Below are 72089 nucleotides of genomic sequence, written 5' to 3'. Positions count from 1 at the left end.
ATCTGAGTCTTGAGCCATTAACATAAGCGGAAGGGATTTGCGGCAAAGAATCATCACCCCATTCCGCTTACCATCACCAGGAGAGAAGAAAACTTCCCCTACCCAACCCCTTTTCAACTCTAACGATTCAGCATCGGAGAGGTGAGTCTCCTGCAAGAAGACAATGTCCGCATTTAGTTTAGCGAGGTGGGTCAGGACTCTCTGCCGCTTAATAGGAGAGTTTAAACCCCTAACGTTCCATGTAACCAGTTTTAAGGACATGAGCAATCAAAAATAGTACAAAATGCAATCATAAAGCAAGATGTCAGTGCAATACAAGAACAGTATAAAATATAAAGGAAGTATGGCAAAAAAGAAACACTTTGTCTAAAGACGTAGGCAGAATAGAAAGATGAATCAGATATGCACAGAAAAATAAGATTAGATAAAAGAGAAAAAGTCGGAGTAGTAAAGATACCAGACAAGCAATATAACACGAATCGGGGAATGAATTGCCGAAGCACAAACAATACAACAGAAAGAACGTACAGCAAAACATAAAACATACCTACAAAAGGAGAGAATGGGTGGGAGGATAGGTGGAACCACATGGAGCAGACACACGTCCAGGGAGGGTCCAGCAGGGGTCGGGGAAGACCTTGTAACAAGAAGTCAGAACTGTGAAGCAAGAACACAAGATGAAAGTTAGTCTCAATAGGAAGCTATAAAAATATACATCAGGAAATTGTGAACAAAAAAGCATTAAAGAACATCATTGCAAAAATTCTGAACCGTTAGTACAATGGTGAAGGGCACATATAACTGACGCTGCTGTAGAGAATAAAATAGTAATAACCACTCAACTGGCTTCAAAAAATCCATAAGAACAAGAAGAATGACAGAAAGTTAAACATGTTGGTTATTGACTAAGTGATATGTGAGGAGGCGTTTCCTGAGGAGGTCGTGGCATCCATCTTTTGGGAGTTGATAAAGCTCTGCAGGCGTACTGGTTCCTCGTAAGTCGTAGTTCTGTTGTTGTACGTGACCTTGAAAAGACACGGATGAAAAAGGCCATATCTGGCCCCCATAGAACGAAGATCAGGTCGTAAATTTAGAAAAGCTTTGCGCCTATCAGCTTTAGCCTTAGAGTAGTCCTGCGCAAGAAACAGTGTGGAGCCTGACCATGTAACACATTGAATCGCTCTGGCTGCTGCCAACACCTTTAGCAGATCCGTATACTCTAGGAAGTAAATGATGACACCTCTCGGTCGTTGCGAAGAAGAACCAGCAGAAGGAGCGCGCCCTAATCTGTGAGCTCGTTGGATGTTTAACAAAGTTTCTTCCGGCATGTGAAGGATCTTAGGGAGGAAGGATTTGAAGAACGCAATAGGGTCATTACCTTCGATCCCCTCTCCCAGGACAAAAATGCGTAAATTATTCCTCCTATTGCGATTTTCAAGGTCCTCGACCTGCTTCTGAAGGCTTGTAATTTGTGAATGCAGAAAAGGGACACTCTTAGTGGTATCCCTGAGGGAAACAACATTGTGTTCGACCGCTGTAAGCCTTGTATCAAGTTGCACCCAATTTTCTGAGAGAGTCTGTAATTTGTAATTAGTTTCCTCCATTAAGGGTCTGTTGGCCCTTATCTCATGCAGCAATAATTCCATGGAAACATCCGAAGATGGCTTGGGAGGCGAAGGAGGGTCTTTTTTTAACCTTTTCACGTTTGACTTGCCGGTTGCAGCAGGTACAGGATCCATCGCCAAATGCGTGGTCTCTTCCTCAGGTGATTGCAATTCTTCCAGTTTAGAAAGTTGTGAAAAAAGAGTAGAGTTTTTAATAAAAGAGCGCTGTGGTAAGGACGCGCTAGTATGAGCGCCCCTTGTCCTGCCCATGAATTGATAAGATTGATATGGAGGCACAAAAGATAAGAAACTTCCAGTTGGGGTGCGCAATGGTCAAAAAATAGTTCACAGGCAGGAATATTAGTAAAAGTTAAGGAGAGCACTCGATAATTATTTTGCCAATGGGGTCACTAGAGACCACAGTCAATTAAATAAGTGCCATTCAAAACAACTTTAAGGACCATCCGTAAATTCAAAATGAAGCATTACAGCCACAGCCAGCACGTACAGTTAAGAAGCCAGGAATTAAAAAGCATATCAGGAAGAAGTTGTGAGGAAAACCATCACACAAAATGGCGGCCGCTACTAACATCCTCATAAGCTGAGAGAAAAATCAGAGTCTCAGTATGGAAATCCCAATAAAAACAGTCTCGCAATCAATATGGGCAGTAGGGAAACATGTTCCAATGAAAGGTATGCGTGTATACTGCCATTTAGTTTAAAACTTGTGAGGAGAGGGTCGATTCCCCCGAAAATCAAAATGGCGGCCGCGATGTTACTGGAGCGTTCAGGAGCTCGTTACCTGAAAAGGAAGGGCATTTCGTTTCATTCAGGCTCGGGTGACATCATGCGCAATGCAGAAGCGCTTCCGATACAAAACCCTGTCTGCCGCTTCACGTAAAACACCACGGAATCGGACTTCTCCGCTCCGGAGCCGGGAGCTCTACATAGACGCGTCCATACTCCTTGGGCGCCCGGCCACGCCCCCCGTTTGTAGCATAAATAATATGGTTTCCCAATGTAGTTTTGTGTTTCTGTGTGGTACTGTATTCTCCTCTTTCAACAAACATGCAGTGAAAGAGAGGAATGTGCAATGTTGCTGTTGTGTACGCAGCACACTATTTAACATGTAGGTAGTAGTATAAAATGGAAATGGTGTACGATGTCATGGAAAATTCTTCGATTTGTGGAGGGCATGTTAAATCAAGAGGAAAGTCCACAAGCTGACTCTTCTCCACCATACTATTCCTATACTTGAAGAAACACTGTCCATTTATTCTCCTCCACATTCTCCTCAAATCGGAGGATTTTCCATTAGCATCCAACCGTAGTCTGGTGTTGCTGTGCACACCCTAATGCTTTTGGAAATAACAACACATGCTGTTAAGAAATCTGGCTAATCCCTACAATATGATGTAATGTGGATGGTTGAACCTCTCTGCGTTCTGAAGGGCTATGGGTTCATTGTGTACAAACTGAGCATGTTTAAAAGAAGTAAGGCTACCCAAACACAGATCACAACTGACAGAACCTCCACGGCTCGCGACACGGTCTGCCAAGAGCGATCATGATGTAATGGGCGGAAAACCAGAGATTATAATGCACTCTCAGAATATTTAATGTAAGATTTGGCATCCCAAAAGAAATAGGTCATATTTCTTTGTCCTTAAACAAACATGTAATACACTTTTTTTTCTGATGCGTATTACAATAATATTTTTAATGTATCCTCCAGCGGCCCAAGGAGCTTCCCTCAGGGGTGGGTCAGAATTAGAACCATGCCTGTGTTTATTCAGTAGTCTCGTTTCCATCAGCCGGTCCAGCTGCGCTCCACCAAAACCCCACACACTCCTCTCGAGGGATGAAGACGGAAGATGTAGCCATACACTTGAAGACTGTTAAGCGGCCGTAAGCTTCCTCCAACCCTTGTGTGTTTTTTTCATTGAAGGAATGGGAGGGCCAAGTGACTCTCCGGACCTTGGGCTTGGACTGAAAACCAATATCAGGTCTCTCCCCCACAGCTGAGAAACGCCTGGGGCTAAGACACATGGGTCACCGGTCAAACCCGCGCCAAGTGGTGTTAAAGGGCGAGGAAGTCCCCGCTCCAGGCTGTGAAGGTCACCTTCACTAGAATAACACCAGGGAACTCGGGCCCGAGTGTCTGCAGCTGCTGCCGTCTGAGAGTCATTACCACTGATGAGCCTGTGAGATTTTACTTAATGCTCCACCAAGCGTTATGACGCACAGCCACGTAGCTGCTCAAATGGGGGTTTTCACATTCCATGTTACAAAAGAATAGCAAAAGAAAAGTTTGTTTTTCCATAAAGCTGCAAACAAACTGTAGTGTTTTGGCTCCTCGAGGGCAGCGATGCTTTATTAGAATGTTGAGATTTGAACTGACCTCGAGGTTTTAAACGGTCAGTAGGAGGCGGTAGGCGAGGCGTTGTTCGTTTGCATGGAATTAATCTATCTCCTGAAAAGATTTACCGTCAACTGTCGTCCGGTCTCCTGGGGTCCAGCTTTTCACTCAAGAGGGCTTTTTTGGCAGTGAAGCATGCATTGCTTGTCACAAAACTTTTAATATGTAGTCTTATTGCGTAACTGATGGTGGAAAACGACGTTAAAAATCGGTGGGTGGAAAGCAGGAGTTGTATGCTTATTGGTAGAAAGGTGGAAAGGGCAAATGTGGGATTTTAGGAAAGGGGATTTCACCTACTGGAGCGACGGTATTAGTCAACTTTGTGCAGAAAGTGGGCTGAAGCAATGCACAGTTTGAGCCAGTGGCTGCAGGTGGGGCGGTGGGGCTCTGGGTGTTGGAGACTGTTACATATTTCACCTAATCAGACTGTGACACAGAGCAGGAGAGAGAGAGAAAAAAACACACAAGAGGGAGAGAAGGAGGAACAGAAAGATGGCAAATCCGTGGCAAAGGTAGAACGCAGGGATAAAACAGAACCTGTAAGAGTGAGATAAAGAGGCAGGGAGTGCCTGGTGGTGGATTAAAGAGGCCTGAGGTGGAATTAAGACTATGCAGCTTTGGTATGCGGCACACTGACATTCAACAGTACATGGTGCGGGCCTCTGCCCAAAAGAGAGGACCCCGGCACTTGCAAATTAAACACTGGGCTGAAGGGACCTCCTGATGAAGGTATTTATGAAAGCTAGCTGGGGCCGTCCTCTTGACACTCCTCAGCTCACTGTAGTGGATGAGAAACGGTCCGGAATGCCCTCATGGCTCACTTTCTGGCAGAGGAAAGTGCATTGCACTAACTTTAACTCTCCCAGTTGAACTGATCTTCTGTGACCCACCACCAGCACATTAATGCTAATTATGTTGATAAAAGTTTGTATCATCTACTGCTCCCCTCTCCCATCTACCAGATCATACTGGTCTATGCAACTGCCTTGCCTTTTGTTTTATGTACCAACATTGCCAACTATAATGTAGTTTTTTTGTCAAAGCGCTCATTTCATTGTGGGAATTTAATCCTGTTATGGATCCAAACTGGAGATTGCTCTGAAAACAGGAACACAATTTAGGTGCAAATTGTGAATACCTAGGAACTGTGCATCCTAAGTTGTGCCAGCTTAAATTTAATACAAATCTTGTGAGCAAATAGTGCAGATGCCTCATTTTGAGTTGTGCAACTTGGCATAATGGGCAAATTGCTTCTCTCCTAGATAATTAGCTTATCCAATACACCTGGTGACTTCTGTGTGTCCCAGTTGCGCCTGAATAGCATGAACATTGAAATGAGGCTGTAGACTTGGTGGCAGCTAACAAGATTTTGTAAGTCAAATGCGGGTGTCTGATAGGGTGTGAAGAATTCAGACAGATGTACTGGGGTGCAGTTGTTGAGTACACTATACTACAGAGTCCCAGATTTGCCAAACTTCCTGCAACATTGTAAACAAGCATTGGCATAGCCAATAGGTCTCGCCTTTGGGACCTTATAAGTGTTTAGCCATGCAACAGTTAATGTTGTTGCAGTAAGGATATTGTGCTGCATAATTAAATACTTATAAGGTCCCAAAGGCGAGACCTATTGGCTATGCCAATGCTTGTTTAAATACATTATTCACCCAGTGTTACCGACCAGGAAGTTGTCATCAACAAATAACATCTCAGCTGTCAAGCTCCTTTGTTATTGTATTATTATCCAGGATGATGGACAAGAATGTGCTATGGTGATCAGAAAAACAGAGAGTATGTGTCACACATACTATTATAACACATTGCATTTAAACATTGCATGCCCTATTTCATACAAAAAAAATTACTTCTGTAGGTTTATCCCTATGTTTGGAGTATATGTACATATTTTGTGTGATCCTCTGACAGTTTTAGGACTACAACTGTGAAGGTTCCACAGTTGCAGCTTTACAGAACTACACACATGGATGAGTAAACATAGCAAGGATAGGTTCACACATGAGTAAGTACTTGCACTTTAAATCTTCCTCCTTTTTTGTATTTCACAGGGAAAATATTGTTCTCATGGACAGCCCCCGCTAATTTTGGGTACTACGTAGTCCCTCCATGTATCCACCCTCGACAGCAACTCATTCCTACCTTTGATGGGAGCAAATCTACAGCCACATCCATGGTGATAACGCACCTCAAAAAGGTTTGTGGCTGCCTACAAATTAAACTTTGGCAATCCACTCCCTGCCCCTGTGAGATTTACTCCCATGTGAAGTACACCATGCTGGAGTAATTGTATGTGTAAACAATTGCTCAGGTGTGTTTAGGCTTCTGCCAGTGACCCTTGCAGCTGTCTGCTGGTATAGCGAGCTCTCCAACATACACCTGTGTTGCCCTCCTCCCTCCTTGACTCTAGGGTCAGGCGCACCCTACCTATGCTGATAATTATGTCATGGAAACATGGAACCGCCCCATGCCGCCTTGAGCTGAGTTCCTTGCGGCTTCAGGCGCCGCCTGGGCGTGTCCCTTCCGTTTGGTAGCTCTTGTGAATTAAAGCTGGTGGAGGGTGAAGGGGTTGGACTCTTTTTGGAAGAGACCACTTTTCGTACTAGAGAGTATATGTACGAGACAAGAGAGCAGTCCGGAAACACTATACGCTGTGTTTTTGGTGTAGATTTTCAGGATGGAAACTCTGAATCGAAATCTCGTGTCGTGCTTTACTGAAACAGTGTCAGCTGTCCCGCAGATGCTGAGATGAAGGCACCCAAACCATACTCTAATGATGCCGTCACGCAGCAGGCAGTTATAATTAAGGCCAGGTCTAATCACAGCATTTCACAGATAAAGCTTTACAATTTCATTTTAACGTTTTTAAAAAAAAGTTTTTCACTTCTATCACCAGGAAATCTATAGCGTGTCAGAGCTGAGACTTTTCATTGTGCATGGAATTGAACACCCACACAAGTGAACCTCTTCCACGTCATTAGAAACTTCTAGAGCAAGGAGAGATGGGAAAAACAGAGAATAGGCGGGAAGAGAGAGAAACAGCAGCAGAAAGAACAAGCCGGAGCTCTGCTGCTGACAGAAGAGCCTGAGCCCGTCGCACTATTGTCCCAGCGGCTGCCGCTGTCGCCAGGGTTACAGGATGCACACAGAAACACACACATGCCAAGCTCAAACACAAGAGAAGCACAAGCTGCCGTCCTGGCAAGGGGGGAGTGCGGAGGCTAGTGCAGGTGCGCACACGTTAGAGTACCCCTCAGATGCAGTGCCCAACGCTTCCTTTTAAAAAACAACCCGGTGTTTCGCTGCTCACCGCTCTGTCAACTTCATGCCTACTGGCACCTACCCCGGCCCCCTTGAGTGTCGTACGAGGAACATCGTCTGCACCCCGGCAGCCAGGCAGTGATATCTGCAGGGGAGCAGGTATCGGATAGATCCCCTGAAGTCTGCCTGTCCGTGCCGCCACGTTGCCCGCTCGTGCCGCTCGCCTGCTGTGCCTGCTGGCTCATGCTCGGAGCGGTGCCTCTGCCTTCTCACTCTGCAGGGATGTATGACCACGCCCCCCTGGAGCTCACCCTGCACGTGGGCTGCACGGATCCTAACATGGGGCCTGGAACCTATGACCTGCCATCTCAGACCAACAAACATCGCCCAGGTAAGAAGTGCCGCAAGGGACAATTCTACAGCTGTTTCAATCTTGAACAAGCGCGCGCGCCTGGCGCTGAAGGTTAAAAAAAAGTTGAGGAGAGGAGGAGGCAGAAGGAGGAGGGGAGAGAGGAGGGGGCCTGCACCTGTTTCCCTTGCGGGAGCGAGCAGGAACCATCTGTTTGTAAGTTAATTACAAACAGATGGATTGAAAGCTCACTCCCACAAGGGAATCGCCAAATGTGCATACGTTGCCATTCAAAGCAATGCAATGCGTGCACGTTTTTGGCAGCAAAACTGAATCGATTTCTAAAGGTCTTTTCCTAAGCAGCGCATGCGCGCTGCGTAGGCGAGACCTAAAAAACAGCTGTGTTGTGCAAAGTCACTGTTTCTACGTGGTGCCAAATTTTTGGGGCGTAGCACTATAATAATGACATTAAAATGCCACATTACACAATATTTGCATCATTCTCATGATAGATTGCACTGTACAACAACGATTTGCCCAAATAACAGAATTTGCAAAAGTGCAGAAAAGCAGATTGAGAGTTGGGGAATGCCAGGAGAAATTCAAGGGACCCGCCTCCCATCAAAATGGCTCATTTAGTGCGCCAGCAAAAACAGGATAACCCAGGGACCCAGAAGCCCAAATTAGGGGCGGAAGCAAGAGGAAGATAAAAAGAGATACTAAGGTGGAACTCCTCATCAGGGAGTCCAACACACATCGGGAAAAACTGTGTCTGTCAACAAAATCGCAGCATCCATAAAAGCTGCCATCTGATAGAGCACTGTGGAGGAAATGAATGCCTTGGTCCCAGCAAGAAGAAGCATAGGTGAGATAAAGTACTGCTGGCATGATATGATGTGCCACACAATAAAAATGTTGGCCCATTACAGGAAGAGAGCACAGGCAGCAGATGGATGACAGACATCCAATGAACACCCTACTGCAGCGGGCAGGCAGCGCTGTTGCAGCGTCAGAAACTTCAAGGCCAGGACACAGCTGGCCTTGAGGAAGAGCCAGCTCAAGGTAAGCAAATCAGCAGATACCCATATGTAGGTAGGACCCTGCATGGCCAATGTGTGTGGATGATCTTCAGGCCATGTCCAATTCCATGCCCTCCCACACGTAGGACGTGTTCCCTCCACAGGTAAAAACTGGACACACATATCCAGACAAATGGGGGAAGGATAGGAGAGATACCATTACCTTGATTACAGTGTGCATAGCCATGTGATATATCAGATACTGTGACAGTAATGTGTTACAAAAGTGCAATTAATGTTGATTTCAATGTAAGGAATGTGCAGCAATACACAGTTGTAGAATATGTGCATGATGTATCCGCACTTCACAGGCTAGGTGGAAACACAACCTCAAACCTCTTCATGTTGCCATAACACAGACCACAGCCGTGCCATGCAGGAATGATGAATTATGATATTGCTGGATGGTATTACTAAAGCACCGTCTCAGCTAACAAAGATAACATGGATTATGGAAATATTATCTGAAGTACTGACACCTCTGCACTACCAAAAGATACAACCACCAAAATTAATGTTGTCATGTTTTCCCTTGACAATTCAGTTAAAATTCTACAGTTTGACAAGAAGATCTTAGAGTGCTAGACCCATATTCTTTTGAGATTCGCATGAATGGCTAGCAGATATCCATGCCAATCTGAGTGCTATAAGTAAGCAGTCAAAGCTCATGAGCAGCTTCTTGATGGGCACGCACGATAAGAAGAGGACATTTTGGACAGTCTCTCACACAGTGCCACCCTGAAGACCCTCAGTGAAAGGTATGCAATCAATGATGCAAGTGAACTATCCAGTAATGTATCTAAGGGCACTGAGGTGGAACATTTACTATCTGAAAAGGGTTAGTCACCTGTTTGCAAGATTGAAGAAAACCACAAATGACCAGAAGGAAAAATCTAAACGAAACATGGCAAATGTTCTTCATTAGAAGCAGATGAATAGGACGTTGATGCAAACTGGCTCTCAGGCACGGATAGGACGCAAAGGTGTCTTTCATCTTCATCATCAACCAGGTAGGGCAAGCTACTGAAGAGGGGCAAGGATCTCTATGCCAGCGAGCGCGCTAAAAACAGAGGAAACACTCTTGCAAAGGAATGGAATAAACAAAGGTCACATGTGTGGCTGTGTCATTTTTTGTTCTTGTAGAGAAATGTATTCTTTAATTATAGGGGTTTTGAAATGACACTATAGTAAAATGCTAACTGGTGCATGTAGACCTCAAATGAGAAGCAGGAGTAGAAAACAATCAACGCTAAATATCGCAAGGTGTCTTAACTAACTGATGTTTTGCATGTTGAGTACTTAGTGAGAGCCTGCAGGTTTTCTTACAGGTGAAATATCCTGCTATCCCGATTTATCCTGGGATGCAAAAGAAGACCATGAAATAACACGGGCTACCTTGGAAGGATGAAGTGTGTTATTTAAAATATAATTCCAAGTACATATTGTTCTATCTGAATTGACAGGTTTAGCCAATATAGGTCCTGTAGACAAGTAAAACATATGTATATTTATCTAATGAAAGTAACTAAAATTCACTGAAACAGAGTAGAGAGTAGTTTGCAATATTAATTTTTACCAACCTAACATCTCACAGACATAGAGATATATATATAATACAAGTGGGACTGAGAAGACCACAAATCGCCATTGAGGGATACCGCTGAGACGCAGTCGAAGCAGAAGGCCGTTGCAGCGGCTGCCCGGGGAGCACTTTTAACGGCGGCGTCTTCATTGTGATGTATGGTAATTGGCGGCAAGTGCGTTGAGGCTCTGTACGAATAATATCAATCTCAGTTTAATAATTCCGGCAAGTTTTGCTTTGGGGATCAGAAATGTTCAGCGGTGCCGAAAGACAAGAAGCGGCAGACTTTGTGTTTAAGGGCGCTCCGTTTGAGCAGCAAGCTGACAGAGACACAAGTATTGGCAAAGGACCAGACAGCGTAAAAGGATGGTTTACGAAATTGGAACTTACTTATGAGAAGGAAATAAGGGAGTGGTGGGAAGCCACATCCTTACAAAGATATCTGGATGTCGGACGCATACCATGGGGACTTAGAATCTACACCATTCCCTCATTCGAAAATCCAGACCCCAACTTATTGAAAGATTGGGCAGACCATACGGTGATGTCATCCAAAGGCATGGTGGAAATTCTAATAAGGTACGCAAAAAGCGACAGAGTTACGCTGTTAAGCGAGATCAATGATATTGAAGAACAAATTGCAACCTTCAAACACAAAATACAGATGGAAAGTCTCAGGGCGAAGATGAAGACCAGACTTATTGTGTACGAGAATGACATCATACGTCGCAAACAAAATAAGTTTGCAAGAGATCAACAGGACTATGAGTCTGGCAGGGTGCTTACTTTCGCAAAGAAATACGATGCAGCTTGAAAAGCCCTCCAAATAACAATGGAATCAAGGAACACCAAAATATGTGATACCAGAGACACATCAGAATCGGAGGTAGAGACTGATTTATCTGAAGCTGAAAACCTTGGGAGAGAAGCAGGAACGAGTGCCACCTGCGAACCAAATTTTCCCAAGGAATACCAACTAATCAAGGAACCATGGAGGAGGTATCCTCAGAGATCACGCCCACCAGAGCAAAACACCGCAAAATCAGGCGAGGGGCAAAAACAGGGGGAGGCAACTTCGCCCCGCGTGTCACGAGGAGCAAAAAGAGCACCAACAAAAAATAAGCTCATTAACAGTTATTAATCTGTCGTCAAAAACATTGTCCAACACAGAAACCCATGTTCTCTAAATGGGGCTGACGTTTTGCCCAACAACTGAGTGGGACTATGTCCAGATGCGGATTGACCTTTACCGCTTTAAAAGGAAATTGAAATTGAAAAATACTTTTATTTTACATCCAAGACGACCTGATTCTAGAGCCATGACAACACCAGTTACAACTGACATCCTTACAGGACATGATTTGGATACTCTACAAGCTTTACATGCATTGCACACAGATGAACAAGGTCTTGGACTGAATGAAGAGACCATTGTGACAAATGAGACTGGCAACCTAGGTATTGATCAAAGCAGTCGGAAAAGTAAGTTTAAGGTTTTCACAAGACTGTGATTAAGGATCTCAATGCAATGCGAACAGTGAAACCCCAAATAAATGAGAGACGTAAATTTAATCTCACAAAAGTACAATGGTCAGCAGTGAAAAACCTGAAGGAAGACACCTCTATCATAAAAAAACAATCTGATGAAGGCGGCAATGTTGTGGTGATGGCTAAAGAACTATTCAAAGATGAAGCATTGGATCTTTTGGGAGACAGGACCAGCTAAATGAAAGTGAAGAGAGACATGTACAACATCAGTGTCTTATCTTTCTATGATCTTCTCGAGAAGTGGAGAGTAAGTGGAGTGCTGGAGGAAGACGAATATCAATTTATCAAAGTAGACTATCCAGTGCTCCCCACATTTTACCACTTACCATAAGTACATAAAGACGCTCTGAATCCACCAGGACGTCCTATTGTCTCGAGTAAGGAAAGTCTGCTGAAAAAGGCATCCATTTATGTTGATCACTTTCTCTTCCCGCTGGTAAAAGATCTTAGTTCTTTTATACAGGACACCACTGATTTTATACTACGGATACAAAATATCCGATGGGAGCCAGATTTTGTCTTCATTACAATGATTACGGGATTTAGTCAGTGGGGGTTCCTGGCTTGCGGCGCTCCGACCGCCATCTTGGATGGGTGAGTGAAGGCTTTGGGACACTTCAGGCGCCATATTGGTTGGGTCCAGCGGCTCTACTAGGCGGACCACGCGTATTGGAGAGCTATTTAAACCGCTCTTCCGGTACGATAGGCAGACCTTCTGTCATCGCGCGCATTGTCATTTTAATTATTTCTCGTTCACTGGGCACTTGCTTTTAAATTTGCGCTGCTCGTGTTGCCTTAAATTCTTTGCCAGCCACTAGGCGCTTGCTACTTGGGGGATAGTCAGGCTTACCTGCATTGTAATTGGTGTTGCACCCGCATTCGGCGGGATTTAGTCAGTGGGGGTTCCTGGCTTGCGGCGCTCCGACCGCCATCTTGGGTGGGTGAGTGAAGGCTTTGGGACACTTCAGGCGCCATATTGGTTGGGTCCAGCGGCTCTACTAGGCGGACAACGCGTGGCGTAATACTACTAATTGGAATGGGTGAGCAGGCGCACAGCGTAAGCGCGCAGCGGGCGCGCCGTGGGCGCACCGGAGGTGCGCCAGAGGTAAGCCCGTTTGCGTCCCGGTTGCTCCCGGTTCGACAATGGCGGCTACTCCGCACTTGGTATACACTCGGGAGGAACTGTGCGCTTTGAATTGCCTCACGGCTCCAGATATTCAACTTACCACGCGGTCACCTACTCAGACCACTCTTTTTAGTGGTCTGCTCAACGTTCGCTCTCTTGTTAAACATCGTGATGAGATCGCCTTGCTAGTCAAGTCCTCCAAATTGGATATCTTATTCATTACCGAGACCTGGACTAGAACGGACAGTGGAGTGGAGCTCGGTTGGGCTTGCCCACCGGGCTACTTCATAAGACATATCCCCCGAACTTCGGGGAGGGGTGGCGGAGTAGGATTAATCTGTAGGGACACGCTCTCCCTTTCACAGCTTGAAGTAAAAGAAGTGATAGGGTTTGAGCTCATGGGCTTCTCCCTAACTGCTCGGGGTGGTACAGTATTAGCAGGTCTTCTATGCTACAGACCGCCTTCCGGAACCGCTTCGTCCTTCCAGTAATATACAGCTAGAGCAGCTGGTGCAGTCTCCTACTCATGCGAAGGGGCACACACTGGACTTGGTATTCGCTGACAAGGAGCTGGTTGTAGTTAATAGGGTCATGGATCAATGCTGGACTGACCATGCTCTGGTCGTCATGTCTATCTTTTTGCCGGGAGGACTGCGAAGTGAAGGTGGTCCGGATAGGCCTAAATTCAGTAGGCAATGGTCTCGCCTGTTAAGGGGGTCAAGTCTACCTACACTACTGCCCAAAGCATTCTCTGTGGGGGATACTGTGGATAAGAGCTATGCTGCCCTTAGTCAGCAAATTTTGACATCCTTAGATGAACTGGTCCCCCTAAGGAGGGTGAAGGACAAACCCTTGAGAGTTAATGCCTGGTTCACTAGCGATCTTAGTCAGCAAAAACTTCGCTGTAAACAGGCAGAGCGCGCTTGGAGGAGAGGATACGGGGAACCGGACCGTGTGGCTTATAAACAGGCCTTGCAGGAATACAAAGTCCATCTAAGGATGGCCAAAGCGAAGTTTTTGGAAGTTTCCCTGGCTAAGGCCTCTAATAAAGTACAGACCCTTTTCAAACTGATGAATAATTTGGCTAATCCAGCCTGTGCAGTACCAGTCACTGTAGCATCTCAGGAACTGTGCGACTCTTTGGCCTCTGCGTTCGATGAAAAAATTAAGGCAATCCTAACCGGCCTTTCGACTTCGGGCCAGCCGGCCTTGGCAAGGCTCTCTCCACCAGAACCCCTTTATCTTTCGGGTGCTGAGGGGATCGAGGTTAAAGTGGGGCAACTTCAATTGTTCTGTTTTCCCACCCCTTCCTTGGAGGAATTTTATGCATTGGCTAATGGTGTATCCTCGGGCTCTCCACTTGACCCTTTGCCACATAAGATCTGGAAAGCGCTTCAGTCTGAGCTGCTGCCCCCGTTATATACCATCTGCTGCCAGTCACTGGCGACAGCCGTGGTTCCAGACAGCTGGAAGTTGGCAGTAGTGACACCTCTGCTAAAAAAGGCTTCTTTAGACCCTCTATGCCCTGCCAATTATAGGCCCATCTCGTTGTTACCATTCCCTATAAAAGTCATAGAGAAGTTAGTCACAAGAACCTTATCCAACTTCCTAGAAACCAGCTCATGCCTGGATGCAGCCCAATTTGGATTTAGGCCGGCCCATGGGACTGAGACCGCTTTGATCACCGTATTGGATGATCTACGAACGTGTGTCGACACGGGTAAGGCAGCATTTTTAGTGCTGCTTGACATGTCGGCCGCGTTCGATACGGTGGATCATGCTGTCCTATTGGACCGCCTTCAGAGAGCGGGCGTAGTTCGTTCGGCCCTAAGCTGGTTAACATCCTACCTCTGCAATAGACAACAAGCAGTGGCATTGCCACCTTTTCGCTCAGCCGTACGCCAGGTGAAGCAGGGTGTGCCTCAGGGGTCTGCGATTAGCCCGATCCTTTTCAATCTCTACCTCCGACCCCTAATCAGTTTGATAAAGTCATTCGGCATTTCAGTCATCAACTATGCCGATGACACTCAACTGATTTTCTCCTTTGAGGGCAAGGAGGTGGTTCTGAGGGACACCTTTCGCCAGTGCATGTCGGCAACAGCAGAATGGCTCCGGCTTAATTCGCTCCAATTTAATGGGTCAAAAACCGAGGTTCTCCACTGCTCCTTGGATCGGCCCCCCGCCCGCTGCCAGAGGATTTTTGGCCGGCTTCTATCTTGGGCACAGTGACTGCCGCCGAGTCGGCTCGCAATTTGGGGGTCATGTTTGAGCCTAGTCTGCAGCTCGATGCCTCTGTAAACAGGACCACGGCAACGTGTATGGGCTTGCTTCGAGCCTTACGTAAAATCTTGCCGATACTTCCCTTGGGAGCACGAGCAGAAGTGGTGCGTAGTACCATCCTCAGTAGGTTAGACTACTGTAACGCACTGCTTCTGGGGGCTCCTAACACTCTGGTATCTAAGTTGCAGAGGATTCAAAACATGGCAGCCAAATTGGCCCTAGCTCATTCACGCTCTGCGTCGTCTTCGGCGGCCCTATTCGATCTCCATTGGCTGCCTGTTCAGCAGCGGATCCTCTTTAAGGCCTCGTGCCTTGTTTGCAGGGCTGTGCACGGGCTAGGACCTTTGCCGCTCCAAAATCTTTTCTCTTGGTATCAGGCTGCCAGACCTTTGAGATCCTCCTCGGCGTTTTTGGTAAAAGTTCCTAAGATCAATAGAGTGAGGATGGGCGGCCGTGCTTTCAGCTTTGCAGCCGCTAAATTGTGGAACACCCTCCCCCTGTCGATGAGGAGTAAGCAAGATCTAACCTCTTTTAAAAGAGATTTAAAGACCCACCTCTTTCCAAGAGCAATGTAGTGTGTTAGATCTGATGAACTGTGAAGGTCATAGCGCCAGGATACCCTTGGGGTGGCAGTTGCGCTCAACAAGAACGTATTACATTACATTACATTACAATGGATATTACGAGTTTGTACACTTGCATAGCACATGACCAGGGTCTAATGCCTTTAAAATACTTTATAAGAACTAGGTCCTTAAAATTCCAGACTCATAATAACATGTTACTTGAGATTGCAGAATTCTGTTTGCGGAACAATATATTTCTTTTTGGGGTCAACTCTACCTGCAGACACAGGGGACCGCAATGGGCACGTGGCCTGGGTGGAGGACAATGAGAGGTGGGTCGAGAAAATTGACCTATGGCGAGATATATTGACGACCTCTTCATTGTCTGGAGAGGGACCATTGCAGAAGCAGATGAATACATCAGAATTCTGAATGATAATTCATTTAATCTCAAATTTACTAGTCAGATTAGCAAAGTAGAAGTGCCTTTTTTGGATCTCCTAGTGTTTGTGGCAGAAGAGAAGATCTGCACAAAGCTGTACAGAAAGCCCATAGTGGGCAACTCGGTATTGCACTTCAGGAGTCAGCACCCTCGTCGTCTGATTCACAGTATCCCTTATGGGGAATTGTTGCGTTTAAAACGGAGCTGCACACTCCCGGATGATCATACTAAATCTGCCAGTGAATGTTTGAGTTAGTTTAGACAGAGGAGATATCAGAATCTGTTATTACACAATACATCAATGAAGGTGCAATCCACGGAGAGGCAAACTTTGCTAAGACACAAAGAGACGGAAGGATCAGATGGCTATAACGACATAGATACGGTCAGGCTTATTCTAGGTTTCTCTTCTGAATCCCCAAAAATAAGAGAACTGGTTGAAAGGAGCTGGAAAGTACTTCAGACAGATAACATCATAGGTAGATTGTTACCCACTAGGCCTGACGTCACCTATCGCAAAAGCAAATCTTTTTAAAAGACATGCTTGTGCGCAGTCATTTCGTGGAGATGACACCTAAAGCACCAGCAGTTGGATTTTTTCCTTGCACCTTCATGCAAAGCATGTAAAAATAGTGTAGAGGTCAAGAAAAACTCAATCCCTGGCAAGAAAGCAAAGCATGCCAGTGACAAACACCTAAATTGCAACACTAGTGTTGTGGTCTATTGCCTGGTGTGCCGCTGTAATCTCCAGTATATTGGGAGTACTATTCACCCAGCAAAGAAGAGGATACTGGAGCAAAAATGGGCAATAACAAACCAGGACAGTGCTTACCCTGTGGCCAGACATTTCGTAGAAAATCATGAGTCACGCAGTGACAAACTGTGTTACTTTTGTTTAGATCATGTCCCGGCAACAGATAGGGGAGGAGATAGGTTGAAGCAGCTGCGGCAGCTGGAAGTAAGATATATCATAGAGCTACAAACCCGTGCCCCCTGGGGACTCAATAGCGAAGAGGAGCTCTGGTCATTTATTGGATGAGTTGTTGTGTTAATATATGGCTCAGTAACGGCAACAATGCTGCAGTATTTACAAGGATGGTCTTTTCTTTGCTTTTCTTTTCTTCTCTCTTCTCTGTTTCTGATGATATTCAGTCAGATTATTGGAAAGAGCTTTTTGATCTATTTTAGAATATATCTGTCCTTTCTATTTTTGATATTGAGTGATAAAGAAATTTGGTAATTTTGTAATCACTTTGTAAATCAATTGGTCTTTCAAATTTTTCCCTATGCTAAACAGACTGGATAAACGAATGTCAGGGAGGGGCCGACATAGCTCTGCAGGGGATTAATTGAAAATTGATGCCCATTCAGGGATCAATTTTGTAATGTCTTTTGGATTTTTCCATATGCCAAAACAGTTTTTATATACGAATATCCGGAAGGGGGCAGTGTGCTCATCAAGAGCTTAATTTTGAAAAACTGCCCGGTGGATCAAACGATTAATTGAAGAATAATGCCCATACAGGGCTCAATGTTGATATGCAGTATTTGATTGTATCTCCTTTGATTAATCTGAATGTATGTACATCAATCAATTATTCAATGGATAAATACCCCGTAATTATTTTTGTATGGATTATGAACTGCAACATCGATGTATTATGTTGACTACTCACATTATATAAGACCTGTTCAATAGCAAGGCTAAGATGGCCGCCGTGTGAACAAGTATCAGCGATCATTCATGTAAGTCCTTTGTTTGTTTTTTGATTTTGCACCTTGACAAATGAAACAATCTGTTATTTAAAGGTGATATTTTATGAATTAACTAACACTGACGAAGGCCAGGTGGCCGGAACGCGCGTGTTAGCTTCCTGATTGCCGAAGCGTGCTGGAATAAACTAATTTAAAAGCATATCGAGCTCGAGTGCGCAGCATTTTGTTTTTACGTGTGGAGACATCGTTGGGAGAGAATATATATATATTATATACATATATATATATATGCCTTGAGGTCTTCCGTATATGAGATGCCTCCTCCTAAACGAGAGTTGCTTCGTTGTCGATAGACCGCACGGAAGCCGGTCTCTGCTCAATTGCTTGGAAGATCTTCCCCAGTATATCCGGAAGAAAAACGAAGCCTTGTGCGGTTAAATAAATCCTTTATTCCTCAGTCAGCCATTCGCCAAACGCGTTTCGAGTGCATGGCACCCTTGTTCACTGACGCTGAGTAAAGTTTTTTGCGGCCATTTAACTTTGCTTTACACGTGACCATACAACTACAAACAAAATGAGTGTATAGGAAAACAGACTCGTAGTTTTTAGAATACATATGCAATACTATGCTGTTGGCAACATGAATCACAGTCCTATGTCATTAACATTAAACTAAAATAGTAAATCGTGACCGGCAGTGATTTCACTATTGTAAACATTGTTTGATTATCTATTATAGATTATAGATTGTGAATAGTGCCCAAGTGGGCTTTCTTTATCAAACCATATTATTATCAAACAATGTTTTTAAAGAATTTCTTGAATTTCTTCAAGCCCCAGTGGGCTATATTGCCAATACAATGCATAAATTTATAAACAAATTAAGTCAATTAATACGGTGAAAGCTTTTCATAAAAGAAAATTTGTTAGGAACAGATTATTCAAAACTGATTATTAAAGGTGCGTGTACATATCCTCTTCAACATTCAAACCATCTGGCTGTTTGGAATTTAATTCAATTATGTAACGTGACTCCAATCTTCTTAGTTGTTTTTCCCTGTTGCCTCCCCTAGGATTTTTTTCAACGGCATCTATCACAAAATATGTTAGGCCATCAGGTCGCTTATTATGGAATTTCTCGAAGTGTTGTGTGACAGAATATGATCTGTCGCCGTTCTTTATTGCTCTCAAGTGTTGAAGCACTCTCTTATGTACTTCTAAGATTGTGCTGCCCACGTACCTCAAGCCACAAGGGCATTGAAGCACGTAGACAGCATAATCAGTTTTACATGAGAATTTTCCTTTAACCATCCGCAGTTGTTTGTTTAAACATGGTGCATATTTATCTGTGTTGACACCATATGTGCATGCTTTGCACTTGGTGCATTTTACAAATCCTTGCTTCTTCGTTAACCAAGTTGTTTTTGGTTTGGATTTTTTAAAATTGTTTCTAACCAGGGTTTGTTTGAACGATTTTGCTTTGCGAAATGTGATCTGCGGCCTGCGAGGGAGAACTTTTCAAAGGATTGGGTCATTCTTAATCACATGCCAGTGTTTGTTTAAAATGCCTCTTAGTTTAATGTGCTGTGTACTGTAAGTTGTAATGAATCTACCTGGTTGGGTTAAAGGCATTTTCTTATTTTTCCCTAGATCCTGTTCTTTTTTATCAAATAGAATGTTTTCTCTTTTCCTTCTCTGAACTTTATGGATTGCACTGTCTATCCAATCATCCGGGTAACCTCTTTCCTGGAATCTCTCTTTTAGTACTGTTAGTTCTTCCTCTATTACCTGATCTTTGCTACAGTTGCGTTTTGTGCGTATGCATTCACCATATGGAATGCTCTTTTTAAGATTTATGGGGTGGAAACTCTTTGCATGTAAGATAGTATTACTGGAGGTAGGTTTACGGTATAACTTGGTTTCTAACTTACCACCTTCGATATACACTGTCAGATCCAGAAAATTAATTTTGGTCTTACTCATTTCACAAGTGAATTTCAAGTTAAGGTCATTATTTTGTAAACTGTTGATAAATGCCCTTGCCTCCTCTTCTGTACCTTTCCATATGACGAACAGGTCGTCGATAAACCTACTCCAATGCAAAATGTTATTCTCCCATTGTTGTTGGTACTGCGACCTGACCACCTGCTCCTCCCACCAGCCCATATGCAAATTAGCATAGCTGGGGGCGAAGCAGGTGCCCATCGCAGTACCGCACACTTGGTGGAACAGTTCATTATTGAACATAAAGTAATTATTCGTCAGGCATCTCTCAATCATTGACAAGAGCATTTGAGTGTGAGCCCACATTGCAATGGGTCTTGAACCTAAAAAATATTTGACAGCCTTTATCCCATCGGTGTGTCGTATACTCGTGTAGAGTGTTGACACATCAATTGTTATTAAAAGATAATCGTCTTCCCATGGTAGGTCATAGATACCCCTCAAAAAGTCCCCTGTATCCTGAATATAGGAAGGTAGAGTTTGAACTAGGGGATTGATGAAGGAATCTACATATTTTGAGGTATTCTCCAGGGCGCTGCCTATTGCCGAAATAATTGGGCGCCCTGGCGGTTCTTGAATGTCTTTGTGAACCTTGGGAATTAGGTAAAAAACTGCCGTTATTGGATGATCAATTTTTAGGAAATTATACTCATCATGGTTGAGTAAACCCTGGTCAAACCAATGTTTCAATTGCACATTATACTCATCATTGCTGGTAAGCATAACTTTTTCATCCACTCGTACATAACATTTTTTGTTGTTGAGTTGTTTGTAAGCTTCAGTCAGATATTTCTGTTTGTCCCATAGGACAATATTGCCCCCTTTGTCCGCATTGCGTATAATGCAGTTTTCATTCTCGGACAATTTCTTTAATAGGGCTTGATACTCAGTTTGTTTAGTATATTTATTTCTCACATTTGTTTGACAACTCAATTTTTTAAGTTCGTTTGTAACAAGCTCGCAAAAAATGTCAATACCATCTCTTGCTGACATGGGAATGAATCATGAAGTGGGTCTGAAGCCAGTTGGTACTCCTTGCCCAATGGATAAACCCTCTTCTTGTGCCATTGTTTCCACATCCGTTGTATTTATTTCAGATGCGCATGCCGTATCCATTGATTTAAGTTCCATCATTAAATCAAAGTTATCGACTTGTAATCCGCTTGCTGTGGTTGTGAGGCTTTCCATGATTTGTGCTCTTCTGTTAGTGGGTGCACTTTTCTGCACAGGATTGATAAGAAAGTGTTTCTTCAATTTGAGTGTTCTTATGAATTTAAAGAGATCTATTCTCGTTTGTACATAATCCAGGTTAGATTCAGGGCAGAATGTTAAACCCAACTGTAAAATTTCTTTCTCTCGGTCAGTGAGGACTATTTTTGTCAAGTTAATTATCGCCTCATTGTTTCCTGCTATCATTTGTTCGTTTTCTTTTCTTGCTTTTGTTGTCCTCTTCCGACAGGCTGCCCCCTTCCTCCTCGCTGCCCTTTGCCTCTTCCTCTTGGAGGCCTTTGCGACCGTATTTGTACCGGTTGTCTTGGTCGCAGGTTGAACCTGCGTTCTTCGCATAAAAAATCGAACTCCTCAATTACTGATGGTATTGAGGTTTGTGGGGTTACTTCTTCATCCAAATCAGTGTCGACTTCTGAACTGTGTATACTGCTTTGTTCAGAGTGTTCTTCTGGATTGGGTTTGTTCGTTTGAGCTAGCTTGTTTCGTCTGATGGTATCAAACTTTTTTGCGAAGGTGTAGATCTGGCCCCTGTCATAGTGTTGTTTGTCTCTAATGAACTTTTGTGCTTTTCTTTCTCTTATGGTGGTTTCGTATTTTTTCATTCTTTCTTTCATTGATGACTTGAACTCGGAAATCAGATCTTGATTTTCTTCTTTGCTGAGATCACTGAGTAGACCCTCTATTTCGGATAGAATTTTACTCCTATCGATGTCGGCGTACTTGATTAAAATCGCCAACATTCTTCTCGAGGCATCATTGTTGTTAGCCGCCCATTCGCGTAACATATCTGGATTGGGTTCTTCATAGGTTGGGGTAACCATTATTCGTAATCCTCTGGGCACTCGCTGTACTTCCAAGTATCTTTGTAGCGATTTCGACTCCCACCATTTTGAGAGTTCCAAACGTTGAAGCTTTTCTAGACGTTTCAAACGTGTATTTAAATCATTCACTGCTTTACTAGTTTCCGTTGCCCCCACAGCATTAGTCGGATTGGTATACGCATCATTGAATATCTGCGAAGCTGCTTCTTCGCGTTCCTGCATCTCTATGGCTGACATATTGAGGAATGTGGTTATTTATTTCGAGAACTTCTCGTTAACCGCAACCGTTTGCGAATCAGTGTTACAAATACACATGTGCGCCAAACTTCACTCTCTCCCTCTGTGCTTATTATTTCGGAACCAGACTCACCGAGAAGTTCCCGCGTTGGCGAATTCTTCCTCCGGGCTCCGCGTCGCGTTCTCGTGCTGGTGTACCAAGTTGCTGAGAGTCTTGACGAGTCTCTTGCACGTTTCGGGGGGGAGGCAGCAATGGTTGCCTTGAGGTCTTCCGTATATGAGATGCCTCCTCCTAAACGAGAGTTGCTTCGTTGTCGATAGACCGCACGGAAGCCGGTCTCTGCTCAATTGCTTGGAAGATCTTCCCCAGTATATCCGGAAGAAAAACGAAGCCTTGTGCGGTTAAATAAATCCTTTATTCCTCAGTCAGCCATTCGCCAAACGCGTTTCGAGTGCATGGCACCCTTGTTCACTGACGCTGAGTAAAGTTTTTTGCGGCCATTTAACTTTGCTTTACACGTGACCATACAACTACAAAATGAGTGTATAGTAAAACAGACTCGTAGTTTTTAGAATACATATGCAATAGTATGCTGTTGGCAACATGAATCACAGTCCTATGTCATTAACATTAAACTAAAATAGTAAATCGTGACCGGCAGTGATTTCACTATTGTAAACATTGTTTGATTATCTATTATAGATTATAGATTGGGAATAGTGCCCAAGTGGGCTTTCTTTATCAAACCATATTATTATCAAACAATGTTTTTAGTTTCTTGAATTATATATATATTATACATATGTAAAAAAGAAAAGAAGCAGAGAACTCTGGGTAGTTCTCAAGTTTAGGTGGAAAGCAGCTCCAGTATAGAGCACTCTCATGTGTGGAGACATCGTTGAGAGAGAATATATATAAGATATATATATATATATATATATATATATATATATATATATATATATATATATATATATATATATATATATATTCACTGAAAAAACCATAGGTTTCACACATGTTATAGTTAGCGGAAATTTTACTGATAAAAAACCAGTGAAATTGCCCCGTTATAGTTAGTGCTGGCAACTATAACTCACGCGACCGCAATCCTCTGCTGATGCTAATACTGTATTTAGACACTTATTTGCCCATGTCTTCTTCCATACATTTTTAGCTATACATATATTACAAATATTTTTTTTTCATAAAGACACATATGTCATCAGCAGAAGATTGCGGTCGCGTGAGTTATAGTTGCCAGCACTAACTATAACGGGGCAATTTCACTGGTTTTTTATCAGTAAAATTTCCGCTAACTATAACATGTGTGAAACCTATGGTTTTTTCAGTGAATTTGCAAGGTTTTTTAAATGCTAATTCCTAACTATAACGTGTGTGAAACCTATGGTTTTTTCAGTGAATTTGTACGTTTTTTTAAATGCTAAGTTACTTTACGCCATTCGAGGCGTGCGCGCCCACTTAACGCAGTTCGTTCCGTGCACGGTTTTTATCAACTTTAATAAGCCCTGTACATTTGGTGGCCTTCGGCCACCAAAAGCACAGGGGGTGGGGTCAATGTGGATAGTGTTTTTTTTATTTCGATTTTATAATTTCATGTTGCCAAAATTTAGTTTTTTTTACCTATTAATAAGCCCTGTACATTTGGTGGCCTACGGCCACCAAAAGCACAGGGGGTGGGGTAAGTGTGGATAGTGTTTTTTTTTTTTTTTTTTTTTTACCGTACGCTTACGGTAAGCGTACGGTAAGCGTACTCGGCGAAATTGCCGAAAAAAAAATAAAACCGTTTTTGCTCTTGGGGGATGTTTGGGGACTCCCTCAACATGACTATGTGGGAGGGAGTTGTCAAAACAGCCCCGTAACATGTTTTTGGCCATCATGTTTGATAAACAACACTCAGTGCGAGAGACAAAATGGCGGACGCCGCTTCCTGGTTTCGGCCGATTCGAATGTTTACTAAGATCTAAGAGCCAATCAGAATCGCGCTCGCGCACGCCACCGTACGCTTACGGTAAGCGTACGGTAAGCGTACCGTAAGCGGGCTCAGATATATATATTGATTTAAAGGCTATTTTCTCAGAATCTACTGAACAGATTTACACCAAACCTACAAAAGGCACTTCCTTGACCTAGGGACTACCTCTCTGCCAAATTTCTAGTAATTCTGTTCAGCCGTTCGGGCTGTAGCTCGTTCTAAAGGTCCTATGGAAAAATGCATGGGAAAAACGCGTTTTGGGACCCCCCTTTTATCTCAGCCCCCGCTTGACGAATCCCCCCGAGACTTTCAGGGTAGGAGCGGAGCGTAGCGCCCCACCTATTTTGAGAAATTCGCGAGGATTCATCGACCGGCGCCAAAGTTATTCAAAATAGAATGTTGAGGTTTTCCTATGGAAAAGGGGTCCTAACTATAACTACCTACTGGCGACCGCCAGTAGGTAATATATATATATATATTACCTACTGGCAGTCGCCAGTAGGTAGTTATAGTTAGGACCTATTTTCCATAGGAAATCCGCAACATTCTATTTGGAATAACGTTGGCGCCGATTGACGAATCTTCGTGAAAGTTTCCGAATTTTTGGCCAGCTCCGGTCCGCTCCTATTGTGGAAATATGGATTTTTCTGGTCAGTTATGTCCCCTATCTTGGACCCCAACGGTTCTATGTGCATGTTACAAGTACATGTATGTTCCCTCCAGTTCCAGTTATGAAGACGCAAATACATGTGCGTCCACCGTTAACATGTCCTCTTTCAGATCCGCCATGAATGGGTCGGATATTCCATTCCCAAGTACGAAAGGCCACCGCCTTTATATGGTTCACTTATGTCATTTTACAGTTCAGACGAGTAGGCCCTGATTCTGTCATCAAGCTTTTCTTGCTTTCTATCTCTGAAGCTCCAGTCCGAGCCTGCATCTGTGACCATGAACTTTGTCTCATCCTCTGTGCGGCTCACGATGCCTGACATCAGCTTGCTGCCTGCCAAGAACTGTATTTCACCTTCGAAATTATCTGCTCCGCTCCCTGCCCAATGCATTCCTGTCTAGTAGTTTAAGTAAACATTCTGCCAGCTACCGAGCAAAGGCCCGGCTTCTCTGTCTTTATGCAAGTAATTCATAGCCCTGTTACTATGGAAGATTCCTGCCCTCGCATCTAGTGTAGACGCTTGTACACGCACTAACAGTCAGTATAAGTCAGTATAGAATAAGATTCTACTCCAAGAAGGCCTCTCTTTTGGATAACATAGTTCTTTAAACATAGGATGTTAGATATGATTTGGGATTAGGTTGACTTGACCCTCTAGACATCTGTCGCCACATGTAGAGCTAAATGTCAAGTCCCCTTCACCCCCTAGCTGCACGTCAATCACACGTCATGCTGCTGTGCGCGCATCTCTGCCAAGTATTTCTGCTGACATTGCGAAATTCTTTCATGGAACCACCCCATTATGACATCATGCCTGATGACGTTTCTTTGTTACGCCCAATCACGCCCATTTTTCATTACGCATGTATAATGTTATCTTCCTTATCAATTGTTACGCCTCTCGCATTTGCTTCACTGTAATGCCTATTGTATAAAAGTGATTAATTATCAATAATGTATGTACTTCACTTCCTGAACCTCCGTGGTGATGGAACCTGGAGGCCACGATTCCGAATCGTCCATTGAAATAAAGCCCATTCCGAACCTCTAATACCACGGATTCTGCCTCTTATTTATTGAGCTATTTTTATTATGTTCTGTATCAAATTAAGTCCCGGTAATTAAATTATTTACCACATAAATGGCGCCCGAACAGGGACACTTTCTCATCTCACGCGCCGGCGGTGCGTTGCAGGCCCGGTCTCCTGCCACAACTGGACGGACAACAACGCGTACCAGCAGGATTTCCTGTATCTCCCTCCGGTCAAGCGGGGGCGACTGAGGCTGCGATCAACACCCAGACGAGGCGGTGAGAAGTGCGAAGTATCCCGACCAGAGCCTAGCTGAGAGAGCAAGATCCGAGGTATACAGAGGCCCACCAGGTTTCCGATGTCCTGAAGTGTCCGAAGTTTTCAAGTCGAGTCCAGTCCGGTCCAGTTCAGTTCAGTTCCGTTCCGAGGCCTTCCGTTCCGAGCTACCCGGTGAGTACCATTACTGGGGAGGCGTTCTGGCGTGCACATAAGTTGTGCCGGTCCAGACGGGTTTGGGTACACAAATCCGGTCTGCACTGTTTTAGCAGTGTATCTGTACTGTTTAGCAGTATATCTAGTATATCAAGTATATAAGTTCAGAATAATTCCGTTAATGTCGAGAATTATGTTTTATGATTAAGTTTTCTTAGATCGTCATCATCATCGCTGCTCATTTAAATGTTAAATGTTAAATGTATTAATACGTCCTGCATATTGTGGTGTGAATGACTGTTCATTATTGTGTTTTTATTGTATTAAGTTTGTTCAAGACCAAGTATCAGACCAGTTCTCAATATGCCGCTCTTTTCGAAACTAAGACAGATCACAACTAGAAAAGGGGTACTCGAAGAAGCTGTTCCCATTCCTCCTAGGGACACTCCAGGGTACTTCATGTACCATAAACACGGCTTAGACGCTATATTATTTCTTGACCTATGGGTAGACTACACTAAGGAATTACCAGAAAGTCAGAGGTGGCCCGCAGCTGGGACCTGGGATGCAGATTGCATCGTTAAAGTAGAGGAAGAATTATGGAAAAGGAAAGCCAGACAGTCACAGAAAGACGCCATTGAATTATGGCGTAAAGAATCGTATAGACGCACAGAAAAAGCACGTAGACAGGAAGAGAAGAGTAAAGAGAATTCAAATAAAGTCCGAGAAAATCTATTAATTGAAGAAGGTACACGAGTGAAATCAGAACAAGTAGACAGACAAAGAAATGCCCTTATGAAGGGTATGTATCCCCTTCTGGCCGAGGGATTACCTAAGGCTACTCCGGGGATACCAAAAGACTTGCCACCCCCATTATTCCCAATAAAAGTACATCCTAAGGGGCATCCTAGAACCGCAGAAGATGTTTTTCTTTCCTCATATTTAGATGACGCAGCTCCCGAGTATGCTAGCCCCGCCCCGCATAGACCGTCGACCGGGGAGGTTCAACGCCAAGATCCTGTATCTGTATCTCTACAACAACAAAACGTGACACAAAATCCGGCAAGCACGTCCGTTTCCACATCTGTTCCTACAGCTACTTCTATAGCTGTGTCCACACCTATAGTTGCTGTATCGCGTTCAACAAATCCTTTCACGCCTGATAACCCAGACGGGGCTACTAGAGGTGCTACCAATATTTTTTCTACGCCACCCAGAATAAATAAACTTACCTTTCAAGAGTCAGCACATCCACGTACCCCCAAACTCATAAATGCCCGCACGCTTAAGGAACTTCTTATAGATTGTAGATATGACCCTGTGCCCGGCAAAGAGGACGAAATGATCATGGCATCACTACGTATCAGACGAGCTGCGGTGTATTTAGGAAAGCTACCAGGAATGACTATGCATTTAGACAATATATATCATTATGTCCAAACAGGGCGAGATTCTGAAAGTATTAACAGAGCTATGGAATACCAGAAAGTGGAGATACAGGGGGAACTGTTACGTTTCCTCATAAATTGTGTGATCAGAAATCAAGACCGACCGGGGGTAGACCCGGAAACAATGGAAACTCTTACCAGATGGAGCCAGAATATATCAGAAGGGAGACATGATAGGCAAAAATGTATAATAGCCATGTGCAGAAAGATCCGTAAAGAAATAGAACGCCTACACGAAGAGAGATTAGCGGTAGACCAGTTTGAACAAAACGAGGAGGAGGAAGGATCAGGACCGTCCACAGGACAGTCAGAAACTATAGCCTATGTAGATAGAGGAAGATCTTGTAATAGTACTAGACGTTTTACTGACCCGATACGTCCGATATGTCCAGATAATAACAGGAATTTCCAAACACCTATAATAAATATGAGGTCCCCCGAGCATTCGTTCCAAACCGCTGATAAATTACTGCGAGAACGAAGGGGTTATCATTTACTCGATTCTATGGATGAACAAGAATTAGCCAGGTCAGCCGTTCATTGGGTTGACAGTCCCGGAAAATATGGTGATGATACAGTAGCACACACATTTTTGAACCTCACCCCAGATGAACAGCGTTTAGCTGGGATTTATATGATTCAACAACTTCTTATACTATATAAAAGCCAACATTCAGATCCTGGTCCCTTACCTGATATATTGACTGAATTACTCACGAATAGATGGAAAGGTTCAGGTACTAAGTTAATTAAGGAAATACTAGAATCCAGAAAGCAGTACATTCTTTTTGTATGTCCAGAACATGATTCACTGCCCATCAAAGAAAGACCGATGTATTACATGGACAGACAGAATCCCTTACGAGAAGTACACCCAATAAAGGGCGAGGACAATCAGTTTAAACGTGTATTTGTATATACGCCCATATCAAAAATAGAATTGTTAGAAATGAAGAAAGTGGTACCCAGTCATGACAAAGACCCAGCGGGTTTCCACCGAGAAATTAAAGACATGTTACTCATGGGAGAGTATACCTATCCCGACATTATGACAATATTAAAGGTATTAATGCCTGCTGGCATTTATGAAAAACTCAAGGAAAAAGAGTGGGAGGTAGGAGACCAAAAGATAGATTGGACAGCATTAGAAAATGAAGAAAAGGCCCGAGGTCCAGGTTCGGGGCTTGGGGACAAAACTAAAGCACTACCAGGTTTACTAGTACAGGTACTGCCACGTTTATTAACCACGAAAAAGGAAGACTGGGGTGCAATTTCAGCCTGTAAACAAAAGCAAGATGAAGACACTAGTGATTTCTATGCCCGATTCGAAAAATGTTTTGGTATAAATAGTGGTATAAAAGCAAGTAGCGAGTCATACCCACATCTGTTTGTGACAAAATTAGTTGAAAATTCCTTGCCCCAAGTGAAGAATAGAGTATTAAAATTCGAAAGTACCTGGCAAGGTAATACCCCATCACAAATGTTACAAATGTTACAGTACCATTACAATAGAATTAGAGAAGAACAAGAACATGAACAAAGACGCATGAAAGACACGAAAATGAAAATGCTAGTCTCTCAGACAGTTCCAGCTGAAGGACATAAAAAGGGTACGACACAGTCCGGTGATTCAGCAGGACCTGTAAAAGGGACATGCAACTATTGTAAACAGCCAGGACATTACATACACGATTGCCCAGTCCTGAAGCGTAATATCGCCACAGGTATTACAAAAGAAAGACCACGGCCACCTAGACAGGATCAGAATGAACAAGGAGCACCGCAGCATGCACAGTCCATGCCAGCTCCACAACAGTCTATACAGTTTGTGCCAGCCGCACCAGCGTTGCCTGCTGCTGCCACACAAACCACGACACGACAGCTGTACCAGACCGCACAGTATGACTATCCTGATTATCAACGATATGCATGAACCAGCCTAGAGAGGGAAGTTGACTTACCCCTTATCGAGGTCCCTGTAGACCAAGAAGGACCTTATGTACATAGTGAATTATTAGGCCAAGATAGAAAATTTTTACTTGATACAGGGGCAAGTCGAACAACTATAAAACGTAGTGAAGTTCCAGGGGCACCCCTCTCAGGCTCACAGAATATTTCCCTTGGTTTTTCAGGAAAACCTATTGTTAATGAAGTATCACAGCCTCTTCCACTTACGATAGGACCCTTGACCAGAACTACAGATTTATTGCTTACTAAATCATGTCCAGAAAGCTTGTTAGGTATAAAAACACTGAAAGCTCTAGGAGCTATAATATGTTGTTCTCCGGAAGGAGTAAGATTGTTTTTGCGTGATTTCAAAGGTCACTATGTGTCTCGAGACATGGATTCCCGACTGCAGACTTTACCCACACATTTATGGGCACAAGGCCCTACAGATGTTGGTTGCATGAACATTACACCATATCGAGTCACACTAAAGGCAGGAGTGGTACTACCACGAATGCGACAATACAAGTTACCCCCAGATGCTGTAATGGCTTTACTGCAAATCATTGACGAGCTTATTGGCCAAGGAGTGGTTGTGGAGACCGACTCCAATGTATGTAATTCACCGATAATTCCGATTCTTAAACGAACTGATCCAAAGGCTCCCCCAGTATATCGATTGGTTATTGATCTGCGCGAATTAAATAAATGTATTGTACCACAATACCCCGTAGTTCCAGACATCTCTTCATTACTGACAGCTATTGATTCCGAAGCAACGTTCTTTACTGTAATTGATCTCAAGAATGCCTTTTTCAGCGTCCCAATAGATCCAGAAAGTCAATACTTGTTCGGATTCAGTTTAAATGGACGTAGCTTTAAATTCACACGCGCACCTCAAGGATTTACAGAAAGCCCCAGCATCTATAGCCAAGCACTGAAACGAGAACTTGACAGTATACACATGCCAGTCAACACTGCTCTGCTCCAATATGTCGATGATCTGCTGATCACCGCCCGAAGCGAACCTGAATGTGAAAAAGCATCACTGACGGTTTTACAATTTCTAGCCGAAAAGGGGCACAAGGTGTCCCCTTCTAAGCTGCAATTCTGTGTCCAGCGAGTTATTTACCTTGGTCACTCGCTGTCCAAGGAGGGAAGGCAGCTTACACCAGATCGTATCCAGCTAATTGCAAATATGCCAATACCCAAGACACAAAAGGAGGTGCGGGCTTTCATAGGCCTCACTTCATATTGTAGGCAGTGGATCCCTCAGTATGCATTTCTAGCAAAACCACTCATTCAATTGACAACACAGGAGGCAGCCACATCGACTGTCCTCCCGTGGACTCAGGAACACACAATAGCTTTTGAAAGCTTAAAGAAAGCTCTATGCCAAGCACCTGTTTTAGCAACACCATGTTACAGAAAACATTTTACACTCTTTGTTACAGAACGAGAAGGTACTGCCTTGTCAGTACTCACACAGGACCAAGCAGGATCACACAAACCGTGTGCTTATTTTTCTAGTACATTAGATCCCGTAGCTCAGGCTCTGCCTGCGTGCCTGAAATCAGTGGCAGTGACAGCTTTAGCAATCAGACAAAGCGATGCCATAGTGTTAGGACATCCATTGACAGTCCAAGTACCACATGCAGTAGAGGTTCTTGTGAATCGAACGCAAACACAACACTTGACCATAGCAAGACTTACAGGTTACGAATTAACATTGTTTCAGCCACATATAGAAATCAGACGTTGTAACACATTGAATCCTGCCACACTTTTACCTGTAAATGGAACAGACCCACTAGCTCATGATTGTATTGAAGTTATTACAATAACGACGAAACCCAGACAAGACTTGACAGATGTCCCATTGTCAGACCCAGACCTGACGCTGTATGTAGATGGTTCATGTATGAGAACAGGTACAGGAGAGTTAGTGGCCGCTTATGCAGTCACAACAGACACTGAAATTATTGAAACCAAGTGTATAAATACCTTGTCCGCTCAAGCAGCAGAGCTCGTCGCTCTGACACAGGCCTGTATTCAAGCCACAAATAAAAGAGTCAACATATACACTGATTCACGTTATGCATTCGGAGTTGTACATGACTTCGGCGTGCTGTGGCGAGAGAGAGGTTATTTAACTTCTCACGGTGCCCACATTCAGCACGGACCCCTCATTCATGCCTTATTAGATGCAATACATCTACCCATTGCAATATCGATTATGAAATGCAAAGCTCATACGAAAATTACTGATATCATTTCTCAAGGCAATGATCTAGCTGACAGAACAGCTAAACAGACTGCTCAAACTCAAACATCCGACATGACAAAGACAATAGTCCAGACACCAACACATTGCATGATGGTTAAGGATCCCGCTCTTGATGTAATTGACATACAGACACATGCTACTCCAGACGAAATAAGGAAATGGACTGAATTAGGAGGGATCCAAACGGATCAAGGATGGATGACGAAGGAAAAATCTGTGTGGTTCCTTCCTGATTCAATGGTCCAAGTCATTATTAACACTGTCCATAGTCCAGCGCATCTAGGAGAGAAAGCTATGCTAGACAGCATTCAACATATTTGGTTCAACAAGCATTTACGAGCAGCAGCGAAACAAAAAGTTCGTACCTGTATGATCTGTTGTCAGTTCAACCCAGGAAAAAGCATTCCCGTAGAACAGGGTGGATTTCAGCCTCCTGATTACCCTTTTGAAATTCTCCAGATGGATTATATCCAGATGGAACGATGTCGAGGATTCAAATATGTTCTCGTAGTTGTCTGTGCTCTTTCCCGTTGGACAGAGGCATACCCGGTTTCAGATTACACTGCCCCGACTACTGCCAAACAGTTAGTTCGAGAATTCTTCCCACGATACGGTTTACCACGTGCTGTCTACTCAGATAACGGCCAGCCGTTCTCATCCGAACTAATGAAACACGTTTCACTTTTGTTAGGCTATCAGTGGAAATTCCACTGTGTCCGACACCCCGAGGCAGCAGGTCTCGTGGAAAGACATAATCAGACCCTGAAAATTAGATTGTCCAAAATATGCAGGGAGAAAGGTGTCGACTGGGTAGTAGCATTACCAGTTGCACTCTTTTACATGAGAATGGTAGCACACTCTCGAACAGGGCTATCCCCGTATGAGGTGATCTTTGGCAGACCACCAAATATGTGGGGGACGCCTATACCACGTAAAATAACTGATATTGACTGTAATATGCTGACAGATTATTTGGCTTCCTTGATGTCTGCACTACAATCTTGTCGTTCACAGGTAGCTGCAGCTTTTCCTGACAACACTGAGGTGAAACCCCATGACGTAATTCCGGGGGATCTCGTTTTAGTGAGGAACTTTGATCGAAAGACTCAGCTGGATCCTAGGTGGAGGTCGCCGCAATTGGTCTTGCTCACCACAAGGACAGCCGTGAAGATCGAAGGCAGGAAAGGCTGGGTACATTCAAGTCATATCAAGAAATTTTATGGACTACCATCGGATGTAAAAGCTACACCTCGCGTGTCTTCACCCATTGACTCAAAACTTCCTTTGGTTGAATCAAGTAGTCACGAACACTATAAACTAAAACTCAGATCTAATCAGTCGGGCAATTTGATTGTTTAAGTCCTCTCCAAGGTGAAGCGGTTGAATTTGTCTCTGACATGTATCCCTTAGATCTGAATAGAGGAAAAACCCGAAAAATGATGAAACGACATGCATACTGTAAATCACTGCGTAGTCATTGCACAGTGACGTTATTAATTTTGTTTTTCTTAAGTCTCTTAATAATTATTGCAAGTATATTGTTGCACATATATTATCCTATTTCTAGACATGTTTATAATGTTACTGCTGAACATTCTTTTAGTGAATTACCTCCGCATGAATTGTCATACAGATTTGCGCTGCGCAATAACACTTTTATTAGTATGTTACATCATTCCCATCAGGTTAACAATGCTACAAATTGTTGGATATGTGGCCGACTCCCTCCCTATCAGAACTATAAAGGAATTCTACCTCTTTTTCCATACCCGTTCACACACAACGGCTCCTGTGGAGCATGGTTTAGTTTAATTAACTCCTTAGATTCAAATTCTGCAGTTTATCAAGACAACTGGGTATGGGGAAATCTGAACTTAGTTTTACTTAAAGTCTGCCACCCCAACAAGGAGGGACTTCCCAAAAGAACAGGAACTGATCTAGAAAATGAAGTATATGGATTAGGTAATTTTACGCTTAATCTTATGATCCTAAATATCGAATCCGAAGCTACTCAAATTTTGCCCGCCATGTCAGTATTTCCAGTAAAAGGTGAATTATGTGTAAGAAAGAATGGTTCCATAAATATGGGCCATAGTAGATGCACCACTGTAATAGAATTCAGTGATCAAGGCAAGTCGACATTTAGAGCTTCCCGCCATTCCTATTTTATATGTGGTCAGATGGCATATGTACGTTTGCCTCTAAATTGGGATGGTACCTGCTACATTGGATTCCTTTTGCCACCTGTTTTTCTAGCTCCTCCTGATTATCACAGAAATACTCATTTAGTACACAATAGAGAAAGGAGAGATCTCCCAATAGTCGATTACACTGAAACAGCATGGGAAAAATACACAGATTTCAATAAAGGTCTCTTTCCCTATATAGGTACCGTTACTAATAGTAAGCTGATACGTAGATTAACTAGAACCCTTGAAGCAGTAGTGAACGAAACTATTTCCGCCTTAGGCAATTTAACAGAAGAGCAGTCTGCTATGCGGATTGTTGTGCTTCAAAATCGTCTTGTCCTTGACGTCATCCTGGCCGATAGGGGCGGAGCTTGTAGGGTCATCGGATCAAGCTGTTGCATTTTCATACCAGAAAATTCGCCATCTGTATATAAAGCTATAACCCGCCTTCATAAGATTGTGAGCCAGATACACCAGAATCCAGGCACCTGGACTTGGTCCGGTTGGTTTTGGAGCGTGTTATCAGCCTGGGGATGGAGAGTTCTATCCTTCCTAGGTATTGGCCTTCTCATGCTATTCAGTTGCTGTCTATGCCTGCAATGTGGACCAGCGATTTGTGGTCTGTGTGCCACATCGTGTATTCCACATCAAGATTTTCGTTCAAGATCCCGGAAGAAGAAAGAAGAACAAATGATGCTATATGAACAGATCAATGGATTAATGAAGATTGATATCTCTTGACGGGCAAGTAGGGGACAAGGAGGGAATGTGGAAATATGGATTTTTCTGGTCAGTTATGTCCCCTATCTTGGACCCCAACGGTTCTATGTGCATGTTACAAGTACATGTATGTTCCCTCCAGTTCCAGTTATGAAGACGCAAATACATGTGCGTCCACCGTTAACATGTCCTCTTTCAGATCCGCCATGAATGGGTCGGATATTCCATTCCCAAGTACGAAAGGCCACCGCCTTTATATGGTTCACTTATGCCATTTTACAGTTCAGACGAGTAGGCCCTGATTCTGTCATCAAGCTTTTCTTGCTTTCTATCTCTGAAGCTCCAGTCCGAGCCTGCATCTGTGACCATGAACTTTGTCTCATCCTCTGTGCGGATCACGATGCCTGACATCAGCTTGCTGCCTGCCAAGAACTGTATTTCACCTTCGAAATTATCTGCTCCGCTCCCTGCCCAATGCATTCCTGTCTAGTAGTTTAAGTAAACATTCTGCCAGCTACCGAGCAAAAGCCCGGCTTCTCTGTCTTTATGCAAGTAATTCATAGCCCTGTTACTATGGAAGATTCCTGCCCTCGCATCTAGTGTAGACGCTTGTACACGCACTAACAGTCAGTATAAGTCAGTATAGAATAAGATTCTACTCCAAGAAGGCCTCTCTTTTGGATAACATAGTTCTTTAAACATAGGATGTTAGATATGATTTGGGATTAGGTTGAGTTGACCCTCTAGACATCTGTCGCCACATGTAGAGCTAAATGTCAAGTCCCCTTCACCCCCTAGCTGCACGTCAATCACACGTCATGCTGCTGTGCGCGCATCTCTGCCAAGTATTTCTGCTGACATTGCGAAATTCTTTCATGGAACCACCCCATTATGACATCATGCCTGATGACGTTCCTTTGTTACGCCCAATCACGCCCATTTTTCATTACGCATGTATAATGTTATCTTCCTTATCAATTGTTACGCCTCTCGCATTTGCTTCACTGTAATGCCTATTGTATAAAAGTGATTAATTATCAATAATGTATGTACTTCACTTCCTGAACCTCCGTGGTGATGGAACCTGGAGGCCACGATTCCGAATCGTCCATTGAAATAAAGCCCATTCCGAACCTCTAATACCACGGATTCTGCCTCTTATTTATTGAGCTATTTTTATTATGTTCTGTATCAAATTAAGTCCCGGTAATTAAATTATTTACCACACTATCCTGAAAATATCACGGTGATTCGTCAAGCGGGGGCCGAGAAAAATGGGGGGTCCCAAAACACGTTTTCCCCATGCATTTTCCCGTAGGACCTGTTGACGCAGCTACAGCCCGAACTGCTGAACGGAATTACACCAAATTTGAAAAAGAGGTAGTCCTCAGTTCAGACTCGTGCCTTTTGCTTAAATGGTGTAAATCCGTTTAGTAGTTCCTGAGAAAGGTAGAGTTAAAAAGATAGATATATCTGGGAGGAGCCTAACCACACATCTCATTGTGAGATCTGATTGGCTGTCAGTACTTCATCCAAGAAGTGTTGGCAGCCATCTTGGGACCAATATACATGATAGCACCTCATTAAAAAGCATTGCAATTAATAGAAGGTTTTAAGACTTTAGTTACATTATAAATCATTTCTTGATGGTACCATACTCATTTTAGGAATTGTGGTGTGCTCTAAGGTGATTTTACCATGTGAAAAAGCCTTCTGCTGTGATATCATGAATCATGTTTGAGAGAAAACTATTTTCTCATGCTTTTCCCACAGAGGTTTGGAAAGTGATCTATAAGCTAAACTGAGAGTATATTTTCTGTAAATTCACATTATCTTTCTCAGTCATGTGAGAATGAAGTCTGACATTCTCAGTAAAACATGTACATCCAACAAGGGCAGAGACTGTCAGTTGATTCCCTTGTGTTCTACTGCAGCTGCCCAGAGTGTTCTAAAGAACAACTAGAGCACTAACAGTCCTACTTATGACAAACGTATTGCACACCTGAAGCCATCTTGATTGGAATAAAGTGGTAACTCTTAAAACATTTAATTTAAAAAGGAACAAAATGAGGGGGTTCATTTTGCCATAGAAAGTATGATTAGTGCTGCAGAAAGAAAAATTAGGGCACATTTTGAGTGACTTCTCAAATCCTCTTCTATTTCATAAAAAAATTCTGACATGCAGACTGAAACATGCACTTTCAATACCAGCAGCAGAATTCCCTGGTGAGCAGTAGCTTTACTACAGTGATCTAATAAGCAACTAGAGTGCTAACATTCTGAATTTATGGCAAATGTGTGACACATCTGAATGCCTTCTTGATGGAATGAAAGTAAAAAACTGAAAGTATTTCCTACTGAGGAGACTGTAGTAAATGAGGAAATTAGGAAACTTCATAACAAATAAGTCTCCCAAAATGGCCACCAGAGACAAAAGAGCCCAAATGTAGCCCAAATATCACCCAGATGTAGCCCAAGTATAGCCCAATGACAGAATGTCCCAGAGTGTTCTAACGAACAACTAGAGCGCTAACAGTCTTACTTGTGACAAAAGTATGGCACACCTGAAGCCATCTTGATTGGAATAAAGTGGTAATACTTAAAACATTTAATTTACAAAGGAACAAAATGAGGGGGTTCATTTTGCCATAGAAATTATGATTAGTGCTGCAGAAAGAAAAATTAGGGCACATTTTGACTTCTCAAATCCTCTTCTATTTCATAAAAAGATTCTGACATGCAGACTGAAACATGCACTTTGAATACCAGCAGCAGACTTACTTGGTGAGCAGTAGCTTTACTACACTGATTTAATGAGCGACTAGAGTGCTAACATTCAGAATTTATGGCAAATGTGTGACACATCTGAATGCCTTCTTGAGGGAACCAAAGTAAAAAAACTGAAAGTATTTCCTACTGAGGAGACTGCAGTAAATGAGGAAATTAGGAAACTTCATAACAAATAAATCTCCCAGGATCGCCACCAGAGACAAAAGAGCCCAAATGCAGCACAAATATCACCCAGATGTAGCCCACATGTAGCCCAATGACAGAAGCGTGCAAAACACTTATTTTTTGTGTATTTGCAGTTTTATATAGTGCAGACTTGTCAGGTATTGGAGTGCTCTACATGAGCATTGGTTACATCACACAAGATCAAATTCATTTTGGTTGTAGACGTGGGGAGATTAAGTGATTTGACCAGAATCACAGAATGTTGAGCTGAAGCAGAAACTCCAACCTGGTTCCCCAGTTGCAAAGTCTACAGCTCTGGAAGTAACACCACATCCTCTCCCCTAGGTGCAACATTTAATCAAGTGGTCAACTGGATAAAAAAAGATAAAGATTACAAATAATTTAAAAGTTCTTTGTCGCTATTTGAAAACTCATAAAATATGTCCTCATTTTAGTTTTTTAGAGCACTAACCATAATTTTGATGCAAATAAGACCCTCTCATATATGTAATTTCTAAAGGAAATGCTCTAGGTATTACAGTTTTGATTACATCAAGAGGACGTCAGGCGCTCCACACTTTTGTAATAAATATAGAATGTTAGCAATCTAGTTGTTCATTGAGATACTGTTGATAGGCAGAGGCCAGGGGCACGGACTCTGAAAATTGAAGGCAGGTAGGAGAGTGCGGAGGCAACAATTTGACCACACTGGGCAGGCAGGAAGGACAGTGGCAGCACAACAGACTATGGAGGGCAGTGGAAAGGGGGGCAGGGACAACAAACCAACAATACAGGACTGGCAAGAGAGGCTGTGGCAATATAATAGACCATTGTGGGCAGAAGGAAGAGGCAGTGGTAGTACAACCATACATGCCAACAGACTCATTTCAGCCAGGAAATGTCCAATGTTTTTAAGCTCAAATGGGCTTTATTTGATCTGTCTCCTGTCTACAATCTCCTCTTTTTCAATGTAACTCAAAGGAGAAAAACAATACCCCAGTTTTTTTTCAAAATCTCCCTCTTACCAAGTTCAAAATGTTCGCAAGTATGGTACATTGGATCATGGTAGGCAGGAGGAATTGGGGTAGGGACATGGACTCGGATAACAGAGGACAGGAGGGACATGGAGAGGTGCACCAAACTGACCCTACAGGGCAGGCATCAGGGTTTGAAGCAGCACAGCGGGATGGGAGTGCAGCACAACAATCCATAGAAAGCAAAAGGGAGGGGACAGGACCATGCACATGGACAACAGAGAACAGAGGGGAAAGAGGCAATGGTAGCTAGCTGACCATAATGGACAGACAGGAGAGAAAGCTGCAGCATAACAGACCATAAAGGGCAGGAGGGACGGATCAGGGGCATTACAATGGAACAGACAAGCCAGAAGGGAGGGAATAGGGGTCTGCACATGGAAACAGAGGGCTGTGGGAAAGGGGGCAGGGCAGGAGCAGCAGGATGACCATGGAGGTCAGGCAGGATGGGCACTAGAAACAAGACACACCATGGAGAGCAACAGTGAGACTATGATGGCATACACACAGACCATGGAGGGAAGGTGGGAGGGGGTCAGGGGCAGCTAGCTGACCACACAGGGAATGTGGGAGGGGCCATGGCAGCACAGACGACCATGCATGGCAAGCGGGAGGGTTAGTGGCAGCACAATGGCTATGATGGGCAAGAATGAGGGTGCAGGGGCATGTACAAAGGACCATGGAGGATAGAAGGGAGGGTCAGGACCTGGGCACAGACAAGAGAGTACAGGGCAAAGGGCCTCACAACAGACGGCGCGGGGCAGGCAGGAGGAGCAGTTGCAGCACAACAGACCAGGGAGGGCAGAAGGGTGTGGCAGTAAAATGGACCATGGAGGACAGAAGGAAGGGGATAGGGGCATGGCATGTGGACAGGCAGGGTGGAGGTGGCAGGGACAGGTTACAATCATCTGACAATTCTAGGCAGGTGGGAGGGGAGTGGCAGCTCAACAGATCACTCAGAGTAGATAGGAGTGGCAGGTCCATGGAACATGGTGGGCAAAAAGGATGGAGCAGGGGCATGCACAAAGACATCGGAGGGCAGGGGGAAGGAGAATAGGGGCAGCAAGCTAAGCACAGAGGCTAAGCAGGAGGTCAATGATGGGCCATAGAATTGGGCAATGGAGGGCAGGAGGAGTGGACTGGTACATCATGCTAAATGGAGGGCAGTGGCAGCACACCAGACCATGCATGGCAGGAGGGAGGAGGCTAGTCCATGGATTCAGACAATAGAGGATAGGGAGGAGGTGGAGGGGGCAGCAAGCTAACTGTTCAGAGAAGGTGGGTATTAGGAACTTTATTGTTTTTAAAATGTGTGTCTGTGCGAACTACTTAAAATATGAACAAGTATGCAGCATAATCTCACTTTTATTCAGGAAGAAGAGGACGTTTGTGACTGTGACTCCAGGCTCACTTGGCAGAAACACCCCCTGACCCTCCACCCCCCATCGCAAAATCTAATGCCTGTGAAAAGGGTAGGTGGACGCAGTGTTATATAGAACATAGTCCTGAGAGCACAATTGAAAATGAAAACTAGATATAGTATATGGTATAAACTATGCACCAAAAAGTGTGATATAAGATGAACCGGGCATGAAATATAATATGCAATACATTGCGCGCAATGACAGATTCATTGGAGAGCGCGAGATAGCACAGGCACTAGCGCATGCTATGCGATATGCGCCTTGGAGTGTCATATGCACAGGGCAGTGTTGTGTAACCTAACTAGTCTCTAAAGTTGTAATATAAAATATGTGCTAGGGAGTGTAATGTTGCAAATGCACTGTGACAAAGATATTGATCCCAGATTGTAATATGTATGGCATAGCGCTGTGCGTTATAACATAGGCATCGAGGAAGGCACGTTAGATGGGGCAATATAACCTGTGCGAAGGCAAGTGTGGCATGACATATTCACGGGGTGATGTTACAATGCACATGGGCAAGAGAGTGTCATAGCATACGCACTAGCTGGTGGAATACAACACAGAGGTGTGTGGCACTCGGCGGGCACTGGTGGGTGTAACACAGCATTGGGCTCAGCCAGGAGCACCCTGTGACTCTCAAGTGAGGTTTGTCTCCTTTCCATAGAGTAAAATAAAAAGTATTACACATCCGGCGGTGGATTTGTGTTTTATTAACCGTGAGGGGGGTTTCTTGCATAGTTTGGTCGAATTTTTGTCGAATCCCCTTTGAATGGCTTGGTGTGCGTGTGTATTAAATGTGCCCGTCAATAGCTACCCATGTTTGTATAATTAAACGACAAGGGTGTCTACTTGGAGAGCACCCACCTGCGGGGGCGCCGGGATTAGGCACAGTAGGGCATCAGATACGTCAGAGCTTCACTAGCGGTGTAATACATTCCACGTGGATTCATTGTATGCATAGTCACCTTTTAATATCACACAAATCGTCATGGTGATAGGTACATACTGTTTGTCCAGCATGTCCTAGGTGTTTCTATAAATATATATTTTTTTAAATAATAAAAAACAAAGGCCGGCCCCGGGGGATGGGGTCCCCGGGGCCATAAGTGGCCTGAGGAGGGGGGCAACGCAGACCCCTCCTAAAGAATTTAAAAAAAAAAAGGCCATCGGGGGTTGGGGTCCCGGGGGCCGATTAAGGCATTGGGAGGGCCAAATTAATGTTTTTGACAAAAAAAATTAGGGTGCAGGCCCTGGGGGATGGGGTCCCCAGGGCCAATAAATTAGAAAAACAGCCCTCCTTCTTAAAAAAATAAAATAAATAAAAGACCGGCATCGCGCAGGAGCCCACGCCCCCTCCTTGCAGCACTCTGCAAACACGCCCACTGGCCAGTTGTAAGTTGGGAAATTAATTCCCCTTCAATACTGAGGGTCCCTGAGGGCCAACTAGCCCAACAGGTATCTCCAGTATGCGTCAGGGGGCTGCGTTGCAGACAGGTGTTCTGAGGCCTCGCCCCTTTTTACACCTCTATGCAACGCAGCTCTGTGGCGCTTACTGGAGGTACCTAGTGGGCTAGTTTGACCCTAGGGACCCTTAGGATTCAAGGGGACTTAATCTCTCAACTTAGAACGGCCACAGGGCGCGTGTACACAGTGGTGAAGAGAGGGGACGGGGCCTGAGGTGACATGTGCAAACACGCCCTGTGGCTCGTTTTAAGTTAGGGAAATATTTCCCTTTCAATCCTGAGGGACCCTGGGGGCCAACTAGCCCACCAGGTGCTTCCAGTAAGCGTCACTGAGCTGCGTTGCAGAGAGGTGGTCCAGGCCGTGACACTTTTTACACCTCTCTGCAACGCAGCTCTTTAGCGCTTACTGGAGGTACCTAGTGGGCTAGTTGGACCCTAGGGACCCTCAAGATTCTAGGGGGCTTAATCTCCCAACTTAAAAAATGGCCACAGGGTGTGTTTACACAGTGGGGAAGCGAGGGGACGGGGCCTGAGGTGACGTGTGCAAACACGCCCTATGGCGCGTTTTAAGTTGGGGAAATAATTCCCCTTCAATCCTGAGGGCCCCTGGGGGCTAACTAGCCTACCAGGTGCTTCCAGTAAGCGCCACTGAGCTGCGTTGCAGAGAGGTGGTCCAGGCCGTGACACTTTTTACACCTCTCTGCAACGCAGCTCTTTGACGCTTACTGGAGGTACCTAGTGGGCTAGTTGGACCCCAGGGACCCTCAGGAGTCAAATGAACTTAATATCCCAACTTAAAACGGCCACAGTGCGTGTTTACACAGTGGGGAAGGGAGGGGACGGGGCCTGAGGTGACGTGTGCAAACACGCCCTGTGGCACGTTTTAAGAGGTAGTTTTAATCCCCTGCCCTAATATATACTAGGGGCTTACAGAGGAGGTCATGTTAATCACAGGGGGACCCCAACGCATATTGTTCCCTAGTGTATGTAGGTGTTTTCACTGTATTCTGAGTGTCTTTTAACATAGCACTGGCTCTAGGACTGGTTAGTCATACTCAGTTACCACCAGTATCCGTCTGAAAAAGTTGAGGGTACACGATGATTTTGCAACAAGGCTTCTTTCTGCTCATCTGTTTGTTCTTTCTGCACGTTATCCTTCTTCCTGCACTTTTCTTCGTCTTTGAGGACTTCTGTTGCTTCTTTCTGCATTTCTTTTTTTTCTTTCTGTGAGTTTTTTCTTCTTTTTTCACATGTCCTATCTCTGCAGGCATAGTTAGAAATTTGCATTTAAAAAACCTTTGAAATTCACTGAAAAAACCATAGGTTTCAGGCACGTTATAGTTAGGAATTGGCATTTAAAAAACCTTAGAAATCCACTGAAAAAAACATAGGTTTCAGGGGCGTTATAGTTAGCTGGACTTTCACTCATACAAAACCATTGAAATTCCCCCGTTATAGTGAGTTCAGCTAACTATAACTCGCGCGCCCGCAATGCACTGCTGATGACGTAACATATTACATCACTCATGACATGGTCAGTGACATCACTCATGACATCACTGATGACATCTCAAATGACATCACTGATGACATCACTGATGACATCATCCTTGTGATAGAGTGGCAGACCTCCTCTCCCCCCAATATAACCTTTGATATACACATTCAAAAATAGAAACTAAAATTTTCAAAACAATGGACATACCAATACCAGTTACAACAACCTATTCAGTAATTCTAAGATCCACATACACATCTACTCATTCACCAACAGTCCTATACAGTCACTCATACATGTACTCACTCATCATATGTACTCATACACCTATACATCCTGTTACACAACGCCACTCATCCATAGAGTTACTCACACACATAGTCACTCCTGCTAATAAAGAATCAAACATCCACTTACTTGCATATACAGTTATACACACACCACCACACTTACTTCTACAGAAACTTACACATACTTAGTCTTTTAAACAATCACTTATAGAAACACATACTTATTCATACAGGAACTCTTTCAATCTCTCACTCTCACATATACTCACTTATATACACCAATAGTCACAACTATAACTCACGCGACCGCAATCCTCTGCTGATGATGTCAGATTCATCACTGTATTTAGACACCTATTTACCCATGTCTTCTTCCATTAATCTTTAGCTATACATATATTACAAATATTTGTTTTTCAGAAAGACACATATGTAATCAGTGATGTAATATCTGACGTCATCAGCAGAGGATTGCGGTCGCGTGAGTTATAGTTGCCTGCACTAACTATAACGGGGGAATTTCATTGGTTTTTTACGAGGGAAATGTCCAGCTAACTATAACATGTGTGAAACCTATGGTTTTTTAAGTGAATTTGTACGGTTTTTTAAATGCTAAGTTATGTATTTATTAATATATATTTTTTTCAGGTTTATCACCGTCCCCGAACCGTGCGCTTCACGCACCGTGCGCGCGCTGTGGGCCCACGATGCGTTATGCGTGCCGTGTGCGCACGGTGCGCGCACCCCGCGCTTTTTCGTCAAAAAAAAAAAAAAAAAAATTCGCCCTTGGGGGTCCTTCAGTGACCCCCTGACAAAGGCTAGGGGGGTCAGGAACTGTCCACCATGCCCCCTTTTCACGTTCTCCACCTTTGTTTTTCACTGCCTCAGACTGTGAGAGACAAAATGGCGGCCGACACTTCCTGATTTCGACCGATTCGAATGTTTACTGACAAATAACAACCAATCAGAATTGCGCTCGCGCACGTCACCGTGCGCGCATCTTGCGCGCACGGTGCGCGCACGGTGCGCGCTTATAGATATATATGTACTTTTAACTGAAATTTTCTCAGGAACTACTGAACAGATTAACTCCAGATATTCAAAAGGCACATCCCTGACCTGAGGACTACCTCTCTGCCAAATTTCAAGTAATTCTGTTCAGCCATTCGGGCTGTACCTTCGACTAAAGGTCCCTATGGAAAAATGCATGGGGAAAACGCGTTTTGGGACCCCCCTTTTTTCTCGGCCCCTGCTTGACTAATCACCCTGAGCCTTTCAGGGTAGGAGCGGAGCGGAGCGCCCCACCTATTTTGAAAAATTCGCGAGGATTCGTCAACCGGCGCCAAAGTTATTCAAAATAGAATTTTCAGATTTCCTATGGAAACACGGTCCTAACTATAACTATCTACTGGCGACCGCCAGTAGATAATATATGCTCAATATTCCTTCCACCACCTTCCCAATCTCACGGAGCTTCGGCGAAGGATCACAGCACCACAGCCGGCAATTGATTCTAAAGTGCTTTATTCAACACAAGGTTTCATAGACGGTAAGGACGGTCTATATATATATATATATATATATATATATCTTTTCGAATTTTGCACACTTTCCCCAAGTTACCGGCGCTCTGTAAGGTGCGTTACCTTCGTGGTTATGTTAATGAAATTTATGTTAATGAAATTTATAAAAGCGCTCAACTACCTAGAGGTGTCTTGGCGCTGGGAAATACAAGCCGCAGACTCGCACCTAGTACTGGAAGAGCCAGGTGTTTAATTGCTTTCTAAAAACAGTTAGAGAACTGACATTCCTAAGTTGAAAAGAAAGGGAGTTCCACAGTTTCGATGCACTATAATAAAAGCTACGGCCTCCCCAATGAGCCGTACGAATTCTTGGTACCAACAATAATCGTGCCCCCATTGACCGAAGGTGTCTGGTCGGTTGATACCATGTGAAAAGATTCTGCAGAAATGATGGGCCTAGGTGGTGCAAAGCTTTAAAAACAAGACATAAGGTCTTGAATTCAATACGCTGAGGCACCGGGAGCCAGTGCAGATTGCGAATTTCATTAGAAACTGAACTGTGTCTGGGAATGTCAAGCAAAAGGCGAGCTGCTGAATTCTGAATCATCTGAAGTTTCTTCAGACACTGCTTCTGGGCATTAAGATATAGCCCATTGCAGTAGTCTAATTTGGATTGAATGAGGGAAGAAACTACTGTTTTCCTGGTGTTGTCCGGGATATACGGAAATATTTTCCTTATTTTCTTTATGAGGTAATGTGAAGCAGAGGCCACGGCATTCGTTTGTTGGTAAAATGTCAATCTATTATCCATCAGCACACCCAAGTTTTTTACTTTTGCCACTGGCTTTGGTGGTAGACCCATCTCCGCTGGCCACCACAGATTGTTCCATGAGGGCTGCAGACTGCCGAAAATCAAAACTTCAGTTTTGTTGGAATTGAGTTTAAGGCAGTGTGCTGTCATCCATCTGCTGATGGCACTCATGCAGCATCGATTCTGTGGAGCAGGAGAGTTTTGAAGTTTATGTGCCGCTACCACAATCTGGGTATCATCGGCATATGTGGTCAGGCTAAACCCAAATTCCCGGATAAGAGGGGCCAGTTCGGAGACGTAGATATTAAACAATGAGGGGTTTAGCGAGCTACCCTGAGGGACGCCACAAGGTAGAATATAGGGGGCTGAGTTAAAGCCGTCGATAGATACGTTGGATTTTCGATCAGTTAAAAAGGAGGCTAAAAGTGCCTGAGCCACTTCCCCTACTCCCAACTTCTCCAGACACCTTTGCAAGAGGGAATGATCGACCGTATCAAAAGCGGCAGACAGATCGAGAAGCACGAGAGCCGCCGCGCCTCCTCCATCCATCACCGCTCTGATCTCCTCTGTTGCTTTAATGAGTGCGGTCTCCGTACTGTGATCCTTGCGGAAACCGAACTGGGTATGATCCAGCAGACTGTTTGCGTTGATAAATTGCGACAATTGGGTGTTCATAATCTTGTCCACTATTTTCGCAGGCAAAGGCAGTCTGGCGATAGGTCGGTAGTTAGTGGGATTAGTGGCATCTTGTGTGTTTTTTTTTTTTAATAAAGGCAAAATGGATGTCTCCTTCCAGCTGGTCGGAAAGGTACCAGAGGTAAACATCAGATTAAAAATTTCTGTGAGCCCTGGGCTTACAAAGTCTACCAGACCTTTAAGAAATGTCGGTGGACATGTGTCCAGAGGTGACCCTGACTTAGATTGATTTAAGTGTTTTCTTACTTCTTCTATGGAGAACGGGGAAAAAGCATATAAAGTGTGATTAATTACATCTGAGCCACAAAAGTGTGGCAAAGAATAGGGATCAGGAGCATCCTTGAAGGCTTTAAAAATTTCTAGAACCTTAGATTTAAAAGTGGCTGCAATGTCATTACAGAATTTCTGATTGATCCTCCAGCCTGTGTTGTTGGGTGTAGCCAGTTTATTAATCACCGAAAACAATTCCTTAGGTGAATTGACAGCCAAATCAATCTGCTGTGTAAAATATTTTTTAGTAGTTCAGTAAGGCTGTTTTGTAAGCTTGTTTACCAGGCTCGTCGTAGTTTAAACGCCAACGCCGTTCTAAACGGCGACAAATCTGTTTTTCCTTCCGTAGAAGTTCGGAAAACCAGGGGGCAGAAGGCGTAATTCTATTGCCTGAAAGTGTTTTTAAGGGTACCGAGGCGTTAACTGCGCCCAAAATCCAATTAGTATAATTGGTGACGGCTAAGTCCACTTGATCCTGAAAAAGAGGACGAAAGGTTTCCAGATGGGTATGAAGGGTTAGTTTGTCCACTTTATTCCAGGCTTTACAAGTGGAAACTGGCCGTTTGGTGATGCAGCTCTCTCCTACAATAAAATAAGGAAGGTAAAACTTAATAAGTGATTGATCAGACCACGGCAGCGGGAAGATTTCCTTTACCATGAGGCCGTGAGCTGAGGAGAAAACACCATCCAACGTGTGTCCAGCTATATGAGTCGGTGACTGCACCAATTGAGTGAGACCTAGCGATCCTAGTGTATCTAATAGTCCCATTGTATCTTTATTTTCTAACTCTTCCAAATGGAAGTTAAAGTCTCCAAGAATAGTGAAATCTATGTTTAAAAAAACTGGCTCAAGCAAAGTGTCGAGATTGGTTAAAAAAGTACTACGAGTACCTGGAGGACGATATAAAAGGATTCCCTTAAATGTAACTTTGGGATTGATGGAACGAAAAATGAAGAGCTTCGTAGGAAGAGGTGGACACGGGATGGTGGGTAACCAAAAAATGGTCCCTAAAAATAATAACCACTCCGCCACCTCGTTTGGATGACCTGTCCACTCTGATCACTCTAACCTCAGCGGGTGTCGCAGTGATAAAATCGGGGTCTGATGCGGCATCTGCCCAGGTTTCTGTTATAAATAATATATCTAGTCCCAGACTTTCTATGCTGTGAGCAATTTTGTATCTATGCTTACCCAGTGATCTGGCATTAATAAGGCCACCAAAAAGCATAGATTTTTCATGGGCGATATTGTTCGCTGAAGACCGGGATAATTGCAAAGCCGAGATTAGTTGTGGATGAGGGAGAGCAAAACCACAGGCGCAGCTTGCCATGCCAGCCCCGGAACTTATAACACAACAATTTTCCCTAAGTTGCCTGCCAAAGGCATGCAAGACACCACTGGTGTATCTAATAATTGGTGAGGACCGAGAATCAGAGTTGTAGGCCCTTGGCACGGACTGAGCGCAGACGGGCGTAGACGGGCTTGCATTAGGCGCGCCATCGGCGCGCCAGTGGCGCGCCCGCTCCGTGCGTCCGCACCATGAGGGATTTAAATACCTTCCGACGGACGTCTAGAGTGCGTCCTCCCCGGAAGTGAGTGAGCCAAGTACTGTAAGCTAAAGGGTCCGCCCTCCGCTCAATCGGCACGTCAGCCGTGGCGGAACGGGGCGGCCCTAAAACCAACCAGCAAGGATAGTGCGAGTCAGCGTAAAGAGGAGCGAGGCACAACTGATTAAAAGTAAGTCACAACAGCAATGTAAAAAAAGTTAATAACACCCCTTAGCAGCAAGAAACCCTCCCCAGCATATTATATCAATGTTAAAACCAGTGAGCAGCTAAAATAAATTAATGGTGCAAGGCGCGTGCAGGGCTTATTAGGCTTATTAGGCTTATGGTTGAACCAAACCGCTAAACATCAAGCAGAACCCCTCATTTCTGAAGAGACACGGGTCGCACTCTTGCAGCGTGCTTTTCAGCAAAAAAGCGCCTTGCATTATTTCCTGTTTGTGTAGTCCCCTGTATGTTTGCATGCAATACAAAAAGTGCAAATTGAGATTCATTCTGGGTGCAGTTAATTAAAGCCGCCATGGGACCTCAGTATTCAAGGGGACTTAATCCCCCAACTTACAATGCGCCAAGGGGTGTGTTTGCACAGTGGTGAAGGTAGGGGGCGGGGCCTGAGGTGATATGTGTGGAAACATGCCCTGTGGCGCGTTGTAAGTTGGGGAATTCATTCCTCTTCAATCCAGAGGTCCCCTAGGGGCCAACTAGCCCACCAGGGACCTCCACTAAGCACCACGGAGCTGCGTTGCAGAGTGTTGTAAAAAGGGGCGTGGCCTCTGAACACCTCTCTGCAACGCTGCTCCCTGGCACATACTGGAGGTACCTGGTGGGCTAGTTGGCCCCCAGGGGACCTCAGGATTGAAGAGGAATTAATTCCCCATCTTAAAACGCACCACAGGGCGAGTTTGCACACATGTCACCTCAGGCCCCGCCCCCTTCCTTGACCATTATGTAAATATTCCTCTAAAATCAGCCGAACTACGAATTCCGATTTACTCACCTGTTATCAGGAGAGACCTCAGTGCTGCATCTTTGAGCCCAGTACTGATCCTGAAAAGTATTTCTAACCGTACTTACCAGTAACTTGAATTTCCTTCTATAGGCTAACACTGACTGGTTTCACTTGGAAATTCTTCTAAGTGTGGAGTTTTGGAACTTTAAAATATTCCTATAAAATCAGCAGAACTACAAATTCCAATTTACTCACCTGTTATCAGGATTGACCTCAGTGCTGCAACTTTGAGCCCAGTACTGATCCTGAAAAGTAATTTTAACCGTACTTACCAGTTACTTAAATTTCCTTCCATAGGCTAACATTGACTGCTTTCACTTGGAAATTCTTCTAAGTGTGGAGTTTTGGAACTTACAAATATTCCTCTAAAATCAGCCGAAATACGAATTCTGATTTACTCAACTGTTATCAGGAGAGACCTCAGTGCTGCCTCTTTGAGCCCAGTACTAATCCTGAAAAGTAATTCTAACCGTACTTACCAGTAACTTGCATTTCCTTCCATAGGAATCCATTGTGTGGTTTTCACCAGAAAAGTATCTGTCGATTTTTGAAATGTACAAATATTCCTCTAAAATCAGCCGAACTACGAATTCTGATTTACTCGCCTGTTATCAGGAGAGAACCCAGTGCTGCATCTTTTAGCCCAGCACTGACCCTGAAAAGTAATTCTAAGCGTACTTACCAGTAACTTCTATTTCCTTCTATAGGAATCCATTGTGTGGTTTTCAGCAGAAAAGTTTCTAAGTGTCTATTTTCACAAACTAAAAATATTCCTAAAAAATCGTCTGTATGACTAAAACACATTCTTTCAACTGTTTACTGGAGATGCACTAGTGCTGGATCCAGGATCCACCACTGAGTAAGACAAAGTAACGATAAAACTACTTACCTGTTAAGTGAATTTTCTGCCATAGGATAACATTGGTGATTCTATGTGGAAAAAATTCTGTGTCAACTTTTAAAATACAATAATATTCCTTAAAAATCACTACTGTAACCAAAATGCTTTTACTCAACTGTTTACAGATGTCCAAGGACTGAATCTAGGATCCAGTCCTGTGGTTAGAAAAGTAATCCATAAAGTAACTAATTGCATTGTGTTGCCCATTGCAACAACTGTAACTACTGTACTTAAAAGTCTATTGCCTGTTTGCTAAGTATTTAAACTAAAGTAATTCATTCTGTGAAAGTATATTTGTATTGTAATGTAATTCAAAAAATAAAATATCTAAAAATAAATAGTTAAAAAAATTTAGTAAATCAGTATAAACAAAATCAGTATAACAATTAATACATTAAAAATTGTCATTTACAAAACCTTTGAAATTCACTGAATAAAACATAGGTTTGAGACATGTTATAGTTAGGAATTAGCATTTAAAAAACCTCTGAGATTCACTGAAAAAAACCATAGGTTTCAGGACTGATACAGTTAGGAATTAGCATTTAAAAAACCTTTGAAATTCACTGACAAAAATCATAGGTTTCAGGCTTGATATAGTTAGGAATTAGCAATTAAAAAACCTTTAAAATTCACTGGGAGCACCCAGTATAAGTCAAAATGAAACCCTTTCAGGCATAGAGTGACGCATAAATTATGCAAAAAATAAGCAAAGAACTCTGGGTAGTTCTCAAGTTTAGGTGGAAAGCAGTTCCAGTATAGATCACTCTGAATATATATATATATTCACTGAAAAAACCATAGGTTTCAGGGGCGTTATAGTTAGCTGGCCATTTCCCTCATACAAAACCCTAGAAATTCCCCCGTTATAGTTAGTTCAGCTAACTATAACTCGCGCCCCAGCAATGCTCTGCTGATGACGTCACAAATTACATCACTCATGACATGGTCAGTGACATCACTGATGACATCACTGATGACATCTCAAATGACATCACTGATGACATCCTCCAGTGTCTGTGTGTTTCTATAAACTTTAAATATGTTTATTATAAATAGGGAAAGGCATATTGAAGAATGAGTGAGTGTATCAGTGTGTGAATGGATGATTTTGTAGGTGCGTGACTGACTCTATAAGTGAGTCATTAAATGTATCTTACTGAATGCATGAGTTAATGACTAAACTGTGTGAATGACTGTATGCGTGTGTCTGTTGGTGTGTAAGCAGATGCATGGTTTTGTGACTAGGTACATGAATGTCTATATAAGTTATCGATTGGTTGTCTGAGTATCTGTATGGGTACCTGAGTGTTTGTGTGGGTGGGATGTGTGTGACTCTGTGCATAGATGTGTCAGTCGGTGGTTCACTGGGTGCATGGTTTCAACACTAGGTCTGTAATGGACTGTATGGATGGGTGAATATCTGTATGGTTGCGTTAGTGTGTGAATATATATTTCATTAGTACATGTGTAATTTACTACATATGTGAACGGCAGTATATATGTATGTTGGAATACAGAAATGACTATAACTGAGAGTGTGTGATAGTGTGAGTGGCTGTATGGATGAGTGTGTGCTTGTATCATTGATTGTATAAGACCATAAGAATGTGCTAGTATTTGTATGAGTAATTGAGCTTGTGTGTGTATAATTCTATAGGTGAGTAAATAGCAGTGTGATTAATTACTTGCATGACTGAGTATGTGTGTGAGTAACTCTATGGATGAGTAGCGGTGTGGGAGTGTCTATATAGGTGTTTGAGTGCATATGATAGTCCTGTACTGAGTGACCATAAGTATGAGTGACTGTACGGGTGAGTGAGTGGATGGGTGTTTAGACCTAAGACTCTGTGAGGGGGTATGTACTTATTGGTGTTGGAGTGTCTATGGTTTTGAGAGTGGCAGTATGTAATTTAGAGTGGGTGTATCAAAGGTTATATTAGGGTGTGACAAGAAGCATCAAATGATCACATGAATGACATCATCAGTGATGTCATCAGTGATGTCATTTGAGATGTCACTGACCATGTCATGAGTGATGTAATATGTGACGTCATCAGCAGTGCATTGCTGGGGCGCGAGTGATAGTTAGCTGAACTAACTATAACGGGGGATTTTCTAGGGTTTTGTATGAGGGAAATGTCCAGCTAACTATAACGCCCCTGAAACCTATGTTTTTTTCAGTGAATATCTAAGGTTTTTTAAATGCTAATTCCTAACTATAACGTGCATGAAACCTATGGTTTTTTCAGTGAATTTCAAATGTTTTTAAATGCTAATTCCTAACTATAAACATACCTGAAACCTATGGTTTTTTAAGTGAATTCCAAAGGTTTTTTAAGTGCTAATTCCTATCTATAACTTATCTCTAAAGCTATGATGTTTAATGATTTTCATAGGATTTCTAAATCTTTATATTTCAGTGTGTCAATTCCTTTAATTATGTTTTTTATATTGTTTTTCACCATTTTTTAAAGTTTTTTTTTCAATTAAATCTTTTAAAAATGAAAAAATATTATTTGTTTTTAATGATTTTTTTTTTAAATTGTACATTTTTTAGACTATTTTTAATATTTTTGTATATTTGTAAACTATATTTTTAATACTTTGTTTTTCTTTTTTACAATTTTTTGGGGATTCGCGCACCCTATGCGCACCTTTCTCGATCCCTGCGCGGAACATAGTCACCATTTTACGATTGTAGTGTAGGATCCGCGTACGGTATGCGTTGGGTACGTATTTTCATGCGCGATTGCTATGCGACCGGTCCGCAACTCCAAGCCCATACGCAACACGTACAAGGTAAGTTACGCGACGCTTGCGTGCTTCCGCGTGACGTCATATACGTGCTCGACGCGGTGGATGCGCGAATTCCATGAAATTTCTTAATGTTTTAAATTCTATATATAAGTATTTAACACACATATTAGAGCAAGACATTATCTAAGCTAATCATAAAAATAGTATACTTTTGGTTTTAATAAACTTAAATTACTTTTTAATGCGATTTCGCGAAGTCGTGTTGGGTGCGTGCTGCCTATGCACGCGGTGCGCGGACCCCATGTGACCTGAAAAAAAGAGATTTGATTGGTTCATTACAGTTCCCATTGTAACTATTGAAGGACCCCACCCATTTCCATCATTCTTCTCTGAGCTTCTTTGAAGGAACATCTCACACCATAGAACTAGAAGAAAAATTTGGGGGGAGATTTCCACAGCTGCAATTTTTCATTATCTGAATACAATGGCTTCTGGACAGCAGCCACCATCAGATTCAGACCATTCTTCCGATGAGGGATTTGTTGAAGAACCTCCACGCCCAGAAAGATACACTTCTGTGGTGTGGAAATTTTTTTCCTTCCCAGAAGGACAAAATAAAACAAATTCAACTAAAGTGGAGAAGGGCATTGAGACGCTGGAATTTGCTGTGAGGTGCTGCCATATCAGGAAGAACTGCGGGGGCAAACGGGTGTCGCTGCTGGTGTTGACCGGCTGGTGCACGGGACTCCACAGACCAGGAGTCCGTGCGTGGATTCAACTGCGCTGCGGTCCCGCCCACCCGCCCACCTTTCCTTGAAAAAAGCTTGCGGAACCCGCTGGCGCGGGTCCCGCTTCGTGGAGAAGGGCATTAAGACGCTGGAATTTGCTGTGAGGTGCTGCCATATCAGGAAGAACTGCGGGGGCAAACGGGTGTCGCTGCTGGTGTTGACCGGCTGGTGCACAGGACTCCACAGACCAGGAGTCCGTGCGTGGATCCAGCTGCGCTGCGGTCCCGCCCACCCGCCCACCTTTCTTTGAAAAAAGCTCGCGGAACCCGCTGGCGCGGGTCCCGCTTCGTGGAGAAGGGCATTGAGACGCTGGAATTTGCTGTGAGGTGCTGCCATATAAGGAAGAACTGCGGGGGCAAACGGGTGTTGCTGCTGGTGTTGACCGGCTGGTGCACGGGACTCCACAGACCAGGAGTCCGTGCGTGGATTCAGCTGCGCTGCGGTATCGCCCACCCGCCTATCGGACCACGCCTATATTTTACATCTTGGTTGCCGTTGCGCGGGACGCGAGCGGGACGCGCCGGACGAAGCCCGGACCAAGGGCGGGCCCGTTTGAGCCCGTTAGAGACCGAGTGAGGCCGGGTCGGGCCCACCCTCTGTGAAACAACTATCAAGGTCAGCCATAACTATTCACCTACTTGTTGCCTGTAACCAAAGGGGCTGTTGTATACCTGGTCGAAGTAAAATCACCCTATAGCGTGTTTTGGGGCCACAAGTTAAGTATAAGTATAAAACAATCTTAATTTGTATAATGACTGCTGCCCCTAACACGGGACGGAAGTCCCTGGTCGGCACATTAGACCAATTTCTGGTAAGAGTGTCATCTATTCTGGACAAAGAAATTGACTACACCGAGAAACGCTTGTCGCTGGGTTCTCTCGCAGATAGACGTTCCTCTCTGGGTCTTTTGACTCATGTACACTCTCCGGTTCGCAATATGGAACAAAGAATTGCTAATGATGCATGCCCCCTAAAAGGCGCGCCGGGAAATAACTCTCCCCTCCACGAAAGATCAATTAATTGTAACCCAGACTCTGAAGGAGCTAACCTTAACACTAGATCAAAAATGGGACAATCAAATCTAACCCAAATCGCAGGTGTGCCTGAGAGTGTGAAGACCCGGTCCGCCACGAACCGGAAGGCAAAAATGCCTCTACCGAATAATAAGGAGAACATGAAAAATTCGAGACTGAAAAGAAAACGCAAAGAACCGTTAAACGGTGGACAAACCGCGAAAGTAAGGAGAACTATCCCTGTGGACATTCCTGAGAAGTCCCCTGCTCTCCCAGAAGTAATTGTAGAATGTGCAAAGGAGGGAGCACCAATACCCCCTACACTAGCCCCACCCAAGGATCTGCTAAATGCAGGAGAGGATTTTTGGGGAAAAATTGAGACAATATTCTACAAAACCTGCCAACCTAGTTATGACAGACTGGATGGTATCGAAAGTAGACTGACTTGTTTGGAGTTGTCGTATTCGTCAGCTCAGTCTCGACAGAAAAATGCTAGTAAGTGTCAGGTGTGCACTAAATTACCTGGTACGTCTTCTAACAAAAGTGTCGTAACTGTCAATGAGGCTATTATTTCTATTCCAACCACAACTAAAATAACTTCGCCAGAGTTGGGTCAGCTAACTCGGGATACCACCAAGACTACTATAATAGGCAACATAGCGAGTGGGGGGAGTATAGTGATGTCAACTAGTGACAGTCCAGTAGTAAAACAAGTAGGAAGGGATGCATCTAATACCCCGGCAATCAGAAAATTTCCAAGTATACACCTCCCCTTAGAGTCGAGACCATATGTGATAATTTTGGCTGGAGTTAAGCCTCTGGGACTTGATAGTAGGGAAGACTATGGGGAATTGAAGAATAAATGTGTGTACTGGTTAAACTCCAATCGCCCCCTTCCTCAGCATGTTTCAACAGAAATTCTTTTTGTGCGTCAAGTCAATTGGGTAGGGCCAAAGAGAAAAACAATAGAGGGAGATTGTATAATAATCAATTTTAGAGATATTAGGGCAGTGGAGCACATCTGCAATTGGCAGAATTCCAACCATCGTACTCCCATCCTTTCCCTGCCCTTGTCCTTCTTCTATTGCGAATATCAACGGCCCTACCCAGTGGACTATGGCCAGAGAGGCTTTGACATCTGGCCTAGCTCTAGTAGAGGACCAAAAGTGCAGTGTGAGGCAAACGGGTCTTCCGGATTGGAAGACTGTGATTGACGATTAAACCCCCATAGCAAGTGGAGCAAAACAAACAAACCAGATATAATTACTATAGGAAGACGTAGAGCTTGTACCACTGCAATTGAGGTTGGTGAAGCTGCAAATGAACCTACTGGGATAACAACTTTAGATCAGCACCAGAAAGGGGGGAAAAGCCGACCAATAGCAAGGACTGGGGCAACATTTCCATCGAGCCGTGTCACAGTCCTAGATGGTCTAGCTGGAAAACAAAACTGTGAAGCCATATCTCACGTGAGTACTTCCACTAACAATCTGGTTCACTTAGAAAGGGAAAGCCTAGGCCCTCTACGATGGAGCCCAAGACCTAACAAGGGAAGAATCAACGAGAGCGGCTCAATAACAATAATATCATGGAATATCGCAGGTCTAGGCTCAAAAATTGTAGACCCGGACTGGATTGGTTTTATATCCCAATTTGACATATGCCTCTTTCAAGAGACATGGTCATTAGATCCCCCGCCATGTAATGGATTCCTTAACTATTATATCCCAGCCCTAAAAAACGTAAGAGGTCGACCGTCTGGCGGCCTAACTATATGGCTAAAGCAAGATCTAGGTTGTCGAGTCACTCAAGGACCTAGAGTCAGCAACGACATCCTATCTGTAAAGATTGTTCCAAAGTCTGGGATCAAGTTAGAAATTTTTAATGTTTATGCACGAGGTCTGCTGGGGGGAAAAAGGTCTCCAGTTGTAAAGTTACTGGAAGAAATAATTGATTCCTTGCCTTTGAATATTTTACCCATCATAGCAGGAGACTTTAATACTTCGTTTGAGCCTCTGGACTATGACATATCCCAACTTACCTTAGAAGAAGACGCTAGCTGGGGAATTCCACCCCTCGAGATCGCGCCTGTAGAAAGGTGGACGGAGGCGGCAATCCAGTTAAATGGACTATGTTTAGGTAACCACATGAGAGCAGTTAATGGCAGAAGTTTGTCTGATAAATTCGGGACAAATACTTTTGATAATGGCCGCAGGGCAAGTAGCATAGATTATTTGCTCATCCATATGAAGCTTTGGCCCCACTTTACTGACATGAAGGTAGTTATTCGTTTAGAGAGTGATCACCACCCATTAGTTTCATTATTTAATATGTCCTTACTCGGCTACACACCACCGCAGCTAGGCACACGCGAGCCTGAATATCTTCTGTCCAACAACATGCGCCACCTAAAATGGGATCGGATAGCCGAAGACCCAATTGCCCTACTAGCAATGAAGAAAGAAGTCATGTCTGCACTAGCACCACGGGATAGCCTGCTAGTGGACCAAAGCCCCAGCCAGATAGTGGTGGAAACTCACAACAGGCTTTTTGCGGGCCTGCGTAAATATTTTCTAAAGCCCATCTCTAAAAGAAATCCCAAGCTTCATAAAAAAGAGGGTTGGTATAATAGCGATTGTAGGAAAGCCTGGGTTGAACTTGGTAGTGCACTTAAACAGAAAGATCCCCTACTTGTTAGATCCGCTAGGTCACATTATGGAAAGACATTGAAGGAGGCTAAGGAAACTTGGGATAGCGAAATGTGGAAGGATCTCCTTGATGCTTGTAGGAACAAGAATAGCAAAGAATTTTGGAACATATATAAGTGGGACAGGGGCGGCATAGCAGAGCGGCCTCAAAACAATGTGGCGCAGAACGCATGGGTTGCTCATTTTAAACCTCAGTATGCCGGACCCTGTGAAAATACCCCCAGTGAGACCCCCAGCCACGTATACTATGATAAGGCAATATTTTCTGAAAAAAATGTGGACAGAGCCTTAGACAAAGTGGTTGGGGGAAAAGCTCCTGGTATGGATGGTATTCCCGCGGACATGTTTATCAATGACAGAAGTCTCTGGTCTAGCTATATCGTGCGACTCACTAATGCAATTGCACAGCACAGGAAGCTGACATCCCTCCCTCGTGGAAGGGTGCAGAAATTGTCCCAGTATTTAAAAAGGGGGACAAATCAATCGCAAGTAACTATAGGCCAATCAGTCTAATAGACTCGATCCAAAAGATAATAGGCCGAATGTTCCTGCATATAACCCAAACTTGGATAGACGATCAGGACATCCTAAGCCCAATGCAGGCAGGGTTCCGATCACGGACAAGCACAATCGACCAAGTCTTCTGATTTGCTAATCTATATTGGAAGACGGTGGTCCTGGGGAATGGTACCCTATATGCAGTATTCGTGGACCTAAAAGCAGCCTTCGATTTGGTCCCACGGAGAAGGCTCTGGCAGGTTCTGAGGGATATGGGCATGGCACCCGAGCTTCTCACCGTGATTATCCGTTTACATGAGGAGAATGTTGCTAGGGTGCGGTGGGGGGGAGGTGACCGAGGACTTCCCGGTTGGCAGGGGAGTGCGACAGGGGTGCGTTTTGGCACCGACCCTGTTCTCCCTTTTTGTCGACGGGGTGGTCGGTCGCCTCTCACTGACCCCCACTGATGCCCCTACCTTGGCTGGTGTACGCATCCCTATCCTCATGTTCGCGGATGACACCTTAATTATCTCGAAGACCCCGAGTGGTTTACAAAAGGCCCTCGGATGTTTTGAAGAATTCTGTATAGAAAGAGGCTTGGAAGTTAACACGGGAAAAACAAAGTTCATGTCATTTAACGGATCAAAATCCTTCAAAGGGAAAATATATATGAATAAGTTACCCTTGGAGGAGGTTACCTCATTCACATATCTGGGGATAACACTACAAAAAGATATGCGTTGGGGCTGCCAATTAGACCGTGCCGTGTTGCAACACAAGCAAAAAACAGGTGCTCTCCTGTCTAGATTCAAATCTTCATTCACTAAGCCAATTTCTCCAGTTCTTGAAATCTACGGGGCGAAGGTCCTTGGCTCATGCCTCTACGGGGCTGAGCTTTGGGCCTTCAGTAATTTGAACAGTCTGAAGGTCCTAGAAAATGCGTTTATACGCAAGGTTACAAATCTCCCTTCTAGTACGCCACTGCGACCCCTACTGTTGGATCTAGGCAAAAAACCATTAGAACATCTGGCAAAGCTTCGTCCAATATTATATTGGCGCCGACTTTGGTGCACTGACGAACTTATCCACTATAGGAGAGGCTTTTTGGACTTAATTTAATCTGACAGATCCCAAAAAATAACATGGCTGTCTGGGATAAAATCTCTTCTGGGTAGCATAGGCCTGATCGAACTTTGGAAAAACCCTGTAAATGTTGTCTTCCCCACCAAAGAAAAGCTTAAAACACTGTACTGGGAATGGGTCTACAAGCTGGAAATTACCCAAGGTCTCTCCACCCATCTAACAGGTCGCTTCCTTGATCTAAAAGCCCATCCCTTCTTAGAGAAGTTCTGGGATCTCATTGAAAAATCTTCAGATCGTAAGCTATACTTTCAATTACGTGTGGGAACATTACCTGTCGCAGAATTTACCTCTAGATGGGGGGGGGGCAAGGTACTAAAAGTGATAGGTGCCACAGATGTGTAGAAGAATGCGAAAACATAGGACATGTACTATTTTTCTGTCCAATGTATGTAGCTCCCCGGAAAAAGTGGATAAAACCAATCTGTAGATCCTTGGGTATCAGAAGATATTCTACCGCGCTCCGCATCCTATGCACCAATCCCGCACCCCCAATTTGTATAGCGGTGGCCAAATTCCTAGGGTGGGCATGGGGCATAAGATCAAAAGCTTTGAAATTGTATTAAATTTTTCGCCATAAAATATTAATATCTTTGGCCAATACCATTTGATGTAGCTACCATATGCAGTAAATTTAAGTAATGTGACCATTAAGCCACACGATGTCATTCTCTGTGTAACACAAGTCGATACGGGCTGGACTCACTTGTATGCCTCTGACTTTTATCCTTTTATAAACACTTAGCTTGACGGTTGTTTGTAAATTTAATTGCAATTTTATCCTTTTTTAGGTAATTTATAAAAAAAATTTATGTAATGCTTGTAAATGTGCTTTTATGACTTAATTGCCGAATAAAGCTGATTGATTGATTGACATGCAAAATATGTCAAAGAGTGCTTTCCAGAGGGGATCCATCGAAAAAATACTCTTGTGGGACTGTGAGTATGAAAAAACACCTGAAGACTCTGCATCCCGTGAACCTGGCCAAGGAGGAATGCAGAAGACTCCGAGAGCAGCCTCTGCCAGCAGTGGCAAGCACTTCTGCAGCATCACCATCGACCACTCACCCAGACATACGTCCAGAATTTGGAAAACTGAGAATTAGTTGCATTAAATGCAACAAACTGTGTTATATCCTGGCTTTGTTTTTATGCATGTGATCTCCCACTCAGCCAGTGGAATGTTCAGTTTATGAGGTATCACAGAATGTTGGGAGCCAGCGAGTCAGTTGGGAAGGGCTGAGCAAGAGACAAGCTGCTCCTGGTGGGGTTTACCATGGGCCTACTATTGGTCTCTGTACTGGTCTTGACTACAGGCTATGGTTTTATCTGGATTACCTTGAACTATCTGCCAATAAACATCCTAAGATCCTTCAAACGTCTGGACTCAGTTACTACAATTTTTGGCGACGATTTTTCTTAATGAACCTACAATTTCAACCTTGTCAAGCTTCAAGTAACCACTTCAACAAAATTCAACAGCATCTAACTGGCACCTTTCTCAACTCACATTCGTAACCCCACCAGTGACCCCCATCGGTCGCCCTCAACGCATTGTGCCGGTTCATGTTGGTAAACAGCTACTGCCTTTTCTTGAAGCATCTCAAGCTCCTGCTGCTGCAAGCTGCATCTCAAATGGTCTTTCTGTTTCAACTGCAGCCCAAGCGTGTTCCTATTTTGTCTACAACGTCTCTACAAGTAACAGCAAGCGTGTGAAAAGCTCTGTTCTTCTAAAGCATCCAGCACAGAAGTTATTCTTTTCAACTACTGCCCAACACTTCCTACAAACAAGCTCCGGTTTTCAATGTAACTCTAATATGTCTACTAACAAAATAATTTATCTGCCTGCTTAACAGTGAACTGTATGCGTTTTTCAAGCAAGCCTGCTTTCAATTTTATCTACAGCGTTTCAAAACAATTTACAAGTTATTCAAGTGTGCATCAAGATCCTTTCTAAGAGCCTCGATTATAGCAACCACCCACCCAGGCCTAATCACCCGGCTATTTGTCTCTCTGTGGTTTGGATTTCAAGGGGACAGTTTAACACTTAAGATCTGGCCATGCAATTTTCAATGTGAGTACTGGTACTTTGATTGAGCTTATGCGCACTATTCGTTTTTTGTGAGCCTGTATTTTATATTTTATTTTTAAGCCCTAAGGTCATCTTCGCTACTCTACAGTTTAACGCAAGCGCATCCTTCAAATTTAAAATATATGCGCGCGTTCCTTACCTACTAGCGTCGCGTGCAAGCAGTGTGTCTTCATTTCTTCAGTTCTTTGTGACGCCCGTCATTCCGTGTCCTGTCTGCTGTCAACTCACGAATGCTCCGACGTGCCTTGAGCCTCCCAGCAGAGCGTCACTGTGCGTGCCGCCATCTTGTGGTTGGTGGCTAAAATCGTTTACATTACATTGTGGCATTGGATCCAACGCGTGTTTTGCCAACCACGTTTTTTTTTATTCATGTACTTTATTGTACATTGCACTAGTGTTGTACGTTGGCTCACAGACAACCATCTCGTGCTTCGTGTCAACTTTGAAAGACTTATCAGTTTATCAGTCCTCCTTTTCAAGTCACCGCACAGGTGACCTACTGCCCATAGACGTTCAACTGCTTCAGCGTGCTGGAAGCCACTCGGTACGGCGCTCAAAACGTGGCGCCATCTTGTGGTTCTTCGTTGCTTTGGTTTACAAGCATTTTGCTGAATAACATTTGACAACCACGTGTTGTGCGTGCAATGAAGTTACGCGTTTGTCATGAATCCGCACCAGCGGTATTGAGTGCACATGGTTTGTCACTTCTTGTTTTTTTTTCTTTCATTTTTTTTTGGTGTCAATCTCAAGATTTGGAGTGGAGTAGAAAGAATTCTTTGCCTCCAGCAATTTACCGGTTTATGTATGTCATTATAGACGCTATGCAGCATTTCATTCTGCAATCTCCAGCTGATGTCTGACAGAACTATGGTTGTGAAGTTTGCAGGAGGGTTTGTCTCTGTTAACACCATGTGATGTGACTGTTTTTTCTAAGTTTTGGCACAGAACTTTTTTTTTTTTTTCTTTCGCTAGTGCAAAGTGGTATTGGGTTACACTGTCATCTAGTGGCTAAGTTAATTTGGAGACGTCTAATTCTTTTTAACAAGATGACTTTGACCATGTATGGCATTAGTAATATTTTTAGTTTTGAAAGGTTCTGCATTTTCTTTTCAAAATGTTTTTACCACGTTGGTTTTGTGCAAGGCATGTTTAACATCAATGATATGGGTTTACTAGATTCAAGTACTATCATTATATTCAGGCACACATGTTTTTACGTCCTAGCTTTGCAAATATATTTGTCAACTTCATATTGCTGCCCATATTAGGTTTGATGTTTTGAATCATATTCATGTATGCTGTTATCTTGTTCAAGCGGCATTTATATCTAGTACACTTTACCCTTTAAGGGGAGTACGAGAACGGTTCCTGTCCCATTATTTCAATTTTCTAGTTTGTTCGCACACACATATACAGGATATACAGTTTTAGGTTGTGTCCTGTTTCTAAGCTGTACAGTTTGGGTGTCAGTCCCATCTCTATTGTGCGCAATTCAATTCAATCTTCCTCCTGGGGAGCTATGCAAGGGTGTAGCCTTTTGACGGTGCACATTTTACCCTACACAGGGTTTCAAGTTTTTCTTTCTCACGCAGAGCTCAAGCTACCCATGCAAAGGGTACAGGTACATTCCTATTGCATAAGTGTGGGTTCCGACCCAAACATTGTCAGTTTTTCCTTTTTACAGGGATTTTATGCTAAGGTTACAGTCCTTAAGCATTACCAGGGGTTTCTACCCAAATATTCCTTCGGAACATATCATGAGTACCTACTCATATATGCTGTTTTAACACAGTTACATCACTACGGTGCACGGTGTTTGTTCTTACACTTATATGTGTTTGGGGAGCACTCCCAGTTTGGTGCACAGCACGTCTTTTTTTCAAGTATTAGTCGTGTACGTTATTGGCCTTAGTCATCTGCTTATTTATGTATGAATCAATCTGTTTGCATTTGTTAACCATTTCTATTTCTAGGTTTTAGTGATGAATACTCACCCATATAATCTAGTTAACGTTAAAATGCTTATGCCAGCGTCGGCCAATGCCTGCGTCTTGTGCTGAAAGCCTGCTGTTGTTATTTTTTTTTATATTGTCTGGGGAAGAATTGTGTATGCTCATGTATGTGTCTTGACTGCTGCCTGCTGCTGCCTGTTCTTCTTTTAACGACTAGATTTCATTTTATGCAGAGGCATGGACATTTATTTTGTGGTTGGCTTATATCAAGCATTCCTCACTTTGTTTTTATGCAGTGCTCTCATTTATGCTCAAATGGGCATCAGTCTCATTTTAGTGGTTTGTGTTTTCAAGTACTAATGGAAATTAGTTTCATGGTTTGTGGTGGGTGTTAGTCCCATCTGCATGGTTTTTATGGGTACTAGTCCCATGTGTTTGTAGTGGATGTCAGACCCATCTACTCAGTCCCCTGTGTTTGTAGGGTGTGTTAGTCCCACCTATTTCATTTTTATGGGTACTATATTTTCCTGGTTTTTTTGGTTATGGGTACAGGTCCCATGAGTTAGTAGAGAGTGGGTCACCTATCTACGTCGTTCTAATGGATATTTTATGTTAGTCTATGGTTTTGGTGAGATTGTTTTTACAGAGTGTCAAATGATTATTATGATTATCTAGTGAGTCTAGTGAGTGAAAAGTGTTCTCCACCTTCAGATGACTGGATTTTAGCTGTGGGCTAAGATGTTGTTGTTCACATTTTTCTTCTTGTAGCCAGAGTTACGCTACCACCTGGTTACATTGTATGTAAAACCAAGCAAGGTATTTGGATAAAGTTTGTTTTTTTGACTGACGCAGTGCACAAGGTGGTTCCTCATCACGAGGTATTTTACTAGGGTTTTTAGTCCCGTTACAATTGTGCACACGTTTTTTTAGTCCACAGGGTTTTTTTTAGTAGCGTCATTATTATACATACATGGTTACCTCCACACGAGGTGACATTCAAAGGTTCTGAGTTCCGTCAACATGTTTGTTTCTAGGTGAGGTGTTTCTTATCGGTGTTTCTTATCAGGCTTTTTCCCATCTTCTATAGTGCACAACATATTTGCCTCAACAGGAGGTTCGCAATGGGTTTTAGTCCCATTTGCCAGCAATGGGTTTAAGTCCCATCTGCTCACGGTATGTATATTTCTCATGGTGTAATTTTACTTATAATGTTTAAAATGTACTTTTTTTTTTGTGCATGTCACTGCTTAGTGACCTATCAAATGCGTGACAAGTCAAGTTTTTAATGTGACCTTTAGGGTTGTTTTTTTTTATAAAAACAAATGTATATTTCTAGTGAGCTTTGTTAACAAGTGTTTTTATACGGTCACATGCTGCACTAAATTTCATTTTCCAGCACAGTGCACAATCTCTTTACCTTAACATTAAGGTTTAGTTTGTTTGGTTTAGTGCACACTGTCGCTACCTTTGCAATAGGTGTTTCGCAAGTATTTTGTTTTTTACTTGTGGACAATGCGGACCACTTCATGGTTTGTTTTATATGGGTCTCAGTCCCATCTGTACGGTGCACAACGTGTTTGCCTCTACATGAGGTGTTTTAAATAGGTTATATTCCTGTTTAGTGCACAACAATTGACCTCCACTCGAGGTGAGCAATGTGGGTTATAGTCCTATCATTGCAGTGTATGACATTTAACCTCTAGAGGAGATATGTCGTTTTTCTCAACAGTGCACAACATTTTTAGTTTTACCCGTGGTTCACAACAGTGCACAATATATTTTTAGGTGGTGTGTTTATTGGGTTTTATGCTCATCTGTTTAGTGCACAGTCTGCACCTGTTCACCACCTGTTTATTTTGTTATGTTACCTTCACAGGGTATCTGGTCTGAATACCATCTGTTGTTTTTCTCAAATTTAATGTGCTTTGTTTACAAATTTTCATTTGGTATTCAACATCTATATTCTTGTTTTTGAAATTGTTATTTAATGGGAAGTGTGAGTGATTCATTTGTTTATCGTCTCACTTTTTCCTGTTATACCCCAGTTTTCCTTGTGATATCTTTTTCTGATGTCATTTGTGGATTGTGGATTCTTTCGTTCTGTGTTTCTCTGTTTTTCTTTAATGGTGTTATTCTTTTTGGGGTAGTCATTGATGTTTTCTCTTTTTGTTTTTGTGATTGTCCTAGAAGGGAGGATGGTCTTCTCACTTTTGTCATTTTCAGTTATGTTTTGCATCTTATGTTTTGCATCTTCTTGTGGTTTTTCTGTTTTTTCATTGGCGTACAGTGTTTCCGACTTACTCTTTGTCTTTCTTCTTTACTTTATCTTTTCACTTGAAGCAATATATTTGTTTTATATGGAAGAAAAGGGGATATGTTATATCCTGGCTTTGTTTTTATGCATGTGATCTCCCACTCAGCCAGTGGAATGTTCAGTTTATGAGGTATCACAGAATGTTGGGAGCCAGCGAGTCAGTTGGGAAGGGCTGAGCAAGAGACAAGCTGCTCCTGGTGGGGTTTACCATGGGCCTACTATTGGTCTCTGTACTGGTCTTGACTACAGGCTATGGTTTTATCTGGATTACCTTGAACTATCTGCCAATAAACATCCTAAGATCCTTCAAACGTCTGGACTCAGTTACTACACTGCTCTGTTATGGCGAGCAGTCAATTGAACTTATCTGTCGAGCGCAGCAAAACCACAAGTGCTAAACTTGTGGGTTTTTTTTTTTGCAGAAGTTGACTGTTTTGTTCCTCCTGTTGTCTTTTTTTCTTTTCCAAAAAAACAAAAAAATAACAAAATTGTTCCAAAAAGTAAAAAATAAATAAAAAACAAAAAAGATGAAGAATAAAAGTTCTTTTCAGAACTCATTTCTCTGTTTAAAAAAAGAGCTATATTTATATGATCGTGTGTGAAAGTTTGGTTGGATGTATGCGTAGTGTATAATTGACTGAAAGAATGTATTAGTAGTGTATGGTGAATGTATAAGTGCAGAACTATAAGGAAGTGCTGCAGCATCACACTATAACCTCTTTAGCTGCAGTGTGCTGTAGTACTTCCGAAGCACAGGGATGCAACATATGTACATAAATATGTTGCAAGTCTATGCTTCTCTCTGCACGGCTGCTTAAACTGCAGCCATGTGGTGACACAGGCACCCTTGCACCATGGTGCAAGGATATCTGTGTCATGTGGAGTTTGTTTTTGTGCAGAAAGACACACCTTCCTGCACAAAAACAATCAGTAAAGGCATTTTTCTCCTTCAATGTATGCTGAGCATTGTAGCATGCATTGAAAGATAAAACATGAGGAGAAATGAAAACAATTCTCCTTGTTGTTCTTTGCTACACCAATTGGAGAATGGTGCAGCATTCACACACATGTAGAGATTTATGATTTCTGATAAATCTGGAGATGTGTCTTGTTCTATGAGCATTCTGTGCAATCACGCACAGCAACACTTATAGAACGCCCTTTCAACGCAAAGTGGTGTGTATGATAAGGTCATATTTACATGGAGAAGAAAATGTACACAGAGTGCCTTTTCCTCTCTTTGTAAATATGAAAGAGTGTCTTGCGCTATAACTATGTTACAAAGAGTGACATATTTCTGTTTGGAAAATTGCTTGCAAATGATAGGCGATAAACACAGAGTTTTGTCTGCAAAGTTGCTCAAAGAAGAATGATTGAAATCATTGCGATCCTTCAATAGGTACAATGAGAAATATTATGAACCCCTCAAATCTGTTTTTTTGCAGGTCACATGATATCCTATGACAGGGAGATTGCAAAACTACATAGGTATAAACAGGGTGTTTTGAAAAACGTATTCAAACTTTGTTGCTTCTTGCAGATCTGCCCATTGTGGATATTAATACTTAATTAAACTTACCTTCACAGTAATAGAAATAAAAAATGGTACACATTTTTTTCAGATGTTTTTTGTAATGTAAATTGGGTTAAATTGCTTATTTTAGAATTAGGATCTGTGAAATAAAAGAAAAAATAGTTATAACATGTAATAATACATTTTTAACAACACAGCATAATTTAAACAAAGTAATTTGTTTGCCTTTTTTGCTGTTCTCAGAACATATTGAATTTCACTAGAAATAGTGATTTCAATCGTACGCATCACATAACAGCGGGCATAAAAAAAACAATCAAAAAGATTGTTTAAAAAAACCCAACATACTATTCTCAGTAAAATACCAGAAAATACAAATCACACATAAATGAAATGCTTATTGCTAACAAAATGTTATAACTTTAATTTATAAAAACTGTAAATGTAGTCGCTTTAAAATATTCACCGAGTCAATGAGTACGAAAAAGTCCATAATTCAAACATATACCTTTCCTTGAGGCCAAATGGTATTTTTGCACTGTTTTTTATGTAAATTGTCCAATGGTAATCCTAATAAATTATAATAATAAATTCCTCAGAGAGTGAATTATCTTCCTAAAACTTTGGCTTTAAAAATATTAGGTAGGAATTTGGTAATTCACTAGGCAAACGTTGTTTGAAAACCAACTGGGCATCATTACAAACTGTCCAGCCTTTGTCACATTTTAGATAGGCAGTGTAATGTCCAGATGTAGTGGAAGGACCATCATGGAACATTATTGCAATTGCTACAAAAGTCCTTCCTGATATTGACAGTTGTGTTGCTACAAATTGCTTTATTAAAGTATCCAATTTTCTTCCATCAGCTGTACAACGTTGCATCATTAAAATTATATATTGTCCATGTTTTTTTTTTTAAATAATGTGGATAACATTCCTGATTTACATTGGCTACACTCCATGTTTTGATTTGCACCTTTAACTAATTTATTGAAAGACACTGATTTACAGTCCGGTAATGTTAAATATAGAAATCTTTCAGTGTTTACATTAGTGCTAGATGTATACATGCAATTTTCACAATGAAGTTCCCATTTGTAACAAAGGCCAAAAATATTTTCTATTTCTACACCTTTATTTTCAAAAATGGTAAGCATATACATTAAAAATTCCTGAACATCTTGTTGGATATTTTGCGTAAATTGTGTAGAACCAGAACACACATCCAAAAGATTACGAACATCTGAAACACTTTGTATTTTACTTGTATCTTTCATATCAAATCAGAGAGCAGAAGGGGGACAAGGAGCTAATTAGAAAGAGGTCCTGAACCAATGCTCCTAAAAGTGGTACATAGTAACAATGGATGGTGTCAGTTCCTTCAAAGAAAGGGAATTACAGCAGGCAGATAAGCTGTAAATAATGGAAAGTGTCTCCATGGAATAAGTGAGTGTGCGGAGAGGAGAGAAAGTACTCCTATCTATGGTACGTGGTGCCCTCACACACCCTTGCGAGTGTATAGCATCATCATTGGGCAAAACTGCTCCTCGTGGGGGTGGCGCTGCAGTCCCTCACGGGCCCTGTTCAGGGGCTCTCTGGCGGAGATCTTTTCAGGAGTTGCCGCATTTGTGTCTGAGGGTATGTGGGTGGGGAATGGTAGTGAGTGCAATTTAAAATGAGCCAAGAAGTCCTAGTTATTTTATTCGGAGGACCCCTGGTTCAGAGTAAAAAACCACGGGGATGGAGATGCACTGTAGTGCCACTTGGAGAGGGGAAACAAGACCAAATAGAATCCCGCTTCTCTCAACCCATGTAGTGTGTAACTGGAGTGTTTTTAGAAAGGGGCCCTTTAAAATAACTAGGACTTCTTGGCTCATTTTAAATTGCACTCACTACCACTCCCCACCCACACACCCTCAGACACAAATGCGGCAACTCCTGAAAAGATCTCCGCCAGAGAGCCCCTGAACAGGGCACCACGTACCATACATAGGAGTACTTTCTCTCCTCTCCGTACACTCACTTATTCCATGCAGACACTTTCCATTATTTACAGCTTATCTGCCTGCTGTAATTCCCTTTCTTTGAAGGAACTGACACCATCCATTGTTACTATGTCAATTTTTCATAAACAGAATGCAACAAGGAACTAAGGGCCATATGTAGGTAGCTAAATACCGGTCGGTAACGGCCGAAAATCGGTATATTTCCCGTTACCGACCGGTATTTAGCCCTTTGAGATGTAAGAGGCTGGATTGAAGGATTCGGTAATTTACCGATTCGGTATTTTAAGAAATCAGTAAAATACCGAATTGGTAAATTACCGAATCCTTAAATCCTATGTAGGGAGCACTCAAGTGAGTGCATTTTTTGTTTAAGGATTCGTTATTAACCACCAACTACAAGTTGATGGTAAATACCGAATACCTTTTCAAAAGCAATTTTGTGCTTTTTTAAAAGTGCCATGTGGCAGACATACATGCCCTTAGGGCATGTATGTGTGCCACATGTGCACACATGCACGATTCAGGGGTGCAACAGGGTGTCAATGTGACACCCTGCCACCCTTGAATATGCTCCCCTATTACTGATTCGATATTTACCGAATCGGTAATAGTGAATGGCTTCCCATTCATTCCTATGGGCCTCCAGGCCCATAGGAATGAATGGGAAGGTATGCCTTATTACCGGTTCGGTAAATACCGAATCGGTAATAACGAATATTACCGAATCGGTAACATTTACCGATTTTTTACCTACATTCTATTTACCGATTCTTAAATACCGAATCGGTAAAATTCGGTATTTAGGAATCAGTAAATAGAAATTACCTACATATAGCCCAAAATCTTTTTTCCCGATTCTGCATAATTTGTTCTAGCAAACCTTCAAGATAAAAAACAACATTGACCACTACATTAGCATAGCAGTTGACACCTGAACTATTTTCAAACTGATAACCAACAATCTCTTCAATAGTGTCCTTTTTCTTTTTACTTGCTATCACAACATTATCTTGTTCTTTTGCCTTCTCTACACCTTCAGTACAGATATTCTCAAACCTTCTTTTTCGACCAACCACACGCTTTTCAAATACAGGATATTGACCTAAATTGGGAGCATACGCCCTTCTTAACCTATTATACTCTTTTACACAGTTTGCATCTGTCATCAAAATCAATCAAAAACAAACCAGATAATGTTCTGACTCGCGACAAAGCAACATATGCCATACCCTCTTTAAACACAGTAGATCCAATGTTCACCAATGCACTGTCTACACTTAGGTGTCGATTCCGATCCTGTAAAACCCGGGTACGAATGGTCGTACGGAGCGAATTCTCCGTCCGACTCGTACCCGGGAAAACCACCTTACAAACCCGCAAGTACGATTCGTACAGAAATACCATTTCCGTACGAGTCATACAAAACACTGACCGGCTAAAAAATACCCACAATTCCGATCCGGGACATCGCGTACGTGACGTCCGGATGGAGTCAGGCAGCGTTTTACGGACCAGCAAGTACGATCTGTGCCCACGTCACTCCGCACCGCTCATTTTTTACGGCAGCCAAAAACTCCCGGGAAATTGAGGACGACGCGAAGAAGGAGCACCGGGACGCGAAGAAGGAGCACCGGTATGCGACGGACAGCCATGGACCCCATCCTACGTGTCATCCCGGCCCTCCTAGGCTACGACCTGGTGCACAGAAACTGACGCAGATGCCGCAGAAGGTCAGAACAACACCCAGGGGCAAAGGGGGGGGGGGCGAGGGGCAGGAAACATAACCCCCACCCAATGTAAAACATATATATCCTGCACATAAATTACCTCCATGGTCTGGTCACTTCGGGGGCGTGTCCACCAATCCCACGTACCGCCACAATGGAAGTGGACGTGGACGTGTACCCGTCACCACTACAATGGTGGTACGGCCCGTACCCATGCCCCCCAGAGCGTGTGTATGGTCCGTACCACCATTGTAGTGGTGACGTAGGGGTATGCGTGGTACAGACCATACCCACGCTCTGAGGGCATGGGTACGGGCCGTACCATGCGTACCCTTACGTCACCACTACAATGGTGGTATGGACCGTGGGGGCGTGGGTACGCGTGGTACGGACCATACCCATGCCCCCCAGAGCGTGGGTACGGTCCATACCACCATTGTCGTGGTGATGTAGGGGCACCGTGGTACGGACCGTACACACCCTATGAATGCAGGGGTACGGTCCGTCTCACACGTACCCCTACGGCACCAGTACATTATGGATACAAGGCGTACACACGCCACAAATGTCAGACTACGGCCTGGTGCAGCATATTAGCAGTAAATTTGGGGGGGTGTATGCCCAGGACAGCAGTGTACTGCACCAAGGGGGTGGGTGGCTGCAGAGGACTCCCAGCAGTGTCCAGACATATGAGGGGTGGGTGCAGAGGACTCTCAGCAGTGTCCAGACATATGAGGGGTGGGTGCAGAGGTCTCCCAGCAGTGTCCAGACATATGAGGAGTGGTTGCATATCACTACCATCAGTGCCCAGACATGTGAGGGGTGGGTGCATATCACTCCCAGCAGTGCCCAGACATATGAGGGGTGGGTTCATATCACTCTCAGCAGTGAACAGACATATGAGGGGTGGGTGCATATCACTCCCAGCAGTGCCCAGACATATGAGGGGTGGGTGCATATCACTACCAGCAGTGCCCAGACATATGAGGGGTGGGTACAGAGGACTATCAGCAGTGTCCAGACATATGAGGGGTGGGTGCAGAGGACTCCGTGCAGTGTACAGACATATGAGGAGTGGGTGCATATCACTACCAGCAGTGGACAGAGACGTATGAGG

Source organism: Triturus cristatus, chromosome 2_2 (assembly GCF_964204655.1).
Source record: "Triturus cristatus chromosome 2_2, aTriCri1.1, whole genome shotgun sequence".
NCBI lineage: Eukaryota > Metazoa > Chordata > Amphibia > Caudata > Salamandridae > Triturus > Triturus cristatus.
The sequence above is the reverse complement of the archived record's forward strand: the minus strand, read 5'-3'. Positions refer to the sequence as shown.